This window comes from Entelurus aequoreus, linkage group LG19 (assembly GCF_033978785.1).
Source record: "Entelurus aequoreus isolate RoL-2023_Sb linkage group LG19, RoL_Eaeq_v1.1, whole genome shotgun sequence".
NCBI classification, from domain to species: Eukaryota; Metazoa; Chordata; class Actinopteri; order Syngnathiformes; family Syngnathidae; genus Entelurus; species Entelurus aequoreus.
The window spans coordinates 11,078,612-11,150,700 of NC_084749.1; positions in this window are offsets into that span (position 1 = coordinate 11,078,612).

The window sequence follows — 72,089 nt, forward strand, 5'->3', positions numbered from 1 at the left end:
TATTACAATCCCCAAAGAGGGCACTTTAAAGGCCTACTGAAATGATTTGTTTTAATTTAAACGGGAATAGCAGATCCATTCTATGTGTCATACTTAATCATTTCGCGATATTGCCATATTTTTGCTGAAAGGATTTAGTAGAGAAAATCGACGATAAAGTTCGCAACTTTTGCTCGCTGATAAAAAAAAAGCCTTAACTGTACCGGAAGTAGTGTGACGTCACAGGAGCTAGGATTCCTCACAATTCCCCGTTGTTTACAATGGAGCGAGAGAGATTCGGACCGAGAAAGTGATGATTACCCCATTAATTTGAGCGACGATGAAAGATTCGTAGATGAGGAACGTTACAGTGAATGACTTGAGAGGCAGCGATGGACGTATCTTTTTTCGCTCTGACCGTAACATAGGTACAAGCTGGCTCATTGGATTCCACACTCTCCTTTTTCTATTGTGGATCACAGATTTGTATTTTAAACCACCTCGGATACTATATCCTCTTGAAAATGAGAGTCGAGAACGCGAAATGGACATTCAGTGCCTTTTATCTCCACGACAATACATCGGCGAAATGCTTTAGCTACGAGCTAACGTGATAGCATCTTGCTTTAACTGCACATAGAAACAAAAGAAATAAACCCCTGACTGGAAGTATAGATAGAAAATCAACAATACTATTAAACCGTGGACATGTAAATACACGGTTAATGCTTTCCAGGCGGGCGAAGGTTAACAATGCTGTGCTAACGACGCCATTGAAGCTAACTTAGCAACCGGACTGCACAGAGCTATGCTAAAAACATTAGCTCTCCACCTACGCCAGCCAGCCCTCATTTGCTCATCAACACCCGTGCTCACCTGCGTTCCAGCGATCGGCAGAAGGACGAAGGACTTCACCCGATGCGTTTGGCGGCCCGGAGACGTAGGACGTCAAGGTGAAGTCGGCGGCTAGCGCGGCTAGCGTGGCTAGCGCTCCAACAAAGTCCTCCTGGTTGTGTTGCTGTAGTCCGCTGCTAATACACTGATCACACCTACAACTGTCTTCTTTGCAGCCTTCATTGTTCATTAAAAAAATTGCAAAAGATGTCCAGAATACTGTGGAATTATGAAATGAAAACAGAGCTTTTTGTATAGGATTCTACGGGGTACCATAACTTCCGTTATTCGGACTTCGTCACGCGCAAAAGGTTGAGTGGTTGAGAACCACTGCCCTAAGGCAGTGGTTCTCAACCTTTTTTCAGTGTTGTGAACATTTTTTTAATGCAAGTAGACCTCCATGTCTTCATAATAGGAATATCCTGAATTCTCAAGTTGCATATCACAATAGTCATCATCAGTGTTAATAACACAAGAGCTGCTTGGATTTGCTGTTGAGCAAGTCAAACTTCGTTCAGTGTAGCCGTAGTGCTTCCTTGACACGTGCGATGTGAAAGTAGACTTAACTGTAAATCTTTTTTCACATTGACTGAAGGGGCACGTAACTGTCCTACCTTCGGTAATATGACTTTTCAAATGCAGGAGAAGGGCCCGTATATCATCGCACTTCGCGCTACATGAGACAATATTACAAGGTAAACCTTCTGCGCTGTACATATCAGTCCTACTCTTGCCATATTTATGACGACGGCTGTGAGTTTTGAAGGCTGAGAAGTTGGAAAAAACTCTTGTGCATTTAGGGAAAGCACACTTAAACGATGCATTAGGCATACAACAATGATTCCGCATGTGTCTAACATACGCAAATACATTGCTGCAAGTCGTAGCACATATGTTGCAAGTTATCATCTTTTATGATGACTATGACAAAAAAGAAGAAAACTTAGCTAGCTAGCATGCGGCGGTACATGCGCGTGGTCAACGATAGTGTCTGTGATGCTGACTGTGATGCTATGTCATTTCGGACTTTATAAATATATATAAAAAGTAATTCAAACAGAAAATGACACATCAAGGTACAAGTGACTCTTACCTTGTTATCAAAAACACACGATGCAGTAGGATGGATTTAGCAGGGGCGGCCAGGTGAAATGAAGCTCGGTTGGACGAATTGTGGGCGGACCCAAGAAACAAGTCTGAAAAATACTGAATTATACTGTAGGTTTTACAGTAACTTAGTGCTGGTCGATATTTTTTGAAAATTGCAACAAAATTTACAGTACTTAACTGCATTTAAGAAGAACAGGATAGGTTGATTGGCAACACTAAATTGGCCCTAGTGGTGAATGTGAGTGTGAATGTTGTCTGTCTATCTGTGTTGGCCCTGCGATGAGGTGGCAACTTGTCCAGGGTGTACCCCGCCTCCCGCCCGATTGTAGCTGAGATAGGCTCCAGCGCCCCCCGCGACCCCGAAGGGAATAAGCGGTAGAAAATGGATAAAACTGTAATTTTATTTTTTATTTTTACAGTAATTTTTTACAGTGAAGGTCATGGGTGTCAAACTCTGGCCCGTGGGCCCTTGAGGCAATATCAAATTAACACTAAAGCTGGACCGTTGATTATACATTGCGGCAGTGCCGCAGTAACACCGCTACTTCTAATACTTGCCATCCCTCCCGGGAGTGACCCCAGCACTCCTTCCAAATAATTTTTTTTTTTCAGCTAGTCAAACGAGTGCTGGCCCAGTTTTGTAGTTGTGTCATCGGATTTGCGGCCTCATGTTTTGGACACTCGGGTGACGAGAGGGGCAGAGCTTTCTACCGATCACCACCTGGTAGTGAGCTGGCTCCGATGGTGGGGGATGATGCCGGACAGACCTGGCAGGCCCAAATGCATTGTGAGGGTCTGCTGGGAACGCCTAGCAGAGTCTCCTGTCAGAGAGAGTTTCAATTCCCACCTCCGGAAGAACTTTGAACATGTCACGAGGGAGGTGCTGGAACATTTTCCGTGCCCCTCTTGGCGAGGCGGCTGATTGGAGCTGTGGCTTCAAGGTGTTTGGTGCATGTCGTGGCGGTAATCCTAGAACCCGCTGGTGGATACCAGCAGTGAGGGAAGCCATCAAACACTGAAGAAAGAGCCTATCTGCCATGGGGTGGGGCAGTGTGCTGCTGACCTTTACTGTGGCTATTACGGATCGGTGGAGGGAATACTTCGAAGACCTCCTCAATCCCACCAACATGTCTTCCTATGTTTAAGCAGTGCCTGGGGAATCTCTTGTGGTTTCTCCTATTTCTGGGGCTGAAGTTGCTGAGGTAGTTAAAAAGCTCCTCGGTGGCAAGGCCCCGGGGGTGGATGAGATCCTTAAGGCTCTGGATGCTGTGGGGCTGTCTTGGTTGACAAGACTCTGCAACATCGCGTGGACATTGGGGGCGGTACCTCTGGTTTGGGAGACCGGGGTGGTGGTTCCTCTCTTTAAGAAGGGGAACCGGAGCGTGTGTTCCAACTATCGTGGATCACACTCCTCAGCCTTCCCGGTAAGGTCTATTCATGTGTACTGGAGAGGAGGCTACGCTGGATAGTCGAACCTCGGATCCTCCAGTTCCACGACCAGGACGAAAACCACACTGTTCGTCCTGGTCGTGGGACTTTAGACCAGCTCTATATTCTCGGCAGGGTCCTTGAGTGTGCATGGGAGTTTGCCTAACCAGTCTACATGGGCTTTGTGGACTTGGAGAAGGCATTCGACCGTATCCCGGGAAGTCCTGTGGGGAGTGCTCAGAGAGTATGGGGTATCGGACTGTCTGATCAGTGTCAGAGCTTTGTCCACATTGCCGGCAGTAAGTCGGACCCCTTTCCAGTGAGGCTGCCCTTTGTCACCGATTCCGTTCAAAACTTTTATGGACAGAATTTCTAGGTGCAGTCATGGTGTTGAGGGGATCCGGTTTGGTGGCTGCAGGATTAGGTCTCTGCTTTTTGCAGATAATGTGGTCCTGATGGCTTCAACTGGCCAGGATCTTCAGCTCTCATTGGATCGGTTCGCAGCCGAGTGTGAAGCGACTTGGATGAGAATTAGCACCTCCAAGTCCAAGTCCATGGTTCTCGCCCGGGAAAGGGTGGAGTGCCATCTACAGGTTGGGGAGGAGATGTTGCCCAAAGTGGAGGAGTTTAAGTACCTAGGAGTCTTGTTCACGAGTGAGGGAACAGTGGATCTTAAGATCCACAGGCGGATTGGTGCGGCGTCTTCAGTAATGAGGACGCTATATCGACCCGTTGTGGTGAAGAAGGAGCTAAGCCAGAAGGAAAAGCTCTCAATTTACCGGTCGATCTACGTTCCCATCGTCACCTATGGTCATGAGCTTTGGGTTATGACCGAAAGGACAAGATCACGGGTACAAGCGGCCGAAATGAGTTTCCTCCGCCGGGTGGCAGGTCTCTCCCTTAGGGATAGGGTGAGAAGCTCTGTCATCCGGGAGGAACTCAGTGTAAAGCTGCTGCTCCTCCACATTGAGAGGAGCCAGATGAGGTGGTTCGGGCATCTGCTCAGGATGCCACCCGAACGCCTCCCTAGGGAGGTGTTTAGGGCAAGTCCGACCGGCAGGAGGCCACGGGGAAGACCCAGGACACATTTGCAAGACTATATCTCCCGGCTGGCCTGGGAACGCCTCGGGATCCCCCGAGAAGAGCTGGACAAAGTGGCTGGGGAGAGGGAAGTCTGGGCTTCTCTGCTAAGGCTGCTGCCACCGCAACCCGACCTCGGATAAGCGGAAGAAAATGGATGGATGGATGGATTTAGTATGACAGTTATACTGTCATATTGAGTAAAACAACTAACTTGTGTCTTTGCAAACCTTACAAAATATATTTTTTCTAGTAAAACTCACAAAGATACATTTTTCCAGGCATTATTAGCCATTTTGCATGTGTGGTTTAGGAGTTATGTTTAAATAACTGTCAGATTGAGTGTGACAGTATACTGTCATAAGTAACACCTAATTTTTGTATTTGTAAACCTTACCAAAATACCTGATTCTGGTAAAACTCACATGGATTCAATATTACAGGCATGTTTAAATTTTGGAGTAATGTTTATCTAACTTTCATGTGTAGTCATATTGAGTAAAACAACTACTTGTGTCTTTGCAAACCTTACAAAAGATCATTATTCTAGTAAAACTAACAAAGATACATTTCTCCAGGCATTATTAGCAATTGCTTATGTGTTGTTTAGGAGTTATGTTTAAAAAACTGTCATATTGAGTGTGGCAGTATACTGTCATAGTGAGTAAAACCTATTTTTTGTATTTGCAAACCTTACAAAAAAATCAGATTCTAGTAAAACTCACATAGATACAATATTACAGGCATTTTTAGACATTATGCATATTTGGTTTTGAAATTATGTTTATATAACCTTCATATATAGTATGACAGCTATACTGTAATATTGAATAAAAAAAATAACGTGTGTCTTTGCAAACCTTACAAAATATGATTTTTCTTGCAAAACTCACAAAGATAAAATTTTCACGCATTATTAGGAATTTTGCATGGTTGGTTTAGGAATTATGTTGGAATACATTTTTATTGCGTTTTTCGCATTGTCTCAGGATTTTAAAAACATTACTGTCATATTAAGTAAAAAAAACTACATTTTGTGTCTGCAAGCCTTAAAAAAGCATATGTTTCGAGTAAAACTCACGAGGATGCATTATATCAAAAATCTTTAGACAGATTGCATGTTTGGTTTTGGACTTATGTTCAAATAACTTTCATATTTAGTATGACAGTTATACAGTAGTATTAAATTTAAAAAACTAACTTGTGTCTTTGCAAACCTTACAAAAGATCATTTTTCTAGTAAAACTAACAAATATACATGTCTCTAGGCTTTATTAGCCATTTTGCATGTGTTGCTTAGGAGTTATGTTTGAATACATTTGTATTGCTTTTTTCGCATTATCTCATGATTCCAGGAACATTACTGTCATATTGAGTGAAAAACTACTTTCTGTTTTTGCTAGCCTTAAAAAAGCATATTTTTAGAGTAAAACTCCCAATGATGAATTATTTCAGGCATTATTAGCTATTTTTTTATGTGTGGTTTACTAGTTATGTTAAATAACTGTCATGAGTATACTCATAGTGAGTAAAACCTAATGTTTGTATATGAAAACCTTAAGAAAACAACTGATACTAGTAAAACTCACATGGATTCAATATTACAGGCATTTTTAGACATTTTGCATGTTTGGTTTAGGAATTATGATGGAATACTTTTTTATTGCTTTTTTCGCATTATCTCAGGATTCTAAGAACATAATTGTCATATTGAGTAAAAAACTACTTTTTGTTTTTGCAAACCTTACACAATATATTTTTTCCAGTAAAACTCACAAAGATATATTTCTCCAGGCAATATTAGCCATTTTGCATTTGTGGTTTAGGAGTTATGTTTGAAAAAACTGTCATATTGTTTGTGGCAGTTATACTGTCATTATGAGTAAAACATAATTTTTGTATTTGTAAACCTTACCAAAATACCTGATTCTGGTAAAACTCACATAGATTCAATATTACAGGCATTTTTAGACATAATGCATATTTGGTTTTGGAGTTATTTTTATATAAATTTCATATTTAGTATGACAGCTATACTGTCATATTGAGTAAAAAAAAACTAACTTGTGTCTTTGCAAACCTTACAAAAGATCATTTTTCTAGTAAAACAAACAAATATACATGTCTCTAGGTTTTATTAGCCATTTTGCATGTGTTGCTTAGGAGTTATGTTTGAATACATTTTTATTGCTTTTTTCGCATTATCTCATGATTCCAAGAACATTACTGTCATATTGAGTGAAAAACTACTTTCTGTTTTTGCTAGCCTTAAAAAAGCATATTTTTAGAGTGAAACTCCCAATGATGAATTATTTCAGGCATTGTTAGCTATTTTTTATGTGTGGTTTACTAGTTATGTTTAATAACTGTCATGAGTGTGACTGTATACTGTCATAGTGAGTAAAACCTAATGTTTGTATATGAAAACCTTAAGAAAACAACTGATACTAGTAAAACTCACATGGATTCAATATTACAGGCATTTTTAGACATTTTGCATGTTTGGTTTAGGAATTATGATGGAATACTTTTTTATTGCTTTTTTCGCATTATCTCAGGATTCTAAGAACATAATTGTCATATTGAGTAAAAAACTACATTTTGTTTTTGCAAACCTTACACAATATATTTTTTCCAGTAAAACTCACAAAACTATATTTCTCCAGGCAATATTAGCCATTTTGCATTTGTGGTTTAGGAGTTATGTTTAAAAAACTGTCATATTGTTTGTGGCAGTTATACAGTCATTATGAGTAAAACATAATTTTTGTTTTTGTAAACCTTACCAAAATACCTGATTCTGGTAAAACTCACATAGATTCAATATTACAGGCATTTTTAGACATAATGCATGTTTGGTTTTGGAGTTATTTTTATATACATTTCATATTTAGTATGACAGCTATACTGTCATATTGAGTAAAAAAAACTAACTTGTGTCTTTGCAAACCTTACAAAAGATTATTTTTCTAGTAAAACTAACAAAGATACATATCTCCAGGTATTATTAGCCATTTTGCAATCTGTTGTTTAGGAGTTATGTTTGAATAGGTTTTTATTGCTTTTTTTGCATTATCCCAGGATTCTAAGAACATTACAGTCATATGGAGTAAAAAATTACTTTTTGTGTTTGTGGGCTTTAAAAAAAGCATATGTTTAGAGTACAACTCCCAATGATGCATTATTTCAGGCATTTTTAGCCATTTTGCATGGGTGGTTTACTAGTTATGTTTAATAACTGTTATAGTGAGTAAAACCAAATTTTTGGATTTGCAAACCTTACAAAAGATTATCTGATTCTAGTAAAACTCAAATGGATTCAATATTACAGGCATTTTTAGACATGTTGCATGTTTGGTTTAGGAATTATGATGGAATACATTTTTATTGCTTTTTTCGCATTATCTCAGGATTCTAAGAACATTATTATCATATTGAGTAAAAAACTACTTTTTGTGTTTGCAAGCCTTAAAAAAGCATATGTTTCGAGCAAAACTCACAAGAATGCATCATTTGAGGCAATATTAGCAATTTTTCATGTGTAGTTTAGGAGTCATGTTTAAATAACTTACATATTGAGTGTGGCAGTTAAACTGTCATATTGAGTAAAAAAATTAATTTGTGTCTTTGAAAATCTTACGAAAGAAAATGTTTATAGTAAAACTGACAAAGATACATTTCTTAATTCATTTTTAGACATTTTGCATGTTTGGTTTAGGAATTATGACTAAATACATCTTTATTGCTTTTTTCGCATTATCTCAGGATTCTAAGGACATTATTGTCATATTGAGTAAAAAACTAGTTTTTGTGTTTGCAAGCCTAAAAAAAGCATATGTTTCGAGCAAAACTCACAGGAATGCATTATTTAAAGCATTATTAGCCATTTTTCATGTGTAGTTTAGGAGTTATGTTTAAATAACTTACATATTGAGCGTGGCACTTATACTGTCATATTGAGTGAAAAAAAAATAACTTTCGTGTTTGCAAACCTTACAAAAGAAATGTTTCTAGTAAAACTCACAAAGATACATTCATTATTAGACATTTTTCATGTGTGGTTTCATATTGAGTGTGGCAGTTATACTGTCATTATGGGTAAAACCTAATTTTTGTATTTGCAAACCTTACAAAAACAACTGATTCTAGTGAAACGCACATTGATTCAATATTATAGGCATTTTTAGACATTTTGCATGTTTGGTTTAGGAGTTGTGTTTGAATCATTTTTTATTGTTTTTTTGGCATTATCTCACACTGCAAGAAATTTCACCATTTAATTACAGTAACCTACTGGCAGCTAATGGTTCCAGTATAAAACTGTTTTTAAAAACTGCTATGCAAATGTATTCATACTGCATAGCAGTTTTTAAAAACAGTTTTATACTGGAACCAGTAGGTTACTGTAATTAAATGGTGAAATTCTGTTGTTAGGGAGTTTTTGACGTGGCGACTTGAATTGTAATGGAGCTGTCCAGCTCTTGTCTGTGTCCTTTTGTAATCCTTCTTCCATTATTTTCAAGAAGGCTTTGTCCTGAATGGAGGGTGCGATGTAATTGTCATGTCTGGTTTGTTTGAACACATTACATCCTAAATGATCAGGTTCACAAGCGCTATCCACAAGTTGGGTGCTGAAGCTGAATGGAATTTGTATCTCACAATGTCTCGCTATTACATTAAATACATTGGGGCATGTCTCAAACATTGTAGCTAGTAAAACTCACAAAGATACATTTCTTAATTCATTTTTAGACATTTTGCATGTTTGGTTTAGAAATTATGATGAAATACATTTTTATTGCTTTTTTCGCATTATCTCAGGATTCTAAGAACATTATTGTCATATTGAGTAAAAAACTACTTTTTGTGTTTGCAAGCATAAAAAAAGCATATGTTTCGAGCAAAACTCACAGGAATGCATTATTTAAAGCATTATTAGCCATTTTTCATGTGTAGATTAGGAGTTATGTTTAAATAACTTACATATTGAGCGTGGCAGTTATACTGTCATATTGAGTGAAAAAAAAAATAACTTTTGTGTTTGCAAACCTTACAAAAGAAATGTTTCTAGTAAAACTCACAAAGATACATTCATTATTAGACATTTTTCATGTGTGGTTTCATATTGAGTGTGGCAGTTATACTGTCATTATGGGTAAAACCTAATTTTTGTATTTGCAAACCTTACAAAAACAACTGATTCTAGTGAAACGCACATTGATTCAATATTATAGGCATTTTTAGACATTTTGCATGTTTGGTTTAGGAGTTGTGTTTGAATCATTTTTTATTGCTTTTTTGGCATTATCTCACACTGTAAGAAATGTCACCATTTAATTACAGTAACCTACTGGCAGCTAATGGTTCCAGTATAAAACTGTTTTTAAAAACTGCTATGCAAATGTATTCATACTGCATAGCAGTTTTTGAAAACAGTTTTATACTGGAACCAGTAGGTTACTGTAATTAAATGGTGAAATTCTGTTGTTAGGGAGTTTTTGACGTGGCGACTTGAATTGTAATGGAGCTGTCCAGCTCTTGTCCTTGTCCTTTTGTAATCCTTCTTCCATTATTTTCAAGAAGGCTTTGTCCTGAATGGAGGGTGCGATGTAATTGTCATGTCTGGTTTGTTTGAACACATTACATCCTAAATGATCAGGTTCACAAGCGCTATCCACAAGTTGGGTCCTGAAGCTGAATGGAATTTGTATCTCACAATGTTTCGCTATTACATTAAATACATTGGGGCATGTCTCAAACATTGTAGGACGCCCCTTCTCAGTTGTATTTGTGAACAGCGTTTTCACAGCGAGAGTTTTGTGGACATCACCTAAACACACGTTTCCTACTATGACCTACCCGAGGTCCAATTTTTGTGCATAAAGTGCGTTGTTAGGGCCACTTATCTGTTTATGGACTTTGTGAACTCTAATAACATCCCGTCCGAGAAGCATGAGTATTGGCATTAGAGTCCAGGTCAGGGATAAGGTGAGCTACTGCCTTTAGGTGACTGTGTTGCATAGATGCACTGGGTGTGGGAATTGCATCTCTATCGTTTGGGATATTTATACATTCAATGAGGCTAGGCAATGGGATGTGGACTGAACCATCCAAGGCTGCCACTACATATCCTGTAGCTCTCCTGCCCATTGCTTTTTTAGTACCAGCACATGTCCTTAGTGAGTAAGGGGAACTAGGGCCACGGTCATTGAACAATTGAAAAAACTCAGGACATACTAACGACCTGTTACTTTGTTCATCATGGATGGCATAGAGCTTTACTGCTTGTTCAGGATGGCCCGCTGGGTACACTTTAACAAGACTCATTTTAGAGCAGGATCTGCCTGCTTCGCTCACGCCACAAACCTGTGTGCACTTGGACGTGATCTCCTCCGACTTAGCGGAGTCCCTCTCCATACTCTGCTGCAGGTTCAGTTTCTTTAAACCAGGGTGCTGGTCCAGGGTGAAGAACAGTGCAGTGTTTATCATCAAGACACTCAGAAAACTGTATCTTGACCATACAGTTTTTTGCATTGTGTGTAGATGAAGAACAGAATTCGAAGCATATGTGGTTCTCTTTTAAGAATGCTTTTCGATCATCGAGTGTTTTCATTCGAAATGATCTGCACTTCGAGAGGGGCTGAGGTTTCATGTGAATTGGGCAAAGCTTGTCGCTGTTAACAGCTTTGTTTGCCGTTTTTTTGTGTATCTAAATTGTAACGGGAGACAACATCAGTTTTGTGCACTGAAATTTATTTTTGTTTATATGCTCTCAAAGGCAGTTTGTCGAGTTTGGGTACGTCAGGGAACGATGTAAAGTTAAAGCTTGGGTCATTTCTTGAGTTAGCTTCTCGCGTTACAAAGTCTACAAAAACATTGAATGGTGGGAAGGGGACACGTGTGCATTTGTATTTAGCTCCTACTGTGGTCCACCTTTCTTGCAAATTGATGGGAAGTTTCTGCACAATTGGATTTAATCCTCTTGCGGTATCCAAAAACGCAAGACCAGGAAGGTCTCCTTCAGCTTTAGTACTCTGCATTTCCATGAGCAGGTCATTAAACTTCCTTAGTTTGTGTAGTCTTTGGATGTGATTTGGGGGAACATATCAATTCTTTTGAAGAGTGTATCCTCAATCACTTCAGCTGAGCCATAACATTGCTCAAGCCTGTCCCACATCATATTGAGACCTTTGGTTGGGTTGTTAATGTGTATGGCTGTAATTTGTTCTACGTGTTCATTCTTTGCCAAGCCACTTTAACATTAAGTCCATCTCCTCACTTGTTGTTAAATCTAATCCATTTATTGCATTTTTAAAGGAGCGTTTCCAAGCTCTGAAATTTTGAGGCTTGTCGTTAAATTGCAGTAGTCCTGTTGCTACTATTTCCCGGCGAGCAAAGTATCTAATGAAGTCACTCACATTAGAGATTTAGGCTTTTGGCATGAAGGCCGGACTTTGGTTGATTGATTGATTGAGACTTTTATTAGTAAGTTGCACATGAGTGAAGTACATATTCCGTACAATTGACCACTAAATGGTAACAACCAAATAAGTTTTTCAACTTGTTTAAGTCAGGGTCCACTTAAATTGATTCATGATACAGATATACACTACCAGATATATACTATTATCATAATACAGTCATCACACAAGATAATCACATTGAATTATTTACATTATTTACAATCTTTAAGAAGGGGAACCGGAGGGTGTGTTCTATCTATCGTGGGATCACACTCCTCAGCCTTCCCGGTAAGGTCTTTTCAGGTGTGCTGGAGAGGAGGCTACGCCGGATAGTCGAACCTCGGATTCAGGAGGAGGTGGAGAAGTTCCCGGCTAGATAAAGTTGGACTCACTTCGACGCACAGCAAGGTTTCTGGAACCTGTTCTCTCAAGAGGGGTTGGACTCTCTCCCACTCTGGCGTTGCAAGTAATGAGAGGCTGGGTTGTCAATTCTTGTTGCCCCCCGGCTAAAAGCCTGCACATTGGACTTAACCCAGTAGACGAGATGGTAGCTTCCCTCCGCTTTCTGGTTGGGTGACGGGTCCTGACTGTTGGTGTTTACGCACCAAACAGCAGCTCAGAGTACCCACTCTTTTTGGATTCCCTTGAGAGTGCTCCCTCGGGTGATTCCCTTGTTCTGCTGGGTGTCTTCAACGCTCATGTTGGCAACGACAGTGAAACCTGGAGAGTCGTGATTGGGAAAAATGGCCACCCGGATCTGAACCCAAGTGGTGCTTTGTTATTGGACTTTTGTGCTCGTCACGGATTGTCCATAACAAAAACACAATGTTCAAACATAAGGGTGTCCATATGTGCACTTGGCACCAGGACACCCTCGGCCGCAGTTCCATGATTGACTTTGTAGTTGTGTCATGGGATTTGCGGCCTCATGTTTTGGACACTCGGGTGAAGAGAGGGGCGAGCTTTCTACCGATCACCACCTGGTGAGCTGGCTCCGATGGTGGGGAAGGATGCCAGACAGACCTGGCAGGCCCAAACGCATTGTGAGAGTCTTTTGGGAACGCCTAGCAGAGTCTCCTGTCAGAGAAAGTTTCTTTTTCCACTTCCGGAAGAACTTTGAACATGTCACAAAGGAGGTGCTGGACATTGAATCGGAATGGATCATGTTCCGTGCCTCTCTTGTCGAGCCAGCTGATTGGAGCTGTGGCCGCAAGGTGTTTGGTGCCTGTCGTGGCGGTAATCCTAGAACCCGCTGGTGTCCACCAGCAGTGCGGGATGCCGTCAAGCTGAAGAAAGAGCTTATCTGGTCCTTTTGGCTCATGGGACTCCAGAGGCAGCGGGCATACCGACAGGCCAAGCGAAACCTCCTCAATCCCACCAACACGTCTTCCTATGAGGAAGCAGTGTCTGGGGAATCTGTGGTGGGCTCTCCTATTTCTGGGGCTGAGGTTGCCAAGGTAGTTAAAAACCTCCTCGGTGGATGAGCTCCGTCCGGAGTTCCTTAAGGCTCTGGATGCTGTGGGGCTGTTTTAGTTGAGAAGACTCTGCAACATCGCGTGGACATCTAGGGCGGTACCTCTGGATTGGCAGACCGGGGTGGTGGTTCTTCTCTTTAAGAAGGGGAACCGGAGGGTGTGTTCCAACTATCGTAGATCACACTCCTCAGCCTTCCCGGTAAGGTCTATTCATGTGTACTGGAGAGGAGGAACCTCGGATCCAGGACGAACAGTGTGGTTTTCGTCCTGGTCGTGGAACGGTAGACCAGCTCTATACTCTCGGCAGGGTCCTTGAGTGTGCATGGGAGTTTGCCCAACCAGTCTACATGTGCTTTGTGGACTTGGAGAAGACATTCGACCGTGGCCACCCCGGGAAGTCCTGTGGGGAGTGCTCAGAGAGTATGGGGTATCGGCATGTCTGATTGTGGCGGGTCGCTCCCTGTATGATCAGTGTCAGAGCTTGGTCTGCATTGCCGGCAGTAAGTCGGACCCCTTTCCTGTGAGGGTTGGACTCCGCCAAGGCTGCCCTTTGTCACCGATTCTGTTCATAACTTTTATGGACAGAATTTCTAGGCGCAGTCATGGCGTTGAGGGAATCCGGTTTGGTGGCTGCAGGATTAGGTCTCTGCTTTTTGCAGATGATGTGGTCCTTATGGCTTCAACTGGCCAGGATCTTCAGCTCTCATTGGATCGGTTCGCAGCCGAGTGTGAAGCGACTGGGATGAGAATCAGCACCTCCAAGTCCGAGGTTCTCGCCCGGGAAAGGGTGGAGTGCCATCTCGAGGTTGGGCAGTTGATCTTGTGGATGAGTTCAAGTACCTGGAGTCTTGTTCATGAGTGAGGGAAGAGTGGATCGTGATATGCACAGGCTGATCGGTGCAGCGTCTTCAGTAATGAGGACGCTATATCGATTCGTTGTGGTAAGAAGGAGCTGAGCCAGAAGGAAAAGCTCTCAATTTACCGGTCGATTTACGTTCCCATCCTCACCTATGGTCATGAGCTTTGGGGTAAGACCGAAAGGACAAGATCACGGGTAAAAGCGGCCAAAATGAGTTTTCTCCACTGGGTGGCGGGTCTCTCCCTTACTGTAAGAATTTTCACCGTTTAATTACAGTAACCTACTGGCACCTAATGGTTCCAGTATAAAACTGTTTTTCTACAGCACACATACTGTGATTTATCACTACAGTTTATTACTGTAAAAAGTATCACAGTACTGTGCTGTATCAAATATACGCTTCACAGCATAATACTGTCATCTGTTTAGCGGCATTACACTGTTATTTTAGTGTATCTACTGTAATATCCATTAACAGTTAATTACAGTAAAATAATTGTAAGCACTACAGACTGAGCTTTACAGTATAATGCCACTAGAAGTTAATGAATTGAACTTTTAAATTTTCAAAATCAAAACCCCTGCAATCTGCTGGCATAAAAATGACTTGAGAAATGGCCTTGCAAGTTAATGCTTTTATTAACCAATTATTTTAAAGTGCATCAAATACATTCAATGTACATTTAGTGCATTCTTCTTATTTTCAGTAAAGCATTTTAACATGTATAACATGTCAACTTAATTTCAAACTGGAGACAAAACATTGAACACGAGTCCAGTGTTTAGTTGTCGGCTACATAAAGCCCCACTCAAAGTCTGTGAGATGTTTTATAAGGGTGGCTACGTGAGGATTTACAGTTGCTGCCTTTTTCTGAACCAGCTTCCCGCTCTTCTTGGACACCACCTTTCCCTGGCTAGCCTTTGTTCCCCTCTCGGGGTTAACGCCAATGAATCGCCTAAAAAAGAGAAAAAGCATATTAGATATTCTGTTGTGATTGAAGATTACTTGCAGTCGATGCAGAACTCCCCTCACATTGTTATTTAGGAATATGCACTGCACAAATATTAATATCAATTTTAGGATGTATGTGAGCCATACCATAACCACAGCTGTAGATGAGTGAATGCTCTAAAACCCATTAAGACAAATTCAGAGAGGAAGACAATGCTAAAGCCTCCCCAATCCCTCTCTCTATTTATGTTTTCTCTCCATCTACGGGACCGTGTATTTACGCTGATGTTTCCTGCTTTCACCCATTCAACATATCTCTACCTGCACATCACCTACCTTCTCTGCATAGTGTGGTCATGCTGGTGCTTTCTACCTTTACCCATTCAACATATCTTTACCTGCACATTACCTACCTTCTCTGTATCCTGGCGTCTAGCTGGTGTTTCCTGCCTTTACCCATTCAACATATCTTTACCTGCTTATTACCTACCTTCCCTGCATCCTGGCGTCTAGCTGGTGTTTCCTGCCTTTACCCATTCAACATATCTTTACCTGCACATAACCTACCTTCCCTGCATCCTGGGGTCACACTGGTGCTTCTTTCTTTCACCATACAACATATCTTCACCTGCACATACCTACCTTGTCTGCATTGCGTCGACCACACCTGCGCTTCCTTCTTTCACCCATTCAACATACCTTCACCCGCACATTACCTACCTTCTCTGCATAGTGGGGTCACACTGGTGCTTCCTGCCTTTACCCATTCAACATATCTTCACCCGCACATTACCTACCTTCTCTGCATCCTGGGGTCAAACAGGTGCTTCCTTCTTTGACCCAGTCAACATATCTTTACCTGCACATTACCTACCTTCTCTGTATCCTAGAGTCAAACTGGTGCTTCGGTCCCTAATAAGAAGGTCCACAAAGGAACAGAAGAGTCATTGATTTAAGGCACAGAATTGGGGAAATGACAAGTCAAATTCCTGAACAGAGGTGAGAAATATAAAATAAAATATCCTAACAGTATTTAACAGTATCAAGAGGAATTTCCTTTGAACAAATTCCAATGTCCGAGCACCAAGCAAGAAGGGCAGCAAGCCCTGAGATGAAGCTAGGTTGGACACCTTTGCAGATGACATCACCTTCCATGCTGATCATCCAACGTTTTATTGTGACTTTGTCACCAGCAACTGGTACAGTCAAGAAATGCAGTTTATGTTCCTAAACAGTATCCAATATGGGTAGCATTTTAAAAGTATTTGGAATGGCCACCTCACTCGCTCTCTCTTTACTCTGTTTACATCTAGTCTCCTAAGGCAGTGGTTCTCAAATGGGGGTATGCGTACTCCTGGGAGTAAGTACTCCCAGGAGTACGTGAGATTTTTAAAAAATATTCTAAAAATAGCAACAATTCAAAAACCCTTTATAAATATATTTATTGAATAATACTTCGACAAAATATGAATGTAAGTTCATAAACTGAACATCTAATCAAGTAGGCTATTCCATTCATTACCATAAAGCCAGAGTTTCCCCCATGCCATGATGGTTTGACCCTACCTGGCGGTGCCACACGGCACCAACTGTCAATCAACTATCCATGTAGAAAACAATGGAGGCGTGGTTAAAGCATAGCAGTAATGCAGCTGAGACATGTGGACATGTTCCATAAATATTGATGTTAAAGATTTCTTTTTTTGTGAAGAAATGTTGAGAATGAAGTTCATGAATCCAGATGGATCTTTATTACAATCCCCAAAGAGGGCACTTTAAAGGCCTACTGAAATGATTTTTTTTAATTTAAACGGGAATAGCAGATCCATTCTATGTGTCATACTTGATCATTTCGCGATATTGCCATATTTTTGCTGAAAGGATTTAGTAGAGAAAATCGACGATAAAGTTCGCAACTTTTGCTCGCTGATAAAAAAAAAGCCTTGCCTGTAGTGAAGTAGCGTGACGTCACAGGAGCTAGGATTCCTCACAATTCCCCGTTGTTTACAATGGAGCGAGAGAGATTCGGACCGAGAAAGTGATGATTACCCCATTAATTTGAGCGAGGATGAAAGATTCGTAGATGAGGAACGTTACAGTGAATGACTTGAGAGGCAGCGATGGATGTATCTTTTTTCGCTCTGACCGTAACTTAGGTACAAGCTACTCTCCTTTTTCTATTGTAGATCACAGATTTGTATTTTAAACCACCTCGGATACTATATCCTCTTGAAAATGAGAGTCGAGAACGCGAAATGGACATTCAGTGCCTTTTATCTCCACGACAATACATCTGCGAAATGCTTTAGCTACGAGCTAACGTGATAGCATCTTGCTTTAACTGCATATAGAAACAAAAGAAATAAACCCCTGACTGGAAGTATAGATAGAAAATCAACAATACTATTAAACCGTGGACATGTAAATACACGGTTAATGCTTTCCAGGCTGGCGAAGGTTAACAATGCTGTGCTAACGACGCCATTGAAGCTAACTTAGCAACCGGACTGCACAGAGCTATGCTAAAAACATTAGCTCTCCACCTACGCCAGCCAGCCCTCATTTGCTCATCAACACCCGTGCTCACCTGCGTTCCAGCGATCGGCAGAAGGACGAAGGACTTCACCCGATGCGTTTGGCGGCCCGGAGACGTAGGAAGTCAAGGTGAAGTCGGCGGCTAGCGCGGCTAGCGCGGCTAGCGCGGCTAGCGCTCCAACAAAGTCCTCCTGGTTGTGTTGCTGTAGTCCGCTGCTAATACACTGATTCCACCTACAACTGTCTTCTTTGCAGCCTTCATTGTTCATTAAAAAAATTGCAAAAGATGTCCAGAATACTGTGGAATTATGAAATGAAAACAGAGCCTTTTGTATAGTATTCTACGGGGTACCATAACTTCCGTTACTCGGACTTCGTCACGCGCATACGTCATCATACCGCGATGTTTCAGCCGGATATTTCCCGGGAATTTTAAAATGTCACTTTATAAGTTAACCCGGCCGTATTGGCATGTGTTGCAATGTTAAGATTTCATCATTGATATATAAACTATCAGACTGCGTGGTCGGTAGTAGTGGCTTTCAGTAGGCCTTTAAGTTGATTACTTCTATGTGTAAAATTTTTTATTTATAATTGAATCACTTGTTTATTTTTCAACAAGTTTTTAGTTATTTTTAATTCTTTTTTTCCAAATAGTCCAAGAAAGACCACAACAAATGAGCAATATTTTGCACTGTTATACAGTTTAATAAACCAGAAACTGATGACATAGTGCTGTATTTTACTTCTTTATCTCTTTTTTTTCAACCAAAAATGCTTTGCTCTGATTAGGGGGTACTTGAATTAAAAAAATGTTCACAGGGGTACATCACGGAAAAAAGGTTGAGAACCACTGCCCTAAGGCAGTGGTTCTCAACCTTTTTTCAGTGCTGTGAACATTTTTTTAATGCAAGTAGACCTCCATGTCTTCATAACAGGAATATCCTGAATTCTCAAGTTGCATATCACAATAGTCATCATCAGTGTTAATAACACAAGAGCTGCTTGGATTTGCTGTTGAGCAAGTCAAACTTCGTTCAGTGTAGCCGTAGTGCTTCCTTGACACGTGCGATGTGAAAGTAGACTTAACTGTAAATCTTTTTTCACATTGACTGAAGGGGCACGTAACTGTCCTACCTTCGGTAATAGGACTTTTCAAATGGGCCCGTATATCATCGCACTTCGCGCTACATGAGACAATATTACAAGGTAAACCTTCTGCGCTATACATATCAGTCCTACTCTTGCCATATTTATGACGACGGCTGTGAGTTTTGAAGGCTGAGAAGTTGGAAAAAACTCTTGTGCATTTAGGGAAAGCACACTTAAACGATGCATTAGGCATACAACTATGATTTCGCATGTGTCTAACATACGCAAATACATTGCTGCAAGTCGTAGCACATATGTTGCAAGTTATCATCTTTTATGATGACTATGACAAAAAAGAAGAAAACTTAGCTAGCTAGCATGCGGCGGTACATGCGCGTGGTCAACGATAGTGTCTGTGATGCTGACTGTGACGCTATGTCATTTCGGACTTTATAAATATATATAAAAAGTAATTCAAACAGAAAATGACACATCAAGGTACAAGTGACTATTACCTTGCTATCAAAAACACACGATGCAGTAGGATGGATTTAGCAGGGTCGGCCAGGTGAAATGAAGCTCGGTTGGACGAATTGTGGGCGGACCCAAGAAACAAGTCTGAAAAATACTGAATTATACTGTAGGTTTTACAGTAACTTACTGCTGGTCGATATTTTTTGAAAATTGCAAAAAATTTTACAGTACTTAACTGCATTTAAGAAGAACAGGATAGGTTGATTGGCAACACTAAATTGGCCCTAGTGGTGAATGTGAGTGTGAATGTTGTCTGTCTATCTGTGTTGGCCCTGCGATGAGGTGGCAACTTGTCCAGGGTGTACCCCGCCTCCTGCCCGATTGTAGCTGAGATAGGCTGCAGCGCCCCCCGCCAACCCGAAGGGAATAAGCGGTAGAAATGGATGGATGGATGGAGTATATAACTGTAATTTTATTTTTTATTTTTACAGTAATTTTTTACAGTGAAGGTCATGGGTGTCAAACTCTGGCCCGTGGGCCCTTGCGGCAATATCAAATTAACACTAAAGCTGGACCGTTGATTATACATTGCGGCAGTGCCGCAGTAACACCGCTACTTCTAATACTTGCCCCAGCACTCCTCCCAATTTTTTTTTTTCAGCTAGTCAAACGAGTGCTGGCCCAGTTTCATGTTAGTGCAGCTTCTGCACCCACACACAATTGAATGCAACGCATACTTCATCAACAGCGATACAGGTTACAGTGACGGTAGCCAAATAAAAAACTTTAACACTTTTAGGAATATACGCCACACTGTGAATCCACACCAAACAAGAATGACAAACACATTTCGGGAGAACATCCGCACCGTAACACAACATAAACACAACAGAACAAATACCCAGAACCCTTTGTAGCACTAAATCTTCCGGGACGCTGCAAGGTGTGTGTGTGTGTGTGTGGGTGGGGGTGGTTTGGTGGTAGCGGGGGTGTATTTTGTAGCATCCCGAAAGAGTTAGTGCTGCAAAGGATTCTGGGTATTTGTTCTTTTGTGTTTATGTTGTGTTACGGTGCGGATGTTCTCCCGAAAAGTGTTTTTTATTCTTGTTTGGTGTGGGTTCACAGTGTGGCGTATATTTCTAACAGTGTTAAAGTTTTTTATACTGGCACCCTCAGTGTAACCTGTATCGCTGTTGATGAAGTATGCTTTGCATTCATTTGTGTATGTGTGCTGAAGCTGCACATATCTTGTGACTGGGTCTGAACGATGTTAGAATTGGGTGTACGAGATATGGCTGTTGAACGCCTTCGTTTGATAATGAAAGTTGCCTCGGCTCAAAGCCTGAGCCCCAACATTAAAGAACTAGCATCCAAAAAAAGATGCCAGGTATCTGGCTTGGGCACATCAAATTAGATCAGTGTGTTGCAAACTGAGCAGTATAAAGTCCTGAATGGTTGTTTTATTCATTGTTATTTAATTTATAAATTTATTAGCCTGTGGAAAAAGTTAATGTTGATATTTACCTCAGAAGGCTGCAAATAGAAAAGAGGCATTAAATTTTTATTTAAATTGTATTTGATATGCAATTGATATATTTTAATTAGTATTATTATTATTTGAAACTTGATTTTGCATGTCACTATAAAGTTATATAATCCTTGCTTGTTCAATATTCAATGCAAAACTTGTTTGGGTCCCTATTAAAAGGTTAATTTGTTCAACCTTGGCCCGCTGCTTTGTTCAGTTTCAAACTTTGGCCCACTCTGTATTTGAGTTTGACACCCCTGTTGAAGGTAAAGCTCTGTCATCCTGGAAGAACTCACAGTAAAGCCACTGCTCCTCCACATTGAGAGGAGCCAGATGAGGTGGTTCGGGCATCTGCTCAGGATGCCACCCGAACGCCTCCCTAGGGAGGTGTTTAGGGCAAGTCCGATCGGCAGGAGGCCACGGGGAAGACCCAGGACACATTGGGAACACTATGTCTCCCGGCTGGCCTGGGAACGCCTCGGGATCCCCCGAGAAAAGCTGGACGAAGTGGCTGGAGAAAGGGAAGTTTGGGCTTCTCTGCTTAGGCTGCGGCCCCCGCAACCCGACCATAACCCGACCATAAGCGGAAGAAAATGGATGGATTTAGTATGACAGTTATACTGTCATGTTGAGTACAAAAACTAACTAAACCTTACACAATATGTTGTTCCCAGTAAAATTCACAAAGATACATATCTCCAGGCATTATTAGCCATTTTGCATGTGTGGTTTAGGAGTTATGTTTAAATAACTGTCAGATTGAGTGTGACAGTATACTGTCATAGTGAGTAAAACCCATATTTTGTATTTGCAAACCTTACAAAAACAACTAAATCTAGATAAACTACAAATACAATATTACAGGCATTTTTAGACATAATGCATGTTTGGTTTTGGAGTTATGTTTATATAACTTTCATATTTAGTATGACAGTTATACTGTTAAAATGAGTAAAAAAAACTAACTTGTGTCCGTCATAAAACCCAATTTTTGTATTTGCAAACCTTACAAAAACAACTGATTCTAGTAAAACTCACATTAATACAATATTACAGGCATGTTTAGACATATTGCATGTTTAGTTTTGGATTTATGTTTATACAACCCCCTTTCTGAGCCGCCACCTTTGTGGTTTGCGTGTCCCACTGATCCTAGGAGCTATGTTGTCCGAGGATTCTATGCCCCCTGGTAGGGTCCCTCAAGACAAACAGGTCCTAGGTGAGGGATCAGACAAAGAGCAGCTCAAACACCTTTATGAAAAGTACAAATCGAGGACCTAGATTTTTTTCTCGCCCAGGCACGGGTCACCGTGGCTCCCCTGTGGAGCCAGGCGCAGAGGTGGGGCACGATGGCGAGCGACTGGTGGGCGCCTGTCTCCATGGGGCCCTGCCGGGCTCAGCTCGAAGAGGCAACGTGGGTCAACCCTCCAATGGGCTCACCACTCATGGGCCCATTGAGGTCATAGAGGTCGGATGCAGTGTGAACTGGGCGGCAGCCGAAGGCAGGACACTTGGCGGTCCGATTATCGGCTACATAAGCTCGCTCTTGGGATGTGGAACGTCACCTCGCTGGGAGGGAAGGAGCCTGAGCTGGTGCGCGAGGTGAAGAAGTTCCGGCTAGATATAGTTGGACTCACTTCGACGCACAGCAAGGGCTCTGGCACCTGTTCTCTCAAGAGGGGCTGGACTCTCTTCCACTCTGGCGTTGCAAGCAATGAGAGGCTGGGGTGGCAATTGTTGTTGCTCAAAGCCTGCACGTTGGACTTTAACCCAGTAGATGAGATGGTAGCTTCCCTCCGCATTCGGGTTGGGTGACGGGTCCTGACTGTTGTTTGTGTTTACGCACCAAACAGCAGCTCAGAGTACCCATGCTTTTTGGATTCCCTTGAGGGATAACTGGAGAGTGCTCCCTCGGGTGATTCCCCTGTTCTGTTGGGGGACTTCAATGCTCATGTTGGCAAGGACAGTGAAACCTGGAGAGTCGTGATTGGGAAAAATGAACCTAAGTGGTGTTTTGTTATTGGACTTTTGTGCTCGTCACGGATTGTCCATAACAAACACAATGTTCAAACATAAGGGTGTCTATATGTGTACTTGGCACCAGGACACCCTCGGCCACAGTTCCATGATTGACTTTGTAGTTGTGTCATGGGATTTGTGGCCTCATGTTTTGGACACTCGGGTGAAGAGAGGGGCAGAGCTTTCTGCCAATCATCACCTGGTGGTGAGCTGGCTCCGATGGTGGTGGAGGATGCGTTAGACCTCGCAGGCCCAAACGCATTGTGAGGGTCTGCTGGGAACGGCTAGCAGAGTCTCCTGTCAGAGAGAGTTTCAATTACCACCTCCGGAAGAACTATGAACATGTCACGAGGGAGGTGCTGGACATTGAGTCTGAGTGGACCATGTTCTGTGCCTCTCTTGTCGAGCCGGCTGATTAGAGCTGTGGCCGCAAGGTGTTTGGTGCCTGTCGTGGCGGTAATCCTACCTGCAGTGAGGGATGCCGTCAAGCTGAAGAAAGAGCCTATCGGGTCCTTTTGGCTCATGGGACTCCAGAGGCAGCGGTTATACCGAAAGGCCAAGCAGTGCCTCGGGAATCTGTGGTGGGCTCTCCAATTTCTGGGGCTTAGGTTGCCTAGGTAGTTAAAAAGCTCCTCGGTGGCAAGGCCCCAGGTGTTGATGAGTTCCGTCCGGAGTACCTTAAGGCTCTGGATACTGTGGGGCTGTCTTGGTTGACAAGACTCTGCAACATCACGTGGACATTGGGGGCGTACCTCTGGATTGGCAGACCGGGGTGGTGGTTCCTCTCTTTAAGAAGGGGAACCGGAGGGTGTGTTCCAACTATCGTGAAACACACTTCTCAGCCTTCCCAGTAAGGTCTATTCATGTGTACTGGAGAGGAGGAAACTCGGATCCAGGACGAACAGTGTGGTTTTCGTCATGGTCGTGGAACGGTAGACCAGGTCTATACTCTCGGCAAGGTCCTTGAGTGTGAAGCGACTGGGATGAGAATCAGCACTTCCAAGTCCAAGTCCATGGTTCTCGCGCAGGAAAGGGTCGAGTGCCATCTACAGGTTGGGGAGGAGATCTTGCCCCAAGTGGAGGAGTTCAAGTACCTAGGAGTCTTGTTCACGAGTGAAGATAGAGTGGATCGGGAGATCCACAGGCGGATTGGTGCGGCGTTTTCAGTATTGAGGACGCTATATCGATCCGTTGTGGTGAAGAAGGAGCTGAGCCAGAAGGAAAAGCTCTCAATTTACCGTCGATCTACGTTCCCAGCTTTGGGTTATGACCGAAAGGACAAGGTCACGGGTACAAGCGGCCGAAATGCGTTTCCTCTGCCGGGTGGTGGGTCTCTCCCTTTGAGATAGGGTGAGAAGCTCTGTCATCCGGGAGGAACTCAGAGTAAAGCAGCTGCTCCTCCGCATTGAGAGGAGCCAATGAGGTGGTTCGAGCATCTGCTTAGGATGCCACCCGAACGCCTCTAGGGAGGTGTTTAGGGCAAGTCCGACCGGCAGGAGGCCACGGGGAAGACCTAGGACACATTGGAAAGACTATGTCTCCCGGCTGGCCTGGGAACGCCTCGGAATACCCCGAGAAGAGCTGGACGAAGTGGCTGGGGAGAGGGAAGTCTGGGATTTTCTGCTCAGGCAACCCGACCTCGGATAAGCGGAAGAAAATGGATGGATTTAGAATGACAGTTATACTGTCAAATTGAGTACAAAAACTAACTAAACCTTACACAATATATTGTTTCTAGTAAAACTCACAAAGATACATATCTCCAGGCATTATTAGCCATTTTGCATGTTTGGTTTAGGAGTTATGTTTAAATAACTGTCAGATTGAGTGTGACAGTATACTGTCATAGTGAGTAAAACCCATATTTTGTATTTGCAAACCTTACAAAAACAACTAAATCTAGTTAAACTCACACAGATACAATATTACAGGCATTTTTAGACATAATGCATGTTTGGTTTTAGAGTTATGTTTATATAACTTTCATATTTATTATCACAGTTATACTGTCATATTGAATAAAAAAAAACTAACTTGTGTCTTTGCAAACCTTAGAAAAGACAATTTTTCTAGTAAAACTAATGTCGTAATAACATTTTGCATGTGTTGTTTGAGTTATGTTTAAATAACTGTCATATTGAGTGTGACAGTATACTGTCATAAAACCCAATTTTTGTTTTTGCAACCCTGATTCTAGTAAAACTCACATATATACAATATTACAGGCAGTTTTGGACATAATGCATGTTTGGTTTTGGAGTTATGTTTATATAACTTTAATTTATAGTATGACAGCTAAACTGTTATATTGAGTAGAAAAAACTAACCTGTGTTCGTCATAAAACCCAATTTTTGTATTTGCAAACCCTACAACTGATTCAAATAAAATTCACATGAATTCAATATTACAGGCATTTTCAGACATTTTGCATGTTTGGTTTAGGAATTATGTTGGAATACATTTGTATTGCTTTTTTCGCATTATCTCAGGATTTTTAGAACATTACTGTCATATTGAGTAAAGTTTTAAAAAAGCATATGTTTCCAGTAAAACTCCCAAAGATGCATTATTTCAGGCATTTTTAGCCATTTTTCAGGTGTGGTTTAGGAGTTATGTTTAAATAACTATCATATTGAGTGGGGCGGTATACTGTCATATTGAGTTAAAAAAACTAACTTGTGTCTTTGCAAACCTTACAAAAGAAAATGTTTCTAGCAACACTCACAAAGATAATTTTTTCACGCTATTAGACATGTTTCATGTGTATTTAGGAGTTATAATTACATAACTTTCATATTGAGTGTTAAAGTTATAATGTCATAATGTGTAAAACCTAATTTTTGTATTAGCAAACCATAAAAAACAATTGATTCTAGTAAAACTTACATAGTTCAATATTACAGGCATTTTTAAACATTTTACATGTTTGGTTTAAAAGTTGTTTTTGAATACATTTAAATTGCTTTTTTCGCATTATCTCAGGATTCTAAGATCATTACTTTCATATTGAGTAAAAAACTACTTTTTGTTTTTGCAAACCTTACAAACTCACATAAATACATTATTACAGGTATTTTTAGACATGACACATTTTTGGTTTTGGAGTTATGTTTAGATAACTTTCATATTTAGTATGACTGTTATACTGTCATATTGAATTAAAAAAAAACTAGCTTGTGTCTTTGCAAACTTTACAAAAGATACTTTTTCTAGTAAAACTAACAAAGATACATGACTCCAGGCATTATTAGCCATTTTGCATGTGTTTTTTAAGAGTTATGTTTAAATACATTTGTATTGCTTTTTTCGCATTATCTCAGGATTCTAAAATCATTACTTTCATACTGAGTAAAAAACTACTTTTTGTTTTTGCAAAACTTACAAACTCACATACATACATTATTACAGGTAATTTTAGACATGACACACGTTTGGTTTTGGAGTTATGTTTATATAACTTTCATATTTAGTATGACTGTTATACTGTCATATTGAATAAAAAAAAACTAGCTTGTGTCTTTGCAAACTTTACAAAAGATAATTTTTCTAGTAAAACAAACAAAGGTACATGTCTCCAGGCATTATTAGCCATTTTGCATGTGTTGTTTAGGAATTATGTTTAAATACATTTTTATTGCTTTTTTCGCATTATCTCAGGATTCTAAGATCATTACTTTCATATTGAGTAAAAACCACTTTTTGTTTTAGCAAACCTTACAAACTCACATAAATACATTATTACAGGCATTTTTAGACATGACACATGTTTGGTTTTGGAGTTATGTTTAGATAACTTTCATAAGGTTGCTGGTTACTGGGGTTCAATCCCCACCTTCTACCATCGTAGTCACGTCCGTTGTGTCCTTGTGCAAGACACTTCACCCTTGCTCCTGATGGCTGCTGGTTAGCGCCTTGCATGGCAGCTCCCGCCATTAGTGTGTGAATGTGTGTGTGAATGGGTGAATGTGGAAATACTGTCAAAGCGCTTTGAGTACCTTGAAGGTAGAAAAGCGCTATACAAGTATAACCCATTTATCATTTATTTATTTATATTTAGTATGACTGTTATACTGTCATATTGAATTTAAAAAACTAGCTTGTGTCTTGGCAAACTTTCCAAAAGATCATTTTTCTAGTAAAACTAACAAAGATACATGACTCCAGGCATTATTAGCCATTTTGCATGTGTTTTTTAAGAGTTATGTTTAAATACATTTTTATTGCTTTTTTCGCATTATCTCAGGATTCTAAAATCATTACTTTCATACTGAGTAAAAAACTACTTTTTGTTTTTGCAAAACTTACAAACTCACATACATACATTATTACAGGTAATTTTAGACATGACACACGTTTGGTTTTGGAGTTATGTTTATATAACTTTAATATTTAGTATGACTGTTATACTGTCATATTGAATACAAAAAAACTAGCTTGTATCTTTGCAAACTTTACAAAAGATAATTTTTCTAGTAAAACTAACAAAGGTACATGTCTCCAGGCATTATTAGCCATTTTGCATGTGTTGTTTAGGAATTATGTTTAAATACATTTTTATTGCTTTTTTCGCATTATCTCAGGATTCTAAGATCATTACTTTCATATTGAGTAAAAAACTACTTTTTGTTCTTGCAAACCTTACAAACTTGCATTAATACATTATTACAGGCATTTTTAGACATGACACATGTTTGGTTTTGGAGTTATGTTTAGATGACTTTCATATTTAGTATGACTGTTATACTGTCATATTGAATTTAAAAAAACTAGCTTGTGTCTTTAAAAACTTTACAAAAGATACTTTTTCTAGTAAAACTAGCAAAGATAAATGTCTTCAGGCATTATTAGCCATTTTGCATGTGTTTTTTAGGAGTTATGTTGAAATACATTTTTATTGCTTTTTTAGCATTATCTCAGGATTCTAAAATCATTACTTTCATATTGAGTAAAAAACTACTTTTTGTTTTTGCAAAACTTACAAACTCACATACATACATTATTACAGGTAATTTTAGACATGACACACGTTTGGTTTTGGAGTTATGTTTATATAACTTTAATATTTAGTATGACTGTTATACTGTCATATTGAATACAAAAAAACTAGCTTGTATCTTTGCAAACTTTACAAAAGATAATTTTTCTAGTAAAACTAACAAAGGTACATGTCTCCAGGCATTATTAGCCATTTTGCATGTGTTGTTTAGGAATTATGTTTAAATACATTTTTATTGCTTTTTTCGCATTATCTCAGGATTCTAAGATCATTACTTTCATATTGAGTAAAAAACTACTTTTTGTTCTTGCAAACCTTACAAACTTGCATTAATACATTATTACAGGCATTTTTAGACATGACACATGTTTGGTTTTGGAGTTATGTTTAGATGACTTTCATATTTAGTATGACTGTTATACTGTCATATTGAATTAAAAAAAACTAGCTTGTGTCTTTAAAAACTTTACAAAAGATACTTTTTCTAGTAAAACTAGCAAAGATAAATGTCTTCAGGCATTATTAGCCATTTTGCATGTGTTTTTTAGGAGTTATGTTGAAATACATTTTTATTGCTTTTTTAGCATTATCTCAGGATTCTAAAATCATTACTTTCATATTGAGTAAAAAACTACTTTTTGTTCTTGCAAACCTTACAAAGTTGCATAAATACATTATTACAGGCATTTTTAGACATGACACATGTTTGGTTTTGGAGTTATGTTTAGATAACTTTCATATTTAGTATGACTGTTATACTGTCATATTGAATTAAAAAAAACTAGCTTGTGTCTTTGCAAACTTTACAAAAGATACTTTTTCTAGTAAAATTAACAAAGATTAATGTCTTCAGGCATTATTAGCCATTTTGCATGTGTTTTTTAGGAGTTATGTTTATATACATTTTTATTGCTTTTTTCGCATAACTCAGGATTCTAAAATCATTACTTTCATATTGAGTAAAAAACTACTTTTTGTTTTTGCAAACCTTTCAAACTCACATACATACATTATTAAAGGCAATTTTAGACATGACACACATTTGGTTTTGGAGTTATGTTTATATAACTTTCATATTTAGTATGACTGTTATACTGTCATATTGAATAAAAAAAAACTAGCTTGTGTCTTTGCAAACTTTACAAAAGATAATTTTTCTAGTAAAACAAACAAAGGTACATGTCTCCAGGCATTATTAGCCATTTTGCATGTGTTGTTTAGGAATTATGTTTAAATACATTTTTATTGCTTTTTTCGCATCATCTCAGGATTCTAAGATCATTACTTTCATATTGAGTAAAAAACTACTTGTTGTTCTTGCAAACCTTACAAACTTGCATGAATACATTATTACAGGCATTTTTAGACATGACACATGTTTGGTTTTGGAGTTATGTTTAGATAACTTACATATTTAGTATGACTGTTATACTGTCATATTGAATTTAAAAAAACTAGCTTGTGTCTTTAAAAACTTTACAAAAGATACTTTTTCTAGTAAAACTAACAAAGATAAATGTCTTCAGGCATTATTAGCCATTTTGCATGTGTTTTTTAGGAGTTATGTTGAAATACATTTTTATTGCTTTTTTAGCATTATCTCAGGATTCTAAAATCATTACTTTCATATTGAGTAAAAAACTACTTTTTGTTCTTGCAAACCTTACAAAGTTGCATAAATACATTATTACAGGCATTTTTAGACATGACACATGTTTGGTTTTGGAGTTATGTTTAGATAACTTTCATATTTAGTATGACTGTATACTGTCATATTGAATTAAAAAAAACTAGCTTGTGTCTTTGCAAACTTTACAAAAGATACTTTTTCTAGTAAAACTAACAAAGATTAATGTCTTCAGGCATTATTAGCCATTTTGCATGTGTTTTTTAGGAGTTATGTCTAAATACATTTTTATTGCTTTTTTCGCATAACTCAGGATTATAAAATCATTACTTTCATATTGAGTAAAAAACTACTTTTTGTTTTTGCAAACCTTTCAAACTCACATACATACATTATTAAAGGCAATTTTAGACATGACACACGTTTGGTTTTAGAGTTATGTTTATATAACTTTCATATTTAGTATGACTGTTATACTGTCTGAGCTTGTGTCAATGCAAACTTTACAAAATACAATTTTTCTAGGAAAACTAACAAAGATACACGTCTCCAGGCATTATTACCCATTTTGCATGGGTTGTTTAGGAATTAAGTTTAAATACATTTTTATTGCTTTTTTCGCATTATCTCAGGATTCTAAGATCATTACTTTCATATTGAGTAAAAACCCCTTTTTGTTTTAGCAAACCTTACAAACTCACATAAATACATTATTACAGGCATTTTTAGACATGACACATGTTTGGTTTTGGAGTTTTGTTTAGATAACTTTCATATTTAGTATGACTGTTATACTGTCATATTGAATTTAAAAAAACTAGCTTTTGTCTTGGCAAACTTTCCAAAAGATCATTTTTCTAGTAAAACTAACAAAGATACATGTCTTCAGGCATTATTACCCATTTTGCATGGGTTGTTTAGGAATTATGTTTAAATACATTTTTATTGCTTTTTTCGCATTATCTCAGGATTCAAAGATCATTACTTTCATATTGAGTAAAAAAAATACATTTTGTTTTTGCAAACCTTACAAACTCACATAAATACATTATTACAGGCATTTTTAGACATGACACATGTTTGGTTTTGGAGTTATGTTTATATAACTTTCATATTTAGTATGACTGTTATACTGTCTGAGCTTGTGTCAATGCAAACTTTACAAAATACAATTTTTCTAGGAAAACTAACAAAGATACATGTTTCCAGACATTATTAGCCATTTTGCTTGTGTTGTTTAGGAGTAATGTTTAAATACATTTTTAATTTTTTGTCGCATTATCTCAGGATTTTAAGAACATTACAGTCATATTGAGTAAAAAAAACTACTTCTTGTGTTTGCAAGTTTTAAAAAAGCATGTGTTTCAAGTAAAAACTGCCAACGATGCATTATTTCAGGCATTATTAGCCACTTTTCATGTGTGGTTTGAGTTATGTTTAAATAACTGTAATATTGAGTGTGACAGTATACTGTCATAGTGAGTAAAACCTAATTTATGTATTTGCAAACCTTACAAAATCATATAAATCTAGTAAAACTCACATGTATTCTATATTACAGACATTTTTAGACATTTCGCATGTTTGGTTTAGGATTCAATATTACAGGCATTTTTAGACATTTTACATGTTTGGTTTAAAATTTGTGTTTGAATAAATTTTTATTGCTTTTTTCGCATTATCTCAGGATTCTAAGAACATTACTTTCATATTGAGTAAAAAAAACTACTTTTTGTTTTTGCAAACCTTACAAACTCACATAAATACATTCCTACAGGCATTTTTAGACATGACACATGTTTGGTTTTGGAGTTATGTTTATATATCTTTCATATTTAGTATGACTGTTATGCTGTCATATTGAATTAAAAAAATAGCTTTTGTCTTTGATATCTTTACAAAAGATCATTTTTTTAAACTAACAACGTTACATGTCTCCCTTGGCATTATTAGCCATTTTGCATGTGTAGTTTAGGAGTTAGGTTTAAATACATTTGTATTGCTTTTTTTCCCATTATCTCAGGGTTCTAAGAACATTACAGTCATATTGAGTAATAAACTACTTTTTGTGATTGCAAAATGTAAAACTCAGTAAAACTCCCAAGGATTCATTATTTCAGGCATTATTAGCCATTTTATGTGTAGTTTATGAGTTATGTTTAAATAACTGTCATATTGAGTGTGATTTTGTCATTGTGAGTAAAACTTAATTTTTGTATTTGCAAACCTTACAAAAAAACTGATTCTAGTAAAACTCACATTGATACAGTATTACAGGCATGTTTAGAAAATATTGCATGTTTGGTTTTGGAGTTATATTTATATAACCTGCTTTCTGAGCCGCCACTTTTGTGGTTTGCGTGTCCTACTGATCCAGGAAAATGTTGTCCGGGGGCTTCTATGCCCCCTGGTAGGGTCCTCCAAGACAAACAGGTCCTAGGTGAGGGATCAGACAAAGAGCAGCTCAAAGACCTTTATTAAAAGTACAATTGAGGACCTAGATTTTTTCTCGCCCGGACGCAGGTCACCGTGGCTCCCCTGTGGAGCCAGGCCCAGAGGTGGGGCACGATGGCGATTGACGGGCCTGTCCCCATGGGGCCCAGCCTTGCTCAGCTCGAAGAGGCAACGTGGATCCCCCCTCCAGGGCTCACCACTCATGGGCTTGGGTCACAGAGGGTGCAGTTTGAGCTGGGCGGCAGCCGAAGGCAGGGCACTTGGTGGTCCGATTATCGGCTACATATGCTCGCTCTTGTGACATGGAACATCACCTCGCTGGGAGGGAAGGAGCCTGAGCTGTAGCATGAGGTGGAGACGTTCCCGGCTAGATATAGTTGGACTCACAGCAAGGGCTCTGGAACCTGTTCACTCAAGAGGGGCTGGACTGAGCTGAACTTTCATTACTTGCAACGCCAGAGTGGAAGAGATTCGACACTGGCGTTGCAACTAATGAGAGGCTGGGGTGGCAATTCTTGTTACCCCCCGGCTCAAAGCCTGCACGTTGGAATTTAACCCAATAGACGAGATAGTAGCTTCCCTCAGCCTTCGGGTTGGGTGACGGGTCCTGACTGTTGTTTGTGTTTACACACCAAACAGCAGCTCAGAGTACCCACTCTTTTTGGATTCCCTTGAGGGAGTACTGGAGAGTGCTCCCTCGGGTGATTCCCTTGTTCTGCTGGTGGGCAACGACAGTGAAACCTGGAGAGTCGTGATTGGGAAAAATGGCCACCCGGGTCTGAACCCAAGTGGTGCTTTGTTATTGGACTTTTGTGCTCGTCACGGATTGTCCATAACAAACACAATGTTCAAACATAAGGGTGTCCATATGTGCACTTGGCACAAGGACACCCTCGGCCGCATGATTGACTTTGTAGTTGTGTCATGGGATTTGCGGCCTCATGTTTTGGACACTCTGTGAAGAGAGGGGCAGAGCTTTCTACCAACCACCACCTGGTGGTGAGCTGGCTCCTATGGTAGGGGAGGATGCCGGTCAGACCTGGCAGGCCCGAACGCATTGTAAGGGTCTGCTGGGAATGCCTAGCAGAGTCTCCTGAAGAACTTTGAACATGTCCGGAAGAACTTTGAACATGTCACGAGGGAGGTGCTGGACATTGAGTCTGAGTGGACCATGTTCCGTTCCTCTCTTGTTGAGCCAGCTGATTGAAGCTGTGGCCGCAAGGTGTTTGGTGCCTGTCGTGGCGGTAATCCACCAGCAGTGAGGGATGCTGTCAAGCTGAAGAAAGAGCCATCGGGTCCTTTTGGCTCATGGGACTCCAGAGGTAGTGGGCATACCGACAGGCCAAGCGAGACCTCCTCAATCCCACCAACACGTCTTCCTATGAGGAAACAGTGCCTGGGAAGTCTGTGGTGGGCTCTCCTATTTCTGGGGCTGAGGTTGACAAGGTAGTTAAAAAGCTCCTCGGTGGCAAGGCCCCGGGGGTATGAGCTCCGTCCGGAGTTCCTTAAGGCTCTGGATGCTGTGGGGCAGTATTGGTTTACAAGACTCTGCAACATTGCGTCTACATCGGGGGCGGTACCTCTGGATTGGCAGACCGGGGTGGTTGTTCCCCGGTCTGCCAATCCAGGATGGCAGACCGGATTGGCAGACCCGGTCTGCCAATCCGGTCTGCTATGAGTCCTAACTGCTTTGGTACACCTGCCGATGACAGCCTTCAGTATTTTGTGGCTGTCATCAGCCACAAAATACTACATTACTCTGGCGTTGCAAGTAATGAGAGGCTGGGTTGTCAGAAGGGGAACCGGAGGGTGTGTTCCAACTATCGTAGATCACACTCCTCAGCCTTCCCGGTAAGGTCTATTCATGCGTACTGGAGAGGAGGAACCTCGGATCCAGGACAATCAGTGTGGTTTTTCCTGGTCGTGGAACGGTAGACCAGCTCTAAACTCTCGGCAGGGTCCTTGAGTGTGCATGGGAGTTTGCCCAACCAGTCTACATAAGTTTTGTGGACTTGGAGAAGACATTCGGCCTTGGTCCCCGGTAAATCCTGTGGGTAGTGCTCAGAGAGTATGGAGTATCGGCATGTCTGATTGTGGGGGGTGTCTCCCTGTATGATCAGTGTCAGAGCTTGGTCCGCATTGCCGGCAGTATGTCGGACCCCTTTCCAGTGAGGGTTGGACTCCGCCAAGGCTGCCCTTTGTCACCGATTCTGTTCATAACTTTAATGGACAGAATATCTAGGCGCAGTCATGGCTTTGACTGCGCCTGGTTTGGTGGCTGCAGGATTAGGTCTCTGCTTTTTGCAGATGATGTGGTCCTTATGGCTTCAACTGGCCAGGATCTTCAGCTTTCATTGGATCTGTTCGCAGTGAAGCGACTGGGATGAGAATCAGCACCTCCAAGTCCGAGTCCATTGTTCTCGCCCGGGAAAGGGTGGAGTGCCATCTCCAGGTTGGGAAAGAGATCTTGCCCCAAGTGAAGGCGTTCAAGTACCTAGGAGTCTTGTTCACGAGTGAGTATAGAGTGGATCGTGAGATCTACAGGCGGATCGGTGCGGCGTCTTCAGTAATGAGGACGCTATATCGATCCGTTGTGGTGAAGAAGGAGCTGAGCCAGAAGGAAAAGCTTTCAATTTACCGGTCGATCAACGTTCCCATCCTCACCTATGGTCATGAGCTTTCGGTTATGACCAAAAGGAAAAGGTCACGGGTACAAGCGGCCGAAATGAGTTTCCTCCGCCGGGTGGTGGGTCTCTCCCTTAGAGATAGGGTGAGAAGCTCTGTCATCCGTGAGGAACTCAGTGTAAAGCCGCTGCTCCTCCACATTGAGAGGAGCCAGATGAGGTGGTTCGGGCATCTGCTCAGGATGCCACATTGATACAATATTACAGGCATGTTTAGACATCTTGCATGTTTGGTTTTGGAGTTATGTTTCTATAACCTGCTTTCTGAACCGCCACCTTTGTGGTTTGCGTGTCCCACTGATCCTAGGAGCTATGTTATCCAGGGGCTTCTCTGCCCCCTGGTAGGGTCCCCCAAGAAAAACAGGTCCTAGGTGAGGAATCAGACCAAGAGCAGCTCAAAGACCTTTATGAAAAGTACAAATCGAGGACCTAGATTTTTTTCTTGCCCGGACGCGGGTCACCATGGCTCCCCTGTGGAGCCAGGCCCAGAGGTGGGGCACGATGGCGAGCGACTGGTGCCCATGGGGCCCAGCTCGAAGAGGCAACGTGGGTCCCCCCTGCAATAGGCTCACCACTCATGGGCTGGGTCATAGAGGTCGGGTGCAGTGTGAGCTGGGCGGAAGCCGAAGGCAGGGCACTTGGCAGTCCGATTATCGGCTACATAAGCTCGCTCTTGGGACGTGGAACCTCACCTCGCAGGGATGGAAGGAGCCTGAGCTGGTGCGCGAGGTGGAGAAGTTCCCGGCTAGATAAAGTTGGACTCACTTCGACGCACAGCAAGGGCTCTGGAACCTGTTCTCTCAAGAGGGGTTGGACTCTCTCCCACTCTGGCGTTGCAAGTAATGAGAGGCTGGGTTGTCAATTCTTGTTTCCCCCCGGCTCAAAGCCTGCACATTGGACTTAACCCAGTAGACGAGATGGTAGCTTCCCTCCGCTTTCTGGTTGGGTGACGGGTCCTGACTGTTGGTGTTTACGCACCAAACAGCAGCTCAGAGTACCCACTCTTTTTGGATTCCCTTGAGAGTGCTCCCTCGGGTGATTCCCTTGTTCTGCTGGGGGTCTTCAACGCTCATGTTGGCAACGACAGTGAAACCTGGAGAGTCGTGATTGGGAAAAATGGCCACCCAGATCTGAACCCAAGTGGTGCTTTGTTATTGGACTTTTGTGCTCGTCACGGATTGTCCATAACAAACACAATGTTCAAACATAAGGGTGTCCATATGTGCACTTGGCACCAGGACACCCTCGGCCGCAGTTCCATGATTGACTTTGTAGTTGTGTCATGGGATTTGCGGCCTCATGTTTTGGACACTCGGGTGAAGAGAGGGGCGAGCTTTCTACCGATCACCACCTGGTGAGCTGGCTCCGATGGTGGGGAAGGATGCCGGACAGACCTGGCAGGCCCAAACGCATTGTGAGAGTCTTTTGGGAACGCCTAGCAGAGTCTCCTGTCAGAGAGAGTTTCTTTTTCCACTTCCGGAAGAACTTTGAACATATCACAAAGGAGGTGCTGGACATTGAGTCGGAATGGATCATGTTCCGTGCCTCACTTGTCGAGCCAGCTGATTGGAGCTGTGGCCGCAAGGTGTTTGGTGCCTGTCGTGGCGGTAATCCTAGAACCCGCTGGTGGCCACCAGCAGTGCGGGATGCCGTCAAGCTGAAGAAAGAGCTTATCTGGTCCTTTTGGCTCATGGGACTCCAGAGGCAGCGGGCATACCGACAGGCCAAGCGAAACCTCCTCAATCCCACCAACACGTCTTCCTATGAGGAAGCAGTGTCTGGTGAATTTGTGGTGGGCTCTCCTATTTCTGGGGCTGAGGTTGCCAAGGTAGTTAAAAACCTCCTCGGTGGCAAGGCCCCGGGGGTATGAGCTCCGTCCGGAGTTCCTTAAGGCTCTGGATGCTGTGGGGCAGTATTGGTTTACAAGACTCTGCAACATTGCGTCTACATCGGGGGCGGTACCTCTGGATTGGCAGACCGGGGTGGTTGTTCCCCGGTCTGCCAATCCAGGATGGCAGACCGGATTGGCAGACCCGGTCTGCCAATCCGGTCTGCTATGAGTCCTAACTGCTTTGGTACACCTGCCGATGACAGCCTTCAGTATTTTGTGGCTGTCATCAGCCACAAAATACTACATTACTCTGGCGTTGCAAGTAATGAGAGGCTGGGTTGTCAGAAGGGGAACCGGAGGGTGTGTTCCAACTATCGTAGATCACACTCCTCAGCCTTCCCGGTAAGGTCTATTCATGCGTACTGGAGAGGAGGAACCTCGGGTGATTCCCTTGTTCTGCTGGGGGTCTTCAACGCTCATGTTGGCAACGACAGTGAAACCTGGAGAGTCGTGATTGGGAAAAATGGCCACCCGGATCTGGACCCAAGTGGTGCTTTGTTATTGGACTTTTGTGCTCGTCACGGATTGTCCATAACAAACACAATGTTCAAACATAAGGGTGTCCATGTTCCAGTGGGGCTTAGCACCTAACGCGACGTGTGAGTGTGGCGCGGAGGAGCAGACTGCCGACCACGTGATCCTGCGTTGCCCGATTTATCGTGCTCCTAATGGTTTGCGTGGCCTGGCGGACCTGGATGACTGCTCGGTGACCTGGCTCACTTCTGTGTGTCCTGACATATGAACGGGAGGGCCCCCCGGGCCTGGGGTGGTAAAAGGCATAGACCCTCGGCCTCAGGTCCGGGTGCCGGAAAACAGCTGCCCATACGATGAAGAAGGGTGTCCATATGTGCACTTGGCACCAGGACACCCTCGGCCGCAGTTCCATGATTGACTTTGTAGTTGTGTCATGGGATTTGCGGCCTCATGTTTTGGACACTCGGGTGAAGAGAGGGGCGAGCTTTCTACCGATCACCACCTGGTGAGCTGGCTCCGATGGTGGGGAAGGATGCCGGCCAGACCTGGCAGGCCCAAACGCATTGTGAGAGTCTTTTGGGAACGCCTAGCAGAGTCTCCTGTCAGAGAGAGTTTCTTTTTCCACCTCCGGAAGAACTTTGAACATGTCACAAAGGAGGTGCTGGACATTGAGTCGGAATGGATCATGTTCCGTGCCTCTCTTGTCGAGCCAGCTGATTGGAGCTGTGGCCGCAAGGTGTTTGGTGCCTGTCGTGGCGGTAATCCTAGAACCCGCTGGTGGCCACCAGCAGTGCGGGATGCCGTCAAGCTGAAGAAGGAGCTTATCTGGTCCTTTTGGCTCATGGGACTCCAGAGGCAGCGGGCATACCGACAGGCCAAGCGAAACCTCCTCAATCCCACCAACACGTCTTCCTATGAGGAAGCAGTGTCTGGTGAATTTGTGGTGGGCTCTCCTATTTCTGGGGCTGAGGTTGCCAAGGTAGTTAAAAACCTCCTCGGTGGATGAGCTCCGTCCGGAGTTCCTTAAGGCTCTGGATGCTGTGGGGCTGTTTTAGTTGACAAGACTCTGCAACATCGCGTGGACATCTAGGGCGGTACCTCTGGATTGGCAGACTGGGGTGGTGGTTCTTCTCTTTAAGAAGGGGAACCGGAGGGTGTGTTCCAACTATCGTAGATCACACTCCTCAGCCTTCTCGGTAAGGTCTATTCATGTGTACTGGAGAGGATGAACCTCGGATCCAGGACGAACAGTGTGGTTTTCGTCCTGGTCGTGGAACGGTAGACCAGCTCTATACTCTCGGCAGGGTCCTTGAGTGTGCATGGGAGTTTGCCCAACCAGTCTACATGTGCTTTGTGGACTTGGAGAAGACATTCGACCGTGGCCACCCCGGGAAGTCCTGTGGGGAGTGCTCAGAGAGTATGGGGTATCGGCATGTCTGATTGTGGCGGGTGTCTCCCTGTATGATCAGTGTCAGAGCTTGGTCCGCATTGCCGGCAGTAAGTCGGACCCCTTTCCAGTGAGGGTTGGACTCCGCCAAGGCTGCCCTTTGTCACCGATTCTGTTCATAACTTTTGTGGACAGAATTTCTAGGCACAGTCATGGCGTTGAGGGGATCCGGTTTGGTGGCTGCAGGATTAGGTCTCTGCTTTTTGCAGATGATGTGGTCCTTATGGCTTCAACTGGCCAGGATCTTCAGCTCTCATTGGATCGGTTCGCAGCCGAGTGTGAAGCGACTGGGATGAGAATCAGCACCTCCAAGTCCGAGGTTCTCGCCCGGGAAAGGGTGGAGTGCCATCTCGAGGTTGGGCAGGAGATCTTGTGGATGAGTTCAAGTACCTGGAGTCTTGTTCATGAGTGAGGGAAGAGTGGATCGTGAGATGCACAGGCTGATCGGTGCGGCGTCTTCAGTAATGACGGCGCTATATCGATTCGTTGTGGTAAGAAGGAGCTGAGCCAGAAGGAAAAGCTCTCAATTTACCGGTCGATTTACGTTCCCATCCTCACCTATGGTCATGAGCTTTGGAGTAAGACCGAAAGGACAAGATCACGGGTACAAGCGGCCAAAATGAGTTTTCTCCGCTGGGTGGCGGGTCTCTCCCTTACTGTAAGAATTTTCACCGTTTGATTACAGTAACCTACTGGCAGCTAATGGTTCCAGTATAAAACTGTTTTTCTACAGCACACATACTGTGATTTATCACTACAGTTTATTACTGTAAAAAGTATCACAGTACTGTGCTGTATCAAATATACGCTTCACAGCATAATACTGTCATCTGTTTAGCGGCATTACACTGTTATTTTAGTGTATCCACTGTAATATCCATTAACTTTTAATTACAGTAAAATAATTGTAAGCACTACAGACTGAGCTTTACGGTATAATGCCACTAGAAGTTAATGAATTGAACTTTTAAATTTTCAAAATCAAAACCCCTGCAATCTGCTGGCATAAAAATGACTGGAGAAATGGCCTTGCAAGTTAATGCTTTTATTAACCAATTGTTTTAAAGTGCATCAAATACATTCATTGTACATTTAGTGCATTCTTCTTATTTTCAGTAAAGCATTTTAACATTTATAACATGTCAACTTAATTTCAAACTGGAGACAAAACACTGAACACGAGTCCAGTGTTTAGTTGTCGGCTACATACAGCCCCACTCAAAGTCTGTGAGACGTTTTATAAGGGTGGCTACGTGAGGATTTACAGTTGCTGCCTTTTTGTGAACCAGCTTCCCGGTCTTCTTGGACACCACCTTTCCCTGGCTAGCATTTGTTCCCCTCTCGGGGTTAACGCCAATGAATCGCCTAAAAAAGAGAGAAAGCATATTAGATATTCTGTTGTGATTGAAGATTACTTGCAGTCTATACAGAACTCCACTCACATTGTTATTTAGGAATATGCACTGCACAAATATTAATATCAATTTTAGGATATATGTGAGCCTATACCATAACCACAGCTGTAGATGAGTGAATGCTCTAAAACCCATTAAGACAAATTCAGAGAGGAAGACAATGCTAAAGCCTCCCCAATCCCTCTCTCTATTTATGTTTTCTCTCCATGTACGGGACAGTGTATTTACGCTGATGTTTCCTGCTTTCACCCATTTAACATATCGTTACCTGCTCATTACCTATCTTCTCTGCATCCTGGGTTCACACTGGTGCTTCTTGCCTTTACCCATTCAACATATCTTTACCTGCACATCACCTACCTTCCCTGCATAGTGTGGTCACGCTGGTGCTTTCTACCTTTACCCATTCAACATATCTTTACCTGCACATTACCTACCTTCTCTGTATCCTGGCGTCTAGCTGGTGTTTCCTGCCTTTACCCATTCAACATATCTTTACCTGCACATTACCTACCTTCCCTGCATCCTGGGGTCACACTGGTGCTTCTTTCTTTCACCATACAACATATCTTCACCTGCACATACCTACCTTGTCTGCATTGCGTCGACCACACCTGCGCTTCCTTCTTTCACCCATTCAACATACCTTCACCCGCACATTACCTACCTTCTCTGCATAGTGGGGTCACACTGGTGCTTCCTGCCTTTACCCATTCAACATATCTTCACCCGCACATTACCTACTTTCTCTGCATCCTGGGGTCAAACAGGTGCTTCCTTCTTTGACCCAGTCAACATATCTTTACCTGCACATTACCTACCTTCTCTGTATCCTAGAGTCAAACTGGTGCTTCGGTCCCTAATAAGAAGGTCCACAAAGGAACAGAAGAGTCATTGATTTAAGGCACAGAATTGGGGAAATGACAAGTCAAATTCCTGAACAGAGGTGAGAAATATAAAATAAAATATCCTAACAGTATTTAACAGTATCAAGAGGAATTACCTTTGAACAAATTCCAATGTCCGAGCACCAAGCAAGAAGGGCAGCAAGCCCTGAGATGAAGCTAGGTTGGACGCATTTGCAGATGACATCACCTTCCATGCTGATCATCCAACGTTTTATTGTGACTTTGTCACCAGCAACTGGTACAGTCAAGAAATGCAGTTTATGTTCCTAAACAGTATCCAATATGGGTAGCATTTTAAAAGTATTTGGAATGGCCACCTCACTCGCTCTCTCTTTACTCTGTTTACATCTAGTCTCCTAAGGCAGTGGTTCTCAAATGGGGGTATGCGTACTCCTGGGAGTAAGTACTCCCAGGAGTACGTGAGATTTTTAAAAAATATTCTAAAAATAGCAACAATTCAAAAACCCTTTATAAATATATTTATTGAATAATACTTCGACAAAATATGAATGTAAGTTCATAAACTGAACATCTAATCAAGTAGGCTATTCCATTCATTACCATAAAGCCAGAGTTTCCCCCATGCCATGATGGTTTGACCCTACCTGGCGGTGCCACACGGCACCAGCTGTCAATCAACTATCCATGTAGAAAACAATGGAGGCGTGGTTAAAGCGTAGCAGTAATGCACCTGAGACATGTGGACATGTTCCATAAATATTGATGTTAAAGATTTCTTTTTTTGTGAAGAAATGTTGAGAATGAAGTTCATGAATCCAGATGGATCTTTATTACAATCCCCAAAGAGGGCACTTTAAAGGCCTACTGAAATGATTTTTTTTAATTTAAACGGGAATAGCAGATCCATTCTATGTGTCATAATTGATCATTTCGCGATATTGCCATATTTTTGCTGAAAGGATTTAGTAGAGAAAATCGACGATAAAGTTCGCAACTTTTGCTCGCTGATAAAAAAAAAGCCTTGCCTGTAGTGAAGTAGCGTGACGTCACAGGAGCTAGGATTCCTCACAATTCCCCGTTGTTTACAATGGAGCGAGAGAGATTCGGACCGAGAAAGTGATTAATTAATTTGAGCGAGGATGAAAGATTCGTAGATGAGGAACGTTACAGTGAATGACTTGGATGTATCTTTTTTCGCTCTGACCGTAACTTAGGTACAAGCTACTCTCCTTTTTCTATTGTAGATCACAGATTTGTATTTTAAACCACCTCGGATACTATATCCTCTTGAAAATGAGAGTCGAGAACGCGAAATGGACATCCAGTGCCTTTTATCTCCACGACAATACATCTGCGAAATGCTTTAGCTACGAGCTAACGTGATAGCATCTTGCTTTAACTGCATATAGAAACAAAAGAAATAAACCCCTGACTGGAAGTATAGATAGAAAATCAACAATACTATTAAACCGTGGACATGTAAATACACGGTTAATGCTTTCCAGGCTGGCGAAGGCTAACAATGCTGTGCTAACGACGCCATTGAAGCCAACTTAGCAACCGGACTGCACAGAGCTATGCTAAAAACATTAGCTCTCCACCTACGCCAGCCAGCCCTCATTTGCTCATCAACACCCGTGCTCACCTGCGTTCCAGCGATCGGCAGAAGGACGAAGGACTTCACCCGATGCGTTTGGCGGCCCGGAGACGTAGGAAGTCAAGGTGAAGTCGGCGGCTAGCGCGGCTAGCGCGGCTAGCGCTCCAACAAAGTCCTCCTGGTTGTGTTGCTGTAGTCCGCTGCTAATACACTGATTCCACCTACAACTGTCTTCTTTGCAGCCTTCATTGTTCATTAAAAAAATTGCAAAAGATGTCCAGAATACTGTGGAATTATGAAATGAAAACAGAGCTTTTTGTATAGGATTCTACGGGGTACCATAACTTCCGTTACTCGGACTTCGTCACGCACATACGTCATCATACCGCGATGTTTCAGCCGGATATTTCCCGGGAATTTTAAAATGTCACTTTATAAGCTAACCCGGCCGTATTGGCATGTGTTGCAATGTTAAGATTTCATCATTGATATATAAACTATCAGACTGCGTGGTCGGTAGTAGTGGCTTTCAGTAGGCCTTTAAGTTGATTACTTCTATGTGTAAAATTTTTTATTTATAATTGAATCACTTGTTTATTTTTCAACAAGTTTTTAGTTATTTTTAATTCTTTTTTTCCAAATAGTCCAAGAAAGACCACAACAAATGAGCAATATTTTGCACTGTTATACAGTTTAATAAACCAGAAACTGATGACATAGTGCTGTATTTTACTTCTTTATCTCTTTTTTTTCAACCAAAAATGCTTTGCTCTGATTAGGGGGTCCTTGAATTAAAAAAATGTTCACAGGGGTACATCACTGAAAAAAGGTTGAACCTTTTTTCAGTGCTGTGAACATTTTTTTAATGCAAGTAGACCTCCATGTCTTCATAACAGGAATATCCTGAATTCTCAAGTTGCATATCACAATAGTCATCATCAGTGTTAATAACACAAGAGCTGCTTGGATTTGCTGTTGAGCAAGTCAAACTTCGTTCAGTGTAGCCGTAGTGCTTCCTTGACACGTGCGATGTGAAAGTAGACTTAACTGTAAATCTTTTTTCACATTGACTGAAGGGGCACGTAACTGTCCTACCTTCGGTAATATGACTTTTCAAATGCAGGAGAAGGGCCCGTATATCATCGCACTTCGCGCTACATGAGACAATATTACAAGGTAAACCTTCTGCGCTATACATATCAGTCCTACTCTTGCCATATTTATGACGACGGCTGTGAGTTTTGAAGGCTGAGAAGTTGGAAAAAACTCTTGTGCATTTAGGGAAAGCACACTTAAACGATGCATTAGGCATACAACTATGATTTCGCATGTGTCTAACATACGCAAATACATTGCTGCAAGTCGTAGCACATATGTTGCAAGTTATCATCTTTTATGATGACTATGACAAAAAAGAAGAAAACTTAGCTAGCTAGCATGCGGCGGTACATGCGCGTGGTCAACGATAGTGTCTGTGATGCTGACTGTGACGCTATGTCATTTCGGACTTTATAAATATATATAAAAAGTAATTCAAACAGAAAATGACACATCAAGGTACAAGTGACTATTACCTTGCTATCAAAAACACACGATGCAGTAGGATGGATTTAGCAGGGGCGGCCAGGTGAAATGAAGCTCGGTTGGACGAATTGTGGGCGGACCCAAGAAACAAGTCTGAAAAATACTGAATTATACTGTAGGTTTTACAGTAACTTACTGCTGGTCGATATTTTTTGAAAATTGCAACAAAATTTACAGTACTTAACTGCATTTAAGAAGAACAGGATAGGTTGATTGGCAACACTAAATTGGCCCTAGTGGTGAATGTGAGTGTGAATGTTGTCTGTCTATCTGTGTTGGCCCTGCGATGAGGTGGCAACTTGTCCAGGGTGTACCCCGCCTCCTGCCCGATTGTAGCTGAGATAGGCTGCAGCGCCCCCCGCCAACCCGAAGGGAATAAGCGGTAGAAAATGGATGGATGGATGGAGTATATAACTGTAATTTTATTTTTTATTTTTACAGTAATTTTTTACAGTGAAGGTCATGGGTGTCAAACTCTGGCCCGTGGGCCCTTGCGGCAATATCAAATTAACACTAAAGCTGGACCGTTGATTATACATTGCGGCAGTGCCGCAGTAACACCGCTACTTCTAATACTTGCCAACCCTCCCGGGAGTGACCCCAGCACTCCTCCCAATTTTTTTTTTTCAGCTAGTCAAACGAGTGCTGGCCCAGTTTCATGTTAGTGCAGCTTCTGCACCCACACACAATTGAATGCAACGCATACTTCATCAACAGCGATACAGGTTGCAGTGACGGTAGCCAAATAAAAAACTTTAACACTTTTAGGAATATACGCCACACTGTGAATCCACACCAAACAAGAATGACAAACACATTTCGGGAGAACATCCGCACCGTAACACAACATAAACACAACAGAACAAATACCCAGAACCCTTTGTAGCACTAAATCTTCCGGGACGCTGCAAGGTGTGTGTGTGTGTGTGGGTGGGGGTAGTTTGGTGGTAGCGGGGGTGTATTCTGTAGCATCCCGAAAGAGTTAGTGCTGCAAAGGATTCTGGGTATTTGTTCTTTTGTGTTTATGTTGTGTTACGGTGCGGATGTTCTCCCGAAAAGTGTTTTTTATTCTTGTTTGGTGTGGGTTCACAGTGTGGCGTATATTTCTAACAGTGTTAAAGTTTTTTATACTGGCACCCTCAGTGTAACCTGTATCGCTGTTGATGAAGTATGCTTTGCATGCATTTGTGTATGTGTGCTGAAGCTTCACATATCTTGTGACTGGGTCTGAACGATGTTAGAATTGGGTGTACGAGATATGGCTGTTGAACGCCTTCGTTTGATAATGAAAGTTGCCTCGGCTCAAAGCCTGAGCCCCAACATTAAAGAACTAGCATCCAAAAAAAGATGCCAGGTATCTGGCTTGGGCACATCAAATTAGATCAGTGTGTTGCAAACTGAGCAGTATAAAGTCCTGAATGGTTGTTTTATTCATTGTTAATTAATTTATAAATTTATTAGCCTGTGGAAAAAGTTAATGTTGATATTTACCTCAGAAGGCTGCAAATAGAAAAGAGGCATTCAATTTTTATTTAAATTGTATTTGTTATGCAATTGATATATTTTAATTAGTATTATTATTATTTGAAACTTGATTTTGCATGTCACTATAAAGTTATATAATCCTTGCTTGTTCAATATTCAATGCAAAACTTGTTTGGGTCCCTATTAAAAGGTTAATTTGTTCAACCTTGGCCCGCTGCTTTGTTCAGTTTCAAACTTTGGCCCACTCTGTATTTGAGTTTGACACCCCTGTTGAAGGTGAAGCTCTGCCATCCTGGAAGAACTCACAGTAAAGCCACTGCTCCTCCACATTGAGAGGAGCCAGATGAGGTGGTTCGGGCATCTGCTCAGGATGCCACCCGAACGCCTCCCTAGGGATGTGTAGGGCAAGTCCGACCGGCAGGAGGCCACGGGGAAGACCCAGGACACATTGGGAACACTATGTCTCCCGGCTGGCCTGGGAACGCCTCGGGATCCCCCGAGAAAAGCTGGACGAAGTGGCTGGAGAAAGGGAAGTTTGGGCTTCTCTGCTTAGGCTGCGGCCCCCGCAACCCGACCATAACCCGACCATAAGCGGAAGAAAATGGATGGATTTAGTATGACAGTTATACTGTCATATTGAGTACAAAAACTAACTAAACCTTACACAATATGTTGTTCCCAGTAAAATTCACAAAGATACATATCTCCAGGCATTATTAGCCATTTTGCATGTGTGGTTTAGGAGTTATGTTTAAATAACTGTCAGATTGAGTGTGACAGTATACTGTCATAGTGAGTAAAACCCATATTTTGTATTTGCAAACCTTACAAAAACAACTAAATCTAGATAAACTACAAATACAATATTACAGGCATTTTTAGACATAATGCATGTTTGGTTTTGGAGTTATGTTTATATAACTTTCATATTTAGTATGACAGTTATACTGTTAAAATGAGTAAAAAAAACTAACTTGTGTCCGTCATAAAACCCAATTTTTGTATTTGCAAACCTTACAAAAACAACTGATTCTAGTAAAACTCACATTAATACAATATTACAGGCATGTTTAGACATATTGCATGTTTAGTTTTGGATTTATGTTTATACAACCCCCTTTCTGAGCCGCCACCTTTGTGGTTTGCGTGTCCCACTGATCCTAGGAGCTATGTTGTCCGAGGATTCTATGCCCCCTGGTAGGGTCCCTCAAGACAAACAGGTCCTAGGTGAGGGATCAGACAAAAAGCAGCTCAAACACCTTTATGAAAAGTACAAATCGAGGACCTAGATTTTTTTCTCGCCCAGGCACGGGTCACCGTGGCTCCCCTGTGGAGCCAGGCGCAGAGGTGGGGCACGATGGCGAGCGACTGGTGGGCGCCTGTCTCCATGGGGCCCTGCCGGGCTCAGCTCGAAGAGGCAACGTGGGTCAACCCTCCAATGGGCTCACCACTCATGGGCCCATTGAGGTCATAGAGGTCGGATGCAGTGTGAACTGGGCGGCAGCCGAAGGCAGGACACTTGGCGGTCCGATTATCGGCTACATAAGCTCGCTCTTGGGATGTGGAACGTCACCTCGCTGGGAGGGAAGGAGCCTGAGCTGGTGCGCGAGGTGAAGAAGTTCCGGCTAGATATAGTTGGACTCACTTCGACGCACAGCAAGGGCTCTGGCACCTGTTCTCTCAAGAGGGGCTGGACTCTCTTCCACTCTGGCGTTGCAAGCAATGAGAGGCTGGGGTGGCAATTGTTGTTGCTCAAAGCCTGCACGTTGGACTTTAACCCAGTAGATGAGATGGTAGCTTCCCTCCGCCTTCGGGTTGGGTGACGGGTCCTGACTGTTGTTTGTGTTTACGCACCAAACAGCAGCTCAGAGTACCCATGCTTTTTGGATTCCCTTGAGGGATAACTGGAGAGTGCTCCCTCGGGTGATTCCCCTGTTCTGTTGGGGGACTTCAATGCTCATGTTGGCAAGGACAGTGAAACCTGGAGAGTCGTGATTGGGAAAAATGAACCTAAGTGGTGCTTTGTTATTGGACTTTTGTGCTCGTCACGGATTGTCCATAACAAACACAATGTTCAAACATAAGGGTGTCTATATGTGTACTTGGCACCAGGACACCCTCGGCCGCAGTTCCATGATTGACTTTGTAGTTGTGTCATGGGATTTGTGGCCTCATGTTTTGGACACTCGGGTGAAGAGAGGGGCAGAGCTTTCTGCCAATCATCACCTGGTGGTGAGCTGGCTCCGATGGTGGTGGAGGATGCGTTAGACCTCGCAGGCCCAAACGCATTGTGAGGGTCTGCTGGGAACGGCTAGCAGAGTCTCCTGTCAGAGAGTTTCAATTACCACCTCCGGAAGAACTATGAACATGTCACGAGGGAGGTGCTGGACATTGAGTCTGAGTGGACCATGTTCTGTGCCTCTCTTGTCGAGCCGGCTGATTAGAGCTGTGGCCGCAAGGTGTTTGGTGCCTGTCGTTGCGGTAATCCTACCTGCAGTGAGGGATGCCGTCAAGCTGAAGAAAGAGCCTATCGGGTCCTTTTGGCTCATGGGACTCCAGAGGCAGCGGTTATACCGAAAGGCCAAGCAGTGCCTCGGGAATCTGTGGTGGGCTCTCCAATTTCTGGGGCTTAGGTTGCCTAGGTAGTTAAAAAGCTCCTCGGTGGCAAGGCCCCAGGTGTTGATGAGTTCCGTCCGGAGTTCCTTAAGGCTCTGGATACTGTGGGGCTGTCTTGGTTGACAAGACTCTGCAACATCACGTGGACATTGGGGGCGGTACCTCTGGATTGGCAGACCGGGGTGGTGGTTCCTCTCTTTAAGAAGGGGAACCGAGGGTGTGTTCCGACTATCGTGAAACACACTTCTCAGCCTTCCCAGTAAGGTCTATTCATGTGTACTGGAGAGGAGGAAACTCGGATCCAGGACGAACAGTGTGGTTTTCGTCATGGTCGTGGAACGGTAGACCAGGTCTATACTCTCGGCAAGGTCCTTGAGTGTGAAGCGACTGGGATGAGAATCAGCACTTCCAAGTCCAAGTCCATGGTTCTCGCGCAGGAAAGGGTCGAGTGCCATCTACAGGTTGGGGAGGAGATCTTGCCCCAAGTGGAGGAGTTCAAGTACCTAGGAGTCTTGTTCACGAGTGAAGATAGAGATCCACAGGCGGATTGGTGCAGCGTTTTCAGTATTGAGGACGCTATATCGATCCGTTGTGGTGAAGAAGGAGCTGAGCCAGAAGGAAAAGCTCTCAATTTACCGTCGATCTACGTTCCCAGCTTTGGGTTATGACCGAAAGGACAAGGTCACGGGTACAAGCGGCCGAAATGCGTTTCCTCTGCCGGGTGGTGGGTCTCTCCCTTTGAGATAGGGTGAGAAGCTCTGTCATCCGGGAGGAACTCAGAGTAAAGCAGCTGCTCCTCCGCATTGAGAGGAGCCAATGAGGTGGTTCGGGCATCTGCTTAGGATGCCACCCGAACGCCTCTAGGGAGGTGTTTAGGGCAAGTCCGACCGGCAGGAGGCCACGGGGAAGACCTAGGACACATTGGAAAGACTATGTCTCCCGGCTGGCCTGGGAACGCCTCGGAATACCCCGAGAAGAGCTGGACGAAGTGGCTGGGGAGAGGGAAGTCTGGGATTTTCTGCTCAGGCAACCCGACCTCGGATAAGCGGAAGAAAATGGATGGATTTAGAATGACAGTTATACTGTCAAATTGAGTACAAAAACTAACTAAACCTTACACAATATATTGTTTCTAGTAAAACTCACAAAGATACATATCTCCAGGCATTATTAGCCATTTTGCATGTGTGGTTTAGGAGTTATGTTTAAATAACTGTCAGATTGAGTGTGACAGTATACTGTCATAGTGAGTAAAACCCATATTTTGTATTTGCAAACCTTACAAAAACAACTAAATCTAGTTAAACTCACACAGATACAATATTACAGGCATTTTTAGACATAATGCATGTTTGGCTTTAGAGTTATGTTTATATAACTTTCATATTTATTATGACAGTTATACTGTCATATTGAATAAAAAAAAACTAACTTGTGTCTTTGCAAACCTTACAAAAGACAATTTTTCTAGTAAAACTAATGTCGTAATAACATTTTGCATGTGTTGTTTGAGTTATGTTTAAATAACTGTCATATTGAGTGTGACAGTATACTGTCATAAAACCCAATTTTTGTATTTGCAACCCTGATTCTAGTAAAACTCACATATATACAATATTACAGGCAGTTTTGGACATAATGCATGTTTGGTTTTGGAGTTATGTTTATATAACTTTCATTTATAGTATGACAGCTAAACTGTTATATTGAGTAGAAAAAACTAACCTGTGTTCGTCATAAAACCCAATTTTTGTATTTGCAAACCCTACAACTGATTCAAATAAAATTCACATGAATTCAATATTACAGGCATTTTCAGACATTTTGCATGTTTGGTTTAGGAATTATGTTGGAATACATTTGTATTGCTTTTTTCGCATTATCTCAGGATTTTTAGAACATTACTGTCATATTGAGTAAAGTTTTAAAAAAGCATATGTTTCCAGTAAAACTCCCAAAGATGCATTATTTCAGGCATTTTTAGCCATTTTTCAGGTGTGGTTTAGGAGTTATGTTTAAATAACTATCATATTGAGTGGGGCGTTATACTGTCATATTGAGTTAAAAAAACTAACCTGTGTCTTTGCAAACCTTACAAAAGAAAATGTTTCTAGCAACACTCACAAAGATAATTTTTTCACGCTATTAGACATGTTTCATGTGTATTTAGGAGTTATAATTACATAACTTTCATATTGAGTGTTAAAGTTATAATGTCATAATGTGTAAAACCTAATTTTTGTATTAGCAAACCATACAAAAACAATTGATTCTAGTAAAACTTACATAGTTCAATATTACAGGCATTTTTAGACATTTTACATGTTTGGTTTAAAAGTTGTTTTTGAATACATTTAAATTGCTTTTTTCGCATTATCTCAGGATTCTAAGATCATTACTTTCATATTGAGTAAAAAACTACTTTTTGTTTTTGCAAACCTTACAAACTCACATAAATACATTATTACAGGTATTTTTAGACATGACACATTTTTGGTTTTGGAGTTATGTTTAGATAACTTTCATATTTAGTATGACTGTTATACTGTCATATTGAATTAAAAAAAACTAGCTTGTGTCTTTGCAAACTTTACAAAAGATACTTTTTCTAGTAAAACTAACAAAGATACATGACTCCAGGCATTATTAGCCATTTTGCATGTGTTTTTTAAGAGTTATGTTTAAATACATTTTTATTGCTTTTTTCGCATTATCTCAGGATTCTAAAATCATTACTTTCATACTGAGTAAAAAACTACTTTTTGTTTTTGCAAAACTTACAAACTCACATACATACATTATTACAGGTCATTTTAGACATGACACACGTTTGGTTTTGGAGTTATGTTTATATAACTTTCATATTTAGTATGACTGTTATACTGTCATATTGAATAAAAAAAACTAGCTTGTGTCTTTGCAAACTTTACAAAAGATAATTTTTCTAGTAAAACAAACAAAGGTACATGTCTCCAGGCATTATTAGCCATTTTGCATGTGTTGTTTAGGAATTATGTTTAAATACATTTTTATTGCTTTTTTCGCATTATCTCAGGATTCTAAGATCATTACTTTCATATTGAGTAAAAAACCACTTTTTGTTCTTGCAAACCTTACAAACTTGCATAAATACATTATTACAGGCATTTTTAGACATGACACATGTTTGGTTTTGGAGTTATGTTTAGATAACTTACATATTTAGTATGACTGTTATACTGTCATATTGAATTTAAAAAAACTAGCTTGTGTCTTTAAAAACTTTACAAAAGATACTTTTTCTAGTAAAACTAACAAAGATAAATGTCTTCAGGCATTATTAGCCATTTTGCATGTGTTTTTTAGGAGTTATGTTGAAATACATTTTTATTGCTTTTTTAGCATTATCTCAGGATTCTAAAATCATTACTTTCATATTGAGTAAAAAACTACTTTTTTTTCTTGCAAACCTTACAAACTTGCATAAATACATTATTACAGGCATTTTTAGACATGACACATGTTTGGTTTTGGAGTTATGTTTAGATAACTTTCATATTTAGTATGACTGTTATACTGTCATATTGAATTAAAAAAAACTAGCTTGTGTCTTTGCAAACTTTACAAAAGATACTTTTTCTAGTAAAACTAACAAAGATAAATGTCTTCAGGCATTATTAGCCATTTTGCATGTGTTTTTTAGGAGTTATGTTTAAATACATTTTTATTGCTTTTTTCGCATAACTCAGGATTCTAAAATCATTACTTTCATATTGAGTAAAAAACTACTTTTTGTTTTTGCAAACCTTTCAAACTCATATACATACATTATTAAAGGCAATTTTAGACATGACACACGTTTGGTTTTAGAGTTATGTTTATATAACTTTCATATTTAGTATGACTGTTATACTGTCATATTGAATAAAAACAACTAGCTTGTGTCTTTGCAAACTTTACAAAAGATAATTTTTCTCGTAAAACTAACAAAGATACACGTCTCCAGGCATTATTACCCATTTTGCATGGGTTGTTTAGGAATTAAGTTTAAATACATTTTTATTGCTTTTTTCGCATTATCTCAGGATTCTAAGATCATTACTTTCATATTGAGTAAAAACCACTTTTTGTTTTAGCAAACCTTACAAACTCACATAAATACATTATTACAGGCATTTTTAGACATGACACATGTTTGGTTTTGTAGTTATGTTTAGATAACTTTCATATTTAGTATGACTGTTATACTGTCATATTGAATTTAAAAAACTAGCTTGTGTCTTGGCAAACTTTCCAAAAGATCATTTTTCTAGTAAAACTAACAAAGATACATGACTCCAGGCATTATTAGCCATTTTGCATGTGTTTTTTAAGAGTTATGTTTAAATACATTTTTATTGCTTTTTTCGCATTATCTCAGGATTCTAAAATCATTACTTTCATACTGAGTAAAAAACTACTTTTTGTTTTTGCAAAACTTACAAACTCACATACATACAGTATTACAGGTAATTTTAGACATGACACACGTTTGGTTTTGGAGTTATGTTTATATAACTTTCATATTTAGTATGACTGTTATACTGTCATATTGAATACAAAAAAACTAGCTTGTGTCTTTGCAAACTTTACAAAAGATAATTTTTCTAGTAAAACTAACAAAGGTACATGTCTCCAGGCATTATTAGCCATTTTGCATGTGTTGTTTAGGAATTATGTTTAAATACATTTTTATTGCTTTTTTCGCATTATCTCAGGATTCTAAGATCATTACTTTCATATTGAGTAAAAAACTACTTTTTGTTCTTGCAAACCTTACAAACTTGCATAAATACATTATTACAGGCATTTTTAGACATGACACATGTTTGGTTTTGGAGTTATGTTTAGATGACTTTCATATTTAGTATGACTGTTATACTGTCATATTGAATTTAAAAAAAATAGCTTGTGTCTTTAAAAACTTTACAAAAGATACTTTTCCTAGTAAAACTAGCAAAGATAAATGTCTTCAGGCATTATTAGCCATTTTGCATGTGTTTTTTAGGAGTTATGTTGAAATACATTTTTATTGCTTTTTTAGCATTATCTCAGGATTCTAAAATCATTACTTTCATATTGAGTAAAAAACTACTTTTTGTTCTTGCAAACCTTACAAACTTGCATAAATACATTATTACAGGCATTTTTAGACATGACACATGTTTGGTTTTGGAGTTATGTTTAGATAACTTTCATATTTAGTATGACTGTTATACTGTCATATTGAATAAAAAAATCTAGCTTGTGTCTTTGCAAACTTTACAAAAGATACTTTTTCTAGTAAAACTAACAAAGATAAATGTCTTCAGGCATTATTTGCCATTTTGCATGTGTTTTTTAGGAGTTATGTTTAAATACATTTTTATTGCTTTTTTCGCATAACTCAGGATTCTAAAATCATTACTTTCATATTGAGTAAGAAACTACTTTTTGTTTTTGCAAAACTTACAAACTCACATACATACATTATTACAGGTAATTTTAGACATGACACATGTTTGGTTTTGGAGTTATGTTTATATAACTTTCATATTTAGTATGACTGTTATACTGTCTGAGCTTGTGTCAATGCAAACTTTACAAATACCATTTTGCTAGGAAAACTAACAAAGATACATGTTTCCAGACATTATTAGCCATTTTGCTTGTGTTGTTTAGGAGTAATGTTTAAATACATTTTTAATTTTTTGTCGCATTATCTCAGGATTTTAAGAACATTACAGTCATATTGAGTAAAAAAAAACTACTTCTTGTGTTTGCAAGTTTTAAAAAAGCATGTGTTTCAAGTAAAAACTGCCAACGATGCATTATTTCAGGCATTATTAGCCACTTTTCATGTGTGGTTTGAGTTATGTTTAAATAACTGTAATATTGAGTGTGACAGTATACTGTCATAGTGAGTAAAACCTAATTTATGTATTTGCAAACCTTACAAAATCATATAAATCTAGTAAAACTCACATGTATTCTATATTACAGACATTTTTAGACATTTCGCATGTTTGGTTTAGGATTCAATATTACAGGCATTTTTAGACATTTTACATGTTTGGTTTAAAATTTGTGTTTGAATAAATTTGTATTGCTTTTTTCGCATTATCTCAGGATTCTAAGAATATTACTTTCATATTGAGTAAAAAAAACTACTTTTTGTTTTTGCAAACCTTACAAACTCACATAAATACATTACTACAGGCATTTTTAGACATGACACATGTTTGGTTTTGGAGTTATGTTTATATATCTTTCATATTTAGTATGACTGTTATGCTGTCATATTGAATTAAAAAACTAGCTTGTGTCTTTGATATCTTTACAAAAGATCATTTTTTTAAACTAACAACGTTACATGTCTCCCTTGGCATTATTAGCCATTTTGCATGTGTAGTTTAGGAGTTAGGTTTAAATACATTTGTATTGCTTTTTTTCCCATTATCTCAGGGTTCTAAGAACATTACAGTCATATTGAGTAATAAACTACTTTTTGTGATTGCAAAATGTAAAACTCAGTAAAACTCCCAAGGATTCATTATTTCAGGCATTATTAGCCATTTTATGTGTAGTTTATGAGTTATGTTTAAATAACTGTCATATTGAGTGTGATTTTGTCATTGTGAGTAAAACTTAATTTTTGTATTTGCAAACCTTACAAAAACAACTGATTCTAGTAAAACTCACATTGATACAGTATTACAGGCATGTTTAGAAAATATTGCATGTTTGGTTTTGGAGTTATATTTATATAACCTGCTTTCTGAGCCGCCACTTTTGTGGTTTGCGTGTCCTACTGATCCAGGAAAATGTTGTCCGGGGGCTTCTATGCCCCCTGGTAGGGTTCCTCCAAGACAAACAGGTCCTAGGTGAGGGATCAGACAAAGAGCAGCTCAAAGACCTTTATTAAAAGTACAATTGAGGACCTAGATTTTTTCTCGCCCGGACGCAGGTCACCGTGGCTCCCCTGTGGAGCCAGGCCCAGAGGTGGGGCACGATGGCGATTGACGGGCCTGTCCCCATGGGGCCCAGCCTTGCTCAGCTCGAAGAGGCAACGTGGATCCCCCCTCCAGGGCTCACCACTCATGGGCTTGGGTCACAGAGGGTGCAGTTTGAGCTGGGCGGCAGCCGAAGGCAGGGCACTTGGTGGTCCGATTATCGGCTACATATGCTCGCTCTTGTGACATGGAACATCACCTCGCTGGGAGGGAAGGAGCCTGAGCTGTAGCATGAGGTGGAGACGTTCCCGGCTAGATATAGTTGGACTCACAGCAAGGGCTCTGGAACCTGTTCACTCAAGAGGGGCTGGACTGAGCTGAACTTTCATTACTTGCAACGCCAGAGTGGAAGAGATTCGACACTGGCGTTGCAACTAATGAGAGGCTGGGGTGGCAATTCTTGTTACCCCCCGGCTCAAAGCCTGCACGTTGGAATTTAACCCAATAGACGAGATAGTAGCTTCCCTCAGCCTTCGGGTTGGGTGACGGGTCCTGACTGTTGTTTGTGTTTACACACCAAACAGCAGCTCAGAGTACCCACTCTTTTTGGATTCCCTTGAGGGAGTACTGGAGAGTGCTCCCTCGGGTGATTCCCTTGTTCTGCTGGTGGGCAACGACAGTGAAACCTGGAGAGTCGTGATTGGGAAAAATGGCCACCCGGATCTGAACCCAAGTGGTGCTTTGTTATTGGACTTTTGTGCTCGTCACGGATTGTCCATAACAAACACAATGTTCAAACATAAGGGTGTCCATATGTGCACTTGGCACAAGGACACCCTCGGCCGCATGATTGACTTTGTAGTTGTGTCATGGGATTTGCGGCCTCATGTTTTGGACACTCTGTGAAGAGAGGGGCAGAGCTTTCTACCAACCACCACCTGGTGGTGAGCTGGCTCCTATGGTAGGGGAGGATGCCGGTCAGACCTGGCAGGCCCAAACGCATTGTAAGGGTCTGCTGGGAATGCCTAGCAGAGTCTCCTGAAGAACTTTGAACATGTCCGGAAGAACTTTGAACATGTCACGAGGGAGGTGCTGGACATTGAGTCTGAGTGGACCATGTTCCGTTCCTCTCTTGTTGAGCCAGCTGATTGAAGCTGTGGCCGCAAGGTGTTTGGTGCCTGTCGTGGCGGTAATCCACCAGCAGTGAGGGATGCTGTCAAGCTGAAGAAAGAGCCATCGGGTCCTTTTGGCTCATGGGATTCCAGAGGCAGTGGGCATACCGACAGGCCAAGCGAGACCTCCTCAATCCCACCAACACGTCTTCCTATGAGGAAACAGTGCCTGGGAAATCTGTGGTGGGCTCTCCTATTTCTGGGGCTGAGGTTGACAAGGTAGTTAAAAAGCTCCTCGGTGGCAAGGCCCCGGGGGTATGAGCTCCGTCCGGAGTTCCTTAAGGCTCTGGATGCTGTGGGGCAGTATTGGTTTACAAGACTCTGCAACATTGCGTCTACATCGGGGGCGGTACCTCTGGATTGGCAGACCGGGGTGGTTGTTCCCCGGTCTGCCAATCCAGGATGGCAGACCGGATTGGCAGACCCGGTCTGCCAATCCGGTCTGCTATGAGTCCTAACTGCTTTGGTACACCTGCCGATGACAGCCTTCAGTATTTTGTGGCTGTCATCAGCCACAAAATACTACATTACTCTGGCGTTGCAAGTAATGAGAGGCTGGGTTGTCAGAAGGGGAACCGGAGGGTGTGTTCCAACTATCGTAGATCACACTCCTCAGCCTTCCCGGTAAGGTCTATTCATGCGTACTGGAGAGGAGGAACCTCGGATCCAGGACAATCAGTGTGGTTTTTCCTGGTCGTGGAATGGTAGACCAGCTCTAAACTCTCGGCAGGGTCCTTGAGTGTGCATGGGAGTTTGCCCAACCAGTCTACATAAGTTTTGTGGACTTGGAGAAGACATTCGGCCTTGGTCCCCGGTAAATCCTGTGGGTAGTGCTCAGAGAGTATGGAGTATCGGCATGTCTGATTGTGGCGGGTGTCTCCCTGTATGATCAGTGTCAGAGCTTGGTCCGCATTGCCGGCAGTATGTCGGACCCCTTTCCAGTGAGGGTTGGACTCCGCCAAGGCTGCCCTTTGTCACCGATTCTGTTCATAACTTTAATGGACAGAATATCTAGGCGCAGTCATGGCTTTGACTGCGCCTGGTTTGGTGGCTGCAGGATTAGGTCTCTGCTTTTTGCAGATGATGTGGTCCTTATGGCTTCAACTGGCCAGGATCTTCAGCTTTCATTGGATCGGTTCGCAGTGAAGCGACTGGGATGAGAATCAGCACCTCCAAGTCCGAGTCCATTGTTCTCGCCCGGGAAAGGGTGGAGTGCCATCTCCAGGTTGGGAAAGAGATCTTGCCCCAAGTGAAGGCGTTCAAGTACCTAGGAGTCTTGTTCACGAGTGAGTATAGAGTGGATCGTGAGATCTACAGGCGGATCGGTGCGGCGTCTTCAGTAATGAGGACGCTATATCGATCCGTTGTGGTGAAGAAGGAGCTGAGCCAGAAGGAAAAGCTTTCAATTTACCGGTCGATCAACGTTCCCATCCTCACCTATGGTCATGAGCTTTCGGTTATGACCAAAAGGACAAGGTCACGGGTACAAGCGGCCGAAATGAGTTTCCTCTGCCGGGTGGTGGGTCTCTCCCTTAGAGATAGCGTGAGAAGCTCTGTCATCCGTGAGGAACTCAGTGTAAAGCCGCTGCTCCTCCACATTGAGAGGAGCCAAATGAGGTGGTTCGGGCATCTGCTCAGGATGCCACATTGATACAATATTACAGGCATGTTTAGACATCTTGCATGTTTGGTTTTGGAGTTATGTTTATATAACCTGCTTTCTGAACCGCCACCTTTGTGGTTTGCGTGTCCCACTGATCCTAGGAGCTATTTTGTCCAGGGGCTTCTCTGCCCCCTGGTAGGGTCCCCCAAGAAAAACAGGTCCTAGGTGAGGAATCAGACAAAGAGCAGCTCAAAGACCTTTATGAAAAGTACAAATCGAGGACCTAGATTTTTTTCTTGCCCGGACGCGGGTCACCATGGCTCCCCTGTGGAGCCAGGCCCAGAGGTGGGGCACGATGGCGAGCGACTGGTGCCCATGGGGCCCAGCTCGAAGAGGCAACGTGGGTCCCCACAGCAATAGGCTCACCACTCATGGGCTGGGTCATAGAGGTCGGGTGCAGTGTGAGCTGGGCGGCAGCCGAAGGCAGGGCACTTGGCAGTCCGATTATCGGCTACATAAGCTCGCTCTTGGGACGTGGAACCTCACCTCGCAGGGATGGAAGGAGCCTGAGCTGGTGCGCGAGGTGGAGAAGTTCCCGGCTAGATAAAGTTGGACTCACTTCGACGCACAGCAAGGGCTCTGGAACCTGTTCTCTCAAGAGGGGTTGGACTCTCTCCCACTCTGGCGTTGCAAGTAATGAGAGGCTGGGTTGTCAATTCTTGTTTCCCCCCGGCTCAATACCTGCACATTGGACTTAACCCAGTAGACGAGATGGTAGCTTCCCTCCGCTTTCTGGTTGGGTGACGGGTCCTGACTGTTGGTGTTTACGCACCAAACAGCAGCTCAGAGTACCCACTCTTTTTTGATTCCCTTGAGAGTGCTCCCTCGGGTGATTCCCTTGTTCTGCTGGGGGTCTTCAACGCTCATGTTGGCAACGACAGTGAAACCTGGAGAGTCGTGATTGGGAAAAATGGCCACCCTGATCTGAACCCAAGTGGTGCTTTGTTATTGGACTTTTGTGCTCGTCACGGATTGTCCATAACAAACACAATGTTCAAACATAAGGGTGTCCATATGTGCACTTGGCACCAGGACACCCTCGGCCGCAGTTCCATGATTGACTTTGTAGTTGTGTCATGGGATTTGCGGCCTCATGTTTTGGACACTCGGGTGAAGAGAGGGGCGAGCTTTCTACCGATCACCACCTGGTGAGCTGGCTCCGATGGTGGGGAAGGATGCCGGACAGACCTGGCAGGCCCAAACGCATTGTGAGAGTCTTTTGGGAACGCCTAGCAGAGTCTCCTGTCAGAGAGAGTTTCTTTTTCCACTTCCGGAAGAACTTTGAACATATCACAAAGGAGGTGCTGGACATTGAGTCGGAATGGATCATGTTCCGTGCCTCTCTTGTCGAGCCAGCTGATTGGAGCTGTGGCCGCAAGGTGTTTGGTGCCTGTCGTGGCGGTAATCCTAGAACCCGCTGGTGGCCACGAGCAGTGCGGGATGCCGTCAAGCTGAAGAAAGAGCTTATCTGGTCCTTTTGGCTTCGGGGGTAGATGAGCTCCGTCCGGAGTTCCTTAAGGCTCTGGATGCTTTGGGGCATCGCATGGACATCTGGGGCGGTACCTCTGGATTGGCAGGGTGGTGGTTCTTCTCTTTAAGAAGGGGAACCGGAGGGTGTGTTCCAACTATCGTAGATCACACTCCTCAGCCTTCTCGGTAAGGTCTATTCATGTGTACTGGAGAGGAGGAACCTCGGATCCAGGACGAACAGTGTGGTTTTCGTCCTGGTCGTGGAACGGTAGACCAGCTCTATACTCTCGGCAGGGTCCTTGAGTGTGCATGGGAGTTTGCCCAACCAGTCTACATGTGCTTTGTGGACTTGGAGAAGACATTCCACCCCGGGAAGTCCTGTGGGGAGTGCTCAGAGAGTATGGGGTATCGGCATGTCTGATTGTGGCGGGTCGCTCCCTGTATGATCAGTGTCAGAGCTTGGTCCGCATTGCCGGCAGTAAGTCGGACCCCTTTCCAGTGAGGGTTGGACTCCGCCAAGGCTGCCCTTTGTCACCGATTCTGTTCATAACTTTTGTGGACAGAATTTCTAGGCGCAGTCATGGCGTTGAGGGGATCCGGTTTGGTGGCTGCAGGATTAGGTCTCTGCTTTTTGCAGATGATGTGGTCCTTATGGCTTCAACTGGCCAGGATCTTCAGCTCTCATTGGATCGGTTCGCAGCCGAGTGTGAAGCGACTGGGATGAGAATCAGCACCTCCAAGTCCGAGGTTCTCACCCGGGAAAGGGTGGAGTGCCATCTCGAGGTTGGGCAGGAGATCTTGTGGATGAGTTCAAGTACCTGGAGTCTTGTTCATGAGTGAGGGAAGAGTGGATCGTGAGATGCACAGGCTGATCGGTGCGGCGTCTTCAGTAATGAGGACGCTATATCGATTCGTTGTGGTAAGAAGGAGCTGAGGCAGAAGGAAAAGCTCTCAATTTACCGGTCGATTTACGTTCCCATCCTCACCTATGGTCATGAGCTTTGGAGTAAGACCGAAAGGACAAGATCACGGGTACAAGCGGCCAAAATGAGTTTTCTCCGCTGGGTGGCGGGTCTCTCCCTTACTGTAAGAATTTTCACCGTTTGATTACAGTAACCTACTGGCAACTAATGGTTCCAGTATAAAACTGTTTTTCTACAGCACACATACTGTGATTTATCACTACAGTTTATTACTGTAAAAAGTATCACAGTACTGTGCTGTATCAAATATACGCTTCACAGCATAATACTGTCATCTGTTTAGCGGCATTACACTGTTATTCTAGTGTATCCACTGTAATATCCATTAACTTTTAATTACAGTAAAATAATTGTAAGCACTATAGACTGAGCTTTACGGTATAATGCCACTAGAAGTTAATGAATTGAACTTTTACATTTTCAAAATCAAAACCCCTGCAATCTGCTGGCATAAAAATGACTGGAGAAATGGCCTTGCAAGTTAATGCTTTTATTAACCAATTATTTTAAAGTGCATCAAATACATTCAATGTACATTTAGTTCATTCTTCTTATTTTCAGTAAAGCATTTTAACATTTATAACATGTCAACTTAATTTCAAACTGGAGACAAAACACTGAACACGAGTCCAGTGTTTAGTTGTCGGCTACATAAAGCCCCACTCAAAGTCTGTGAGATGTTTTATAAGGGTCGCTACGTGAGGATTTACAGTTGCTGCCTTTTTCTGAACCAGCTTCCCGGTCTTCTTGGACACCACCTTTCCCTGGCTAGCCTTTGTTCCCCTCTCGGGGTTAACGCCAATGAATCGCCTAAAAAAGAGAGAAAGCATATTAAATATTCTGTTGTGATTGAAGATTACTTGCAGTCGATACAGAACTCCACTCACATTGTTATTTAGGAATATGCACTGCACAAATATTAATATCAATTTTAGGATATATGTGAGCCTATACCATAACCACAGCTGTAGATGAGTGAATGCTCTAAAACCCATTAAGACAAATTCAGAGAGGAAGACAATGCTAAAGCCTCCCCAATCCCTCTCTCTATTTATTTTTTCTCTCCATCTACGGGACCGTGTATTTACGCTGATGTTTCCTGCTTTCACCCATTTAACATATCGTTACCTGCTCATTACCTATCTTCTCTGCATCCTGGGGTCACACTGGTGCTTCTTGCCTTTACCCATTCAACATATCTTTACCTGCACATCACCTACCTTCTCTGCATAGTGTGGTCACGCTGGTGCTTTCTACCTTTACCCATTCAACATATCTTTACCTGCACATTACCTACCTTCTCTGTATCCTGGCGTCTAGCTGGTGTTTCCTGCCTTTACCCATTCAACATATATTTACCTGCACATTACCTACCTTCCCTGCATCCTGGGGTCACACTGGTGCTTCTTTCTTTCACCATACAACATATCTTCACCTGCACATACCTACCTTGTCTGCATTGCGTCGACCACACCTGCGCTTCCTTCTTTCACCCATTCAACATACCTTCACCCGCACATTACCTACCTTCTCTGCATAGTGGGGTCACACTGGTGCTTCCTGCCTTTACCCATTCAACATATCTTCACCCGCACATTACCTACCTTCTCTGCATCCTGGGGTCAAACAGGTGCTTCCTTCTGTGACCCAGTCAACATATCTTTACCTGCACATTACCTACCTTCTCTGTATCCTAGCGTCAAACTGGTGCTTCGGTCCTTAATAAGAAGGTCCACAAAGTAACAGAAGAGTAATTGATTTAAGGCACAGAATTGGGGAAATGACAAGTCAAATTCCTGAACAGAGGTGAGAAATATAAAATAAAATATCCTAACAGTATTTAACAGTATCAAGAGGATTTACCTTTGAACGAATTCCAATGTCCGAGCACCGAGCAAGAAGGGCAGCAAGCCCTGAGATGAAGCTAGGTTGGACGCCTTTGCAGATGACATCACCTTCCATGCTGATCATCCAACGTTTTATTGTGACTTTGTCACCAGCAACTGGTAAAGTCAAGAAATGCAGTTTATGTTCCTAAACAGTATCCAATATGGGTAGCATTTTAAAAGTATTTGGAATGGCCACCTCACTCGCTCTCTCTTTACTCTGTTTACATCTAGTCTCCTAAGGCAGTGGTTCTCAAATGGGGGTATGCGTACTCCTGGGAGTACTTGAATTTATGCCAAGGGGTACGTGAGATTTTTAAAAAATATTCTAAAAATAGCAACAATTCAAAAACCCTTTATAAATATATTTATTGAATAATACTTCGACAAAATATGAATGTAAGTTCTTAAACTGAACATCTAATCAAGTAGGCTATTCCATTCATTACCATAAAGCCAGAGTTTCCCCCATGCCATGATGGTTTGACCCTACCTGGCGGTGCCACACGGCACCAACTGTCAATCAACTATCCATGTAGAAAACAATGGAGGCGTGGTTAAAGCGTAGCAGTAATGCAGCTGAGACATGTGGACATGTTCCATAAATATTGATGTTGAAGATTTCTTTTTTTGTGAAGAAATGTTGAGAATGAAGTTCATGAATCCAGATGGATCTCTATTACAATCCCCAAAGAGGGCACTTTAAAGGCCTACTGAAATGATTTGTTTTAATTTAAACGGGAATAGCAGATCCATTCTATGTGTCATACTTAATCATTTCGCGATATTGCCATATTTTTGCTGAAAGGATTTAGTAGAGAAAATCGACGATAAAGTTCGCAACTTTTGCTCGCTGATAAAAAAAAGCCTTAACTGTACCGGAAGTAGCGTGACGTCACAGGAGCTAGGATTCCTCACAATTCCCCGTTGTTTACAATGGAGCGAGAGAGATTCGGACCGAGAAAGTGATGATTACCCCATTAATTTGAGCGACGATGAAAGATTCGTAGATGAGGAACGTTACAGTGAATGACTTGAGAGGCAGCGATGGACGTATCTTTTTTCGCTCTGACCGTAACATAGGTACAAACTGGCTCATTGGATTCCACACTCTCCTTTTTCTATTGTGGATCACAGATTTGTATTTTAAACCACCTCGGATACTATATCCTCTTGAAAATGAGAGTCGAGAACGCGAAATGGACATTCAGTGCCTTTTATCTCCACGACAATACATCGGCGAAATGCTTTAGCTACGAGCTAACGTGATAGCATCTTGCTTTAACTGCACATAGAAACAAAAGAAATAAACCCCTGACTGGAAGTATAGATAGAAAATCAACAATACTATTAAACCGTGGACATGTAAATACACGGTTAATGCTTTCCAGGCGGGCGAAGGTTAACAATGCTGTGCTAACGACGCCATTGAAGCTAACTTAGCAACCGGACTGCACAGAGCTATGCTAAAAACATTAGCTCTCCACCTACGCCAGCCAGCCCTCATTTGCTCATCAACACCCGTGCTCACCTGCGTTCCAGCGATCGGCAGAAGGACGAAGGACTTCACCCGATGCGTTTGGCGGCCCGGAGACGTAGGACGTCAAGGTGAAGTCGGCGGCTAGCGCGGCTAGCGTGGCTAGCGCTCCAACAAAGTCCTCCTGGTTGTGTTGCTGTAGTCCGCTGCTAATACACTGATCACACCTACAACTGTCTTCTTTGCAGCCTTCATTGTTCATTAAAAAAATTGCAAAAGATGTCCAGAATACTGTGGAATTATGAAATGAAAACAGAGCTTTTTGTATAGGATTCTACGGGGTACCATAACTTCCGTTACTCGGACTTCGTCACGCGCAAAAGGTTGAGTGGTTGAGAACCACTGCCCTAAGGCAGTGGTTCTCAACCTTTTTTCAGTGTTGTGAACATTTTTTTAATGCAAGTAGACCTCCATGTCTTCATAATAGGAATATCCTGAATTCTCAAGTTGCATATCACAATAGTCATCATCAGTGTTAATAACACAAGAGCTGCTTGGATTTGCTGTTGAGCAAGTCAAACTTCGTTCAGTGTAGCCGTAGTGCTTCCTTGACACGTGCGATGTGAAAGTAGACTTAACTGTAAATCTTTTTTCACATTGACTGAAGGGGCACGTAACTGTCCTACCTTCGGTAATATGACTTTTCAAATGCAGGAGAAGGGCCCGTATATCATCGCACTTCGCGCTACATGAGACAATATTACAAGGTAAACCTTCTGCGCTGTACATATCAGTCCTACTCTTGCCATATTTATGACGACGGCTGTGAGTTTTGAAGGCTGAGAAGTTGGAAAAAACTCTTGTGCATTTAGGGAAAGCACACTTAAACGATGCATTAGGCATACAACAATGATTCCGCATGTGTCTAACATACGCAAATACATTGCTGCAAGTCGTAGCACATATGTTGCAAGTTATCATCTTTTATGATGACTATGACAAAAAAGAAGAAAACTTAGCTAGCTAGCATGCGGCGGTACATGCGCGTGGTCAACGATAGTGTCTGTGATGCTGACTGTGATGCTATGTCATTTCGGACTTTATAAATATATATAAAAAGTAATTCAAACAGAAAATGACACATCAAGGTACAAGTGACTCTTACCTTGTTATCAAAAACACACGATGCAGTAGGATGGATTTAGCAGGGGCGGCCAGGTGAAATGAAGCTCGGTTGGACGAATTGTGGGCGGACCCAAGAAACAAGTCTGAAAAATACTGAATTATACTGTAGGTTTTACAGTAACTTAGTGCTGGTCGATATTTTTTGAAAATTGCAACAAAATTTACAGTACTTAACTGCATTTAAGAAGAACAGGATAGGTTGATTGGCAACACTAAATTGGCCCTAGTGGTGAATGTGAGTGTGAATGTTGTCTGTCTATCTGTGTTGGCCCTGCGATGAGGTGGCAACTTGTCCAGGGTGTACCCCGCCTCCCGCCCGATTGTAGCTGAGATAGGCTCCAGCGCCCCCCGCGACCCCGAAGGGAATAAGCGGTAGAAAATGGATAAAACTGTAATTTTATTTTTTATTTTTACAGTAATTTTTTACAGTGAAGGTCATGGGTGTCAAACTCTGGCCCGTGGGCCCTTGAGGCAATATCAAATTAACACTAAAGCTGGACCGTTGATTATACATTGCGGCAGTGCCGCAGTAACACCGCTACTTCTAATACTTGCCATCCCTCCCGGGAGTGACCCCAGCACTCCTCCCAAATATTTTTTTTTTTTCAGCTAGTCAAACGAGTGCTGGCCCAGTTTTGTAGTTGTGTCATCGGATTTGCGGCCTCATGTTTTGGACACTCGGGTGACGAGAGGGGCAGAGCTTTCTACCGATCACCACCTGGTAGTGAGCTGGCTCCGATGGTGGGGGATGATGCCGGACAGACCTGGCAGGCCCAAATGCATTGTGAGGGTCTGCTGGGAACGCCTAGCAGAGTCTCCTGTCAGAGAGAGTTTCAATTCCCACCTCCGGAAGAACTTTGAACATGTCACGAGGGAGGTGCTGGAACATTTTCCGTGCCCCTCTTGGCGAGGCGGCTGATTGGAGCTGTGGCTTCAAGGTGTTTGGTGCATGTCGTGGCGGTAATCCTAGAACCCGCTGGTGGATACCAGCAGTGAGGGAAGCCATCAAACACTGAAGAAAGAGCCTATCTGCCATGGGGTGGGGCAGTGTGCTGCTGACCTTTACTGTGGCTATTACGGATCGGTGGAGGGAATACTTCGAAGACCTCCTCAATCCCACCAACATGTCTTCCTATGTTTAAGCAGTGCCTGGGGAATCTCTTGTGGTTTCTCCTATTTCTGGGGCTGAAGTTGCTGAGGTAGTTAAAAAGCTCCTCGGTGGCAAGGCCCCGGGGGTGGATGAGATCCTTAAGGCTCTGGATGCTGTGGGGCTGTCTTGGTTGACAAGACTCTGCAACATCGCGTGGACATTGGGGGCGGTACCTCTGGTTTGGGAGACCGGGGTGGTGGTTCCTCTCTTTAAGAAGGGGAACCGGAGCGTGTGTTCCAACTATCGTGGATCACACTCCTCAGCCTTCCCGGTAAGGTCTATTCATGTGTACTGGAGAGGAGGCTACGCTGGATAGTCGAACCTCGGATCCTCCAGTTCCACGACCAGGACGAAAACCACACTGTTCGTCCTGGTCGTGGGACTTTAGACCAGCTCTATATTCTCGGCAGGGTCCTTGAGTGTGCATGGGAGTTTGCCTAACCAGTCTACATGGGCTTTGTGGACTTGGAGAAGGCATTCGACCGTATCCCGGGAAGTCCTGTGGGGAGTGCTCAGAGAGTATGGGGTATCGGACTGTCTGATCAGTGTCAGAGCTTTGTCCACATTGCCGGCAGTAAGTCGGACCCCTTTCCAGTGAGGCTGCCCTTTGTCACCGATTCCGTTCAAAACTTTTATGGACAGAATTTCTAGGTGCAGTCATGGTGTTGAGGGGATCCGGTTTGGTGGCTGCAGGATTAGGTCTCTGCTTTTTGCAGATAATGTGGTCCTGATGGCTTCAACTGGCCAGGATCTTCAGCTCTCATTGGATCGGTTCGCAGCCGAGTGTGAAGCGACTTGGATGAGAATTAGCACCTCCAAGTCCAAGTCCATGGTTCTCGCCCGGGAAAGGGTGGAGTGCCATCTACAGGTTGGGGAGGAGATGTTGCCCAAAGTGGAGGAGTTTAAGTACCTAGGAGTCTTGTTCACGAGTGAGGGAACAGTGGATCTTAAGATCCACAGGCGGATTGGTGCGGCGTCTTCAGTAATGAGGACGCTATATCGACCCGTTGTGGTGAAGAAGGAGCTAAGCCAGAAGGAAAAGCTCTCAATTTACCGGTCGATCTACGTTCCCATCGTCACCTATGGTCATGAGCTTTGGGTTATGACCGAAAGGACAAGATCACGGGTACAAGCGGCCGAAATGAGTTTCTTCCGCCGGGTGGCAGGTCTCTCCCTTAGGGATAGGGTGAGAAGCTCTGTCATCCGGGAGGAACTCAGTGTAAAGCTGCTGCTCCTCCACATTGAGAGGAGCCAGATGAGGTGGTTCGGGCATCTGCTCAGGATGCCACCCGAACGCCTCCCTAGGGAGGTGTTTAGGGCAAGTCCGACCGGCAGGAGGCCACGGGGAAGACCCAGGACACATTTGCAAGACTATATCTCCCGGCTGGCCTGGGAACGCCTCGGGATCCCCCGAGAAGAGCTGGACAAAGTGGCTGGGGAGAGGGAAGTCTGGGCTTCTCTGCTAAGGCTGCTGCCACCGCAACCCGACCTCGGATAAGCGGAAGAAAATGGATGGATGGATGGATTTAGTATGACAGTTATACTGTCATATTGAGTAAAACAACTAACTTGTGTCTTTGCAAACCTTACAAAATATATTTTTTCTAGTAAAACTCACAAAGATACATTTTTCCAGGCATTATTAGACATTTTGCATGTGTGGTTTAGGAGTTATGTTTAAATAACTGTCAGATTGAGTGTGACAGTATACTGTCATAAGTAACACCTAATTTTTGTATTTGTAAACCTTACCAAAATACCTGATCCTGGTAAAACTCACATGGATTCAATATTACAGGCATGTTTAAATTTTGGAGTAATGTTGATCTAACTTTCATGTGTAGTCATATTGAGTAAAACAACTACTTGTGTCTTTGCAAACCTTACAAAAGATCATTATTCTAGTAAAACTAACAAAGATACATTTCTCCAGGCATTATTAGCAATTGCTTATGTGTTGTTTAGGAGTTATGTTTAAAAAACTGTCATATTGAGTGTGGCAGTATACTGTCATAGTGAGTAAAACCTATTTTTTGTATTTGCAAACCTTACAAAAAAATCAGATTCTAGTAAAACTCACATAGATACAATATTACAGGCATTTTTAGACATTATGCATATTTGGTTTTGAAATTATGTTTATATAACCTTCATATATAGTATGACAGCTATACTGTAATATTGAATAAAAAAAATAACGTGTGTCTTTGCAAACCTTACAAAATATGATTTTTCTTGTAAAACTCACAAAGATAAAATTTTCACGCATTATTAGTAATTTTGCATGGTTGGTTTAGGAATTATGTTGGAATACATTTTTATTGCGTTTTTCGCATTGTCTCAGGATTTTAAAAACATTACTGTCATATTAAGTAAAAAAAACTACATTTTGTGTCTGCAAGCCTTAAAAAAGCATATGTTTCGAGTAAAACTCACGAGGATGCATTATATCAAAAATCTTTAGACAGATTGCATGTTTGGTTTTGGACTTATGTTCAAATAACTTTCATATTTAGTATGACAGTTATACAGTAGTATTAAATTTAAAAAACTAACTTGTGTCTTTGCAAACCTTACAAAAGATCATTTTTCTAGTAAAACTAACAAATATACATGTCTCTAGGCTTTATTAGCCATTTTGCATGTGTTGCTTAGGAGTTATGTTTGAATACATTTGTATTGCTTTTTTCGCATTATCTCATGATTCCAGGAACATTACTGTCATATTGAGTGAAAAACTACTTTCTGTTTTTGCTAGCCTTAAAAAAGCATATTTTTAGAGTAAAACTCCCAATGATGAATTATTTCAGGCATTATTAGCTATTTTTTTATGTGTGGTTTACTAGTTATGTTTAATAACTGTCATGAGTATACTCATAGTGAGTAAAACCTAATGTTTGTATATGAAAACCTTAAGAAAACAACTGATACTAGTAAAACTCACATGGATTCAATATTACAGGCACTTTTAGACATTTTGCATGTTTGGTTTAGGAATTATGATGGAATACTTTTTTATTGCTTTTTTCGCATTATCTCAGGATTCTAAGAACATAATTGTCATATTGAGTAAAAAACTACTTTTTGTTTTTGCAAACCTTACACAATATATTTTTTCCAGTAAAACTCACAAAGATATATTTCTCCAGGCAATATTAGCCATTTTGCATTTGTGGTTTAGGAGTTATGTTTGAAAAAACTGTCATATTGTTTGTGGCAGTTATACTGTCATTATGAGTAAAACATAATTTTTGTTTTTGTAAACCTTACCAAAATACCTGATTCTGGTAAAACTCACATAGATTCAATATTACAGGCATTTTTAGACATAATGCATATTTGGTTTTGGAGTTATTTTTATATAAATTTCATATTTAGTATGACAGCTATACTGTCATATTGAGTAAAAAAAACTAACTTGTGTCTTTGCAAACCTTACAAAAGATCATTTTTCTAGTAAAACTCACAAATATACATGTCTCTAGGCTTTATTAGCCATTTTGCATGTGTTGCTTAGGAGTTATGTTTGAATACATTTTTATTGCTTTTTTCGCATTATCTCATGATTCCAAGAACATTACTGTCATATTGAGTGAAAAACTACTTTCTGTTTTTGCTAGCCTTAAAAAAGCATATTTTTAGAGTGAAACTCCCAATGATGAATTAATTCAGGCATTGTTAGCTATTTTTTATGTGTGGTTTACTAGTTATGTTTAATAACTGTCATGAGTGTGACTGTATACTGTCATAGTGAGTAAAACCTAATGTTTGTATATGAAAACCTTAAGAAAACAACTGATACTAGTAAAACTCACATGGATTCAATATTACAGGCATTTTTAGACATTTTGCATGTTTGGTTTAGGAATTATGATGGAATACTTTTTTATTGCTTTTTTCGCATTATCTCAGGATTCTAAGAACATAATTGTCATATTGAGTAAAAAACTACATTTTGTTTTTGCAAACCTTACACAATATATTTTTTCCAGTAAAACTCACAAAACTATATTTCTCCAGGCAATATTAGCCATTTTGCATTTGTGGTTTAGGAGTTATGTTTAAAAAACTGTCATATTGTTTGTGGCAGTTATACAGTCATTATGAGTAAAACATAATTTTTGTTTTTGTAAACCTTACCAAAATACCTGATTCTGGTAAAACTCACATAGATTCAATATTACAGGCATTTTTAGACATAATGCATATTTGGTTTTGGAGTTATTTTTATATAAATTTCATATTTAGTATGACAGCTATACTGTCATATTGAGTAAAAAAAACTAACTTGTGTCTTTGCAAACCTTACAAAAGATCATTTTTCTAGTAAAACTCACAAATATACATGTCTCTAGGCTTTATTAGCCATTTTGCATGTGTTGCTTAGGAGTTATGTTTGAATACATTTTTATTGCTTTTTTCGCATTATCTCATGATTCCAAGAACATTACTGTCATATTGAGTGAAAAACTACTTTCTGTTTTTGCTAGCCTTAAAAAAGCATATTTTTAGAGTGAAACTCCCAATGATGAATTAATTCAGGCATTGTTAGCTATTTTTTATGTGTGGTTTACTAGTTATGTTTAATAACTGTCATGAGTGTGACTGTATACTGTCATAGTGAGTAAAACCTAATGTTTGTATATGAAAACCTTAAGAAAACAACTGATACTAGTAAAACTCACATGGATTCAATATTACAGGCATTTTTAGACATTTTGCATGTTTGGTTTAGGAATTATGATGGAATACTTTTTTATTGCTTTTTTCGCATTATCTCAGGATTCTAAGAACATAATTGTCATATTGAGTAAAAAACTACATTTTGTTTTTGCAAACCTTACACAATATATTTTTTCCAGTAAAACTCACAAAACTATATTTCTCCAGGCAATATTAGCCATTTTGCATTTGTGGTTTAGGAGTTATGTTTAAAAAACTGTCATATTGTTTGTGGCAGTTATACAGTCATTATGAGTAAAACATAATTTTTGTTTTTGTAAACCTTACCAAAATACCTGATTCTGGTAAAACTCACATAGATTCAATATTACAGGCATTTTTAGACATAATGCATGTTTGGTTTTGGAGTTATTTTTATATACATTTCATATTTAGTATGACAGCTATACTGTCATATTGAGTAAAAAAAATTAACTTGTGTCTTTGCAAACCTTACAAAAGATTATTTTTCTAGTAAAACTAACAAAGATACATATCTCCAGGTATTATTAGCCATTTTGCAATCTGTTGTTTAGGAGTTATGTTTGAATAGGTTTTTATTGCTTTTTTTGCATTATCCCAGGATTCTAAGAACATTACAGTCATATGGAGTAAAAAATTACTTTTTGTGTTTGTGGGCTTTAAAAAAAGCATATGTTTAGAGTACAACTCCCAATGATGCATTATTTCAGGCATTTTTAGCCATTTTGCATGGGTGGTTTACTAGTTATGTTTAATAACTGTTATAGTGAGTAAAACCTAATTTTTGGATTTGCAAACCTTACAAAAGATTATCTGATTCTAGTAAAACTCAAATGGATTCAATATTACAGGCATTTTTAGACATGTTGCATGTTTGGTTTAGGAATTATGATGGAATACATTTTTATTGCTTTTTTCGCATTATCTCAGGATTCTAAGAACATTATTATCATATTGAGTAAAAAACTACTTTTTGTGTTTGCAAGCCTTAAAAAAGCATATGTTTCGAGCAAAACTCACAAGAATGCATCATTTGAGGCAATATTAGCAATTTTTCATGTGTAGTTTAGGAGTCATAACTTACATATTGAGTGTGGCAGTTAAACTGTCATATTGAGTAAAAAAATTAATTTGTGTCTTTGAAAATCTTACGAAAGAAAATGTTTATAGTAAAACTGACAAAGATACATTTCTTAATTCATTTTTAGACATTTTGCATGTTTGGTTTAGGAATTATGACTAAATACATCTTTATTGCTTTTTTCGCATTATCTCAGGATTCTAAGGACATTATTGTCATATTGAGTAAAAAACTAGTTTTTGTGTTTGCAAGCCTAAAAAAAGCATATGTTTCGAGCAAAACTCACAGGAATGCATTATTTAAAGCATTATTAGCCATTTTTCATGTGTAGTTTAGGAGT